Raw genomic sequence first — 72,089 nt, forward strand, 5'->3', positions numbered from 1 at the left:
CTTCCACCTGACACTGACCACTTCCTCTCTGTCTCTCATAGTTAAAGGCTGTCCTGACCCCATGCCAAGCCTCCTCTTCACCCCCACCTACTGCCTTCTAGAAACTAGAAGTTTCTAGAGCAAGGGGAGGTATCGGAACTGACCTGCAGAGCCCTCAGCCCTGACCCAAAGTTACCTGGTTGACTCATCCCCGACTGCCATCCAGTCTCTGACTAAAAAAACTTAGTTACCCCCCCAATAAATAAAGAAAATAATTAAGTCCTACAAATGAAATATCAAAGTTGACCAAAAGTGTGCAAAATCTTCACGCAGCTGCTGTGCACCAACCACCAAATAATTATAATGCCATTTTCCAAATCCTTAGATCCCACAACTCAAAGAGGTCTAAATCAGCACTTAAAAGACGACTAATAGATGGCCCCAGCTTTCTTCCTCTCACACCTTAGCAAGCCTCAAACCTCACTCATGAATGGCATGCTCCAAAAGTGGCCACTGGATTGCTTGTCATATACCGGAATCAGCAGCAAACCCACATACCAAGGAAAGAGCAAGGAAATTCCTTGCTCTTTCCTGACTCTGTGGCCCCTTAGAAGAAGTCCCATTGGACGAAACATGTGTAGGGAAGAGTTTAGCGGTGATGTTATGATGTCCGTCTAGAGAGGTGGTGCTGTGCAATATGCTTGTCATACTGTTTTTGTGAATACCTATTTGGTTTAATAAATGTTTTAAAATTGTACTTCACTATGGGATTTCCTTGCTATATGTTTTTACTGCTGAGATCGATGTAGGAGAAGCGATCCATTAACCACTTTTGAGGCATGCCATTCATGAGAATGTGAGGCTTGCTGAGGTGTGGGAGGAAGAACGCTAGAGTCATCCATGCATCCAGGATTTGTCATCTTTTAAATGCTAATTTTGACCTCTTGAGTTCTAGGGTCTAAGGATTCCATAAGCAGCATTATGATCACTTGGTGGTTGGTGCAAAGCTGCTGCATGAAGATTTTGCACACTTTTAGTGGACTTTGATAACATTTGCAGGACTTTATTTTTGTTTGGATTTGTTTGTTATACACTATAATGTTAATTGAAACACAATTTATTCAGTTCTATAACCAAATACTAACACTCCATTGTCCTAGAGTGTCAATGCTGGTCATGGTTGTCACCCTAGGACAGGAAGTGTGTTAATGGCAGGATTAGCTGGTTAAAACAAAAGAAAAAGAAAGCTTGAAAAAAGAAAATGAATGCAGCCACTACATAGGGTAAGCTGTAATAGTTTTTCTTCTTGGGTTTAGATATGCATTAAGCTGCCCCAACTGTGTAAGATTTTCTGAAATTACAGTTGGCAGTTTGCCATCTTTTTGGGTTCTGTAAGAGTGATTCTATATGGAACTTTTTTTTTGCATGATGACCATTCTTACAGTTGGAGAATCTCAAAAATGTAATGTACACACCATTTTACTGTACTCCTTTACATCCTGTACCCCACTACACCCTGTACCCCACATGGCACTCCATTACACTCTGAGCCCCACTACACCCCACACAGCACTCTATTACACCCTGTACCCCACACGGCGCTGCAATGTACCCTGTACCCCACACGGCACTCCATTACACCCTGTACCCCACTACACGCCACACAGCACTCCACTGCATCCTGTACCACAGATGGCACTCCATTACACCCTGTACCCCACTACACCCCACACTGCACTCCATTACACCCTGTACCCCACATAGCACTCCATTACACCCTGAGCCCCACTACATGGCACTCCATTACACCCTTTACCCCACTACACCCCACACAGCACTCCATTACACCCTGAGCCCAACTACACGGCACTCCATTACACCCTGTACCCCACTACACGCCACACAGCACTCCACTGCATCCTGTACCACAGATGGCACTCCATTACACCCTGTACCCCACTACACCCCACACTGCACTCCATTACACCCTGTACCCCACATAGCACTCCATTACACCCTGAGCCCCACTACATGGCACTCCATTACACCCTGTACCCCACTACACCCCACACAGCACTCCATTACACCCTGAGCCCAACTACACGGCACTCCATTACACCCTGAGCCCCACTACACCCCACACGGCACTCTATTACACCCTGTACCCCACACGGCACTCCATTACACCCTGTACCCCACTACACCCCACATGGCACTCTATTACACCCTGTATCCCACTACACCACACACGGCACTTTAGTACACCCTGTACCTCACTACACCCCACACGGCACTCCATTACACCCTGTACCTCACTACACCCCACACAGCACTCCATTACACCACCCTGTACCCCACATGGCACTCTATTACACCCTGTATCCCACACAGCACTCTATTACACCCTGAACCCCACACAGCACTTTAGTACACCCTGTACCCCACTACACCCCACACTGCACTCCATTACACCCTGTACCTCACTACACCCCACACGGCACTCCATTACACCCTGTACCCCACTACACCCCACACAGCACTCCATTACACCACCCTGTACCCCACATGGCACTCTATTACACCCTGAACCCCACACACAGCACTTTAGTACACCCTGTACCCCACACTGCACTCCATTACACCCTGTACCCCACACTGCACTCCATTACACCCTGTACCTCACTACACCACACACGGCACTTTAGTACACCCTGTACCTCACTACACACGGCACCCCATTCCATCCCACAGATGTGACCCCCCCCCCTAACAGATGCACAGCTTTTAAGAAGCAGAAAGGACTATGTGTAGTTGGTCCTCGCACGTCCCGCCCCTCCTGGCTCATGTCACTTCCGGGTTCCTGTGTAGGATGGGGAGGAAGGATTCGTTAGTGACCTGCCGGGAGGGGTTCTCCTCCTCCAAGATGGCGCAGACTGTGAACATCACCGAGCTGTCTCTGCCTCAGCTAGAGGGCCTGAAAAGTCAGCTGGACCAGGTAACTGTGCTGTAGCATGGCCGGGGTACAGAGCAGCTACAGCACGGGAAGGGGGTGTGGTACTACAGGTCCCAGCAGTCACGCTGCATTAGATCCTCCTTGTCTGCAGGGGGCTGTATGTGTGTTACACCAATGCACTGGCACACTCCATGTGTTCGATCAGAGGTTGTGTGTAGTGATCACCCCACCATGAAGAGTCCAGGCTCGGATAGGATTTGTCAGTAATCCGGAGCAAGCACAGTCCATCTTTTACTTGTCCTAGGATCCGATCCTCTGCGGTGGGGTATTGTGTCCTGCACAGGGACTGGAGCAGCTGCAGCAGTGTATGGCGACTCATGGCTTTCATGGTTCAAGCAGAGGGTGTGTTCACAATGTCCTGAGCTCACAGGACCTACCTTGTAGTACAACTGTGACCACCCATTAACAAAGCAGAACGTGCTGCAGTGCCTACCTATAGGTGGGTGCATCAGTACTTCTGGTCTCTCTTCGTTTACCTGCAAAGTCCCCCAAATGCTTGATGATCCTGCCAGGGAGGTCCACCTAATGGGGCATCCTGTGATGGCATGATAGTGATGGTGCATTGCTTGTGAATTTGGAGCAAAGATGCCACTCCTGTGTAGGGCTGTGCCAGCTTCCACTACAGTGTGCTGAAAAAACGTTTGGGGGGGAATGTGACTATCAGAATTGTCATTGAAGAGTCACAAGCCTGAATGTGGACAGTCGGTACCTGGCCTTAAGCAGACTTCCACTCACACTGTAAAAAAATAAAAGCAGCTACAAAAACTGTAGCTGCTGACTTTTAAAACACAGCCACTCACCTGTCCCACGATCCCGCGTTGCCCCCGCCGTAGCCCGTTTTACCGACCATCCTGTATTCCAGGCGCTGGCATTTTCAGTGTGGGCACCCAGCTGTGACAGTTTGCGGCTTCACAGCCAGGTGCCCACTGCACATGCACGTGTAGCGCTGCACTTCCTGAATGGCCCCGTCGTCTTCTGGGACCTGTCATGTGTCCCGCGTTGCCCCCGCCGCAGCCCATTTTACTGGCCGTCCTGTATTCCAGGCTCCGGCATCTTCAGTGTGGGCACCCAGCTGTGACAGTTTGCCTCTTCACAGCCGGGTGCCCATTGCGCATGAGCGAGTAGCGCTGCACTTCCTGAATGTCCCCGTAGTCTTCTGGGACCTGTCACTTTTGCCATGATCCCGCGTTGCCCCCGCCGTAGCTCATTTTACCAGCCGTCCTGTATTCCAGTGCTGGCATCTTCAGTGTGGGCACCCGGCTGTAACAGTTTGCGGCTTCACAGCCAGGTGCCCACTGCACATGCGCGAGTAGCGCTGTGCTTCCTGAATGGCCCCGTAGTCTTCTGGTACCTGTCTCGTGTCCCACAAGACTACGGGGAGGGAGAGTAGGAGGACAACTTCCGATTGCCTAGGTGATCGCAGCGGGAGCGAGTACCTGTCATTTTCAGTTACCCACTCCCCCCTGCTCCCCAAAGGTGCCAATCCTTAATAGGGGACCAATCTTTAAAGTGGAACTTCCCCTTTTGGGTGGAACTCCGCTTTAACTAGTCCTGCCTTCTGTTTCTGGACACCTATAGGTGAATGGACACTGGTCAACCAATCCGAGAGGAGCTCCTCCTCTATATAACCCCTCCTACACAGGGAGTACTTTTTTCTCCAGCGTCTGTAAGGTGGATGGTCAGTGAAAGTGTTGCTGTGCTCTTGGAGCATACCTGAAAGTCCAGAATGGTTCCATTAGAGAATCAGGGACTTTATTCGGAGCCATTCGGAAAGCTGTGAGCTAAGATGGATGGTACCCGAGCCTCGCTGGATAAGGAGAAGAATCCTCAGGGCTTTTCCTATAGTGCAGGCTTACAGCGCTGGAACCCTGTGCAGTTTTAAATCTGACCAAGGTGCTTCCAGCAGGGTGCTGTACGGGTCCAAGGCAGTGGCCCCTCAGTATGGGGACTGGGTCCTTGAAGGTCTGTATGACAATGCCCGCCTTGGTGGGTAAAGTTTGGTGCCTGGCCCGTCAGTTAGTAGCCGCCCTTGGTGGCTCAAAAGGTCAGCAGTTATATTAAGTATTTTTCTTCAGCACACTACATGCATAGCTATATCTTGTGGTCTGTGTTTACTAGTGAAGGTGCACAGGTTTTACGATATCTGAAGTAATGTCTTCCAGAAAGCGGAGTGGAGGAAGTGCAGCAGGAAAGGGCACTAATGTGCCGCCACCAGGTCCTGGGGAACCTAGCCGTAGGTCGGCTGTATTATCCTGAGAGGTCAGAAGTGACTGGGCAGTCTGAGCCTCTGCATCTATCTGGTATCCTGGCTCCTACTGGGGCACCTGCCTCGGCATATGTAACCAAGGATGATCTTGCTTCAGCCTTGGGGTTAGAAGATAAAATTGCTGGGATGATTGCATCAGTTTCTCGGGACTAAGAAATGGGATAGATCCCCGTCACTAGAACCACCAATCCTGGAGCAGGAATGGGTGGAACCTGAGTAGGAGGAAAAACTGGAGGAAGGTCATTACAGGACAGCTCGGTCATTAGAACTTCTGTCTGAGGAGGCACAGCTTTAGGAGAACCAGACGGTCTCTGCCTCCCAGTCTCGGAGATTTTTAGTCCAGAACCTCACAGATATGGTACGGTCTGGATTCAGGCTATCTCCAATTGAAACTTCTGAGGTTATTTATTCTTCTCTGGGCTTTTTGAAGCCTCCACAGTACTCAGGCCTTTCTGGTACATCCTCTTCTGGAGCAAACTTGTGTATGTTGACTGATATCACACAGACAGGTTTGTTTATTCCACCAAGGATGTTATTTTGATGTACCCCATGGAAGAAAAGTTTAAGTAATGGGTGTTGCCTCTAGTGGATGCTGTTTCATCCCTGAATAAATTTTTAACATGTCCTATGCATAATGTCCAGGTTTTCAAGGATCCAGCAGATAAGCTGAAATCTTTCCTTAAGGCCTCCTTCTCTCTGGCAGGTTCTGCCATACAGCCAGCTGTGGCAGCTATTGGCATTTGCCAGAGTCTTTCTGACCGAGTCAAGCAATGGCTTGGAAGACCATCAGTGCGGGGGAATACTATGCCGAGGATTTGGAGGATGTTACACATACTTTGTTTTGCGGTTGATGCTCTTAAAGATAGAATTCAGCAAATTTCTCACTTGGCCCTATTGTCAGTGCACATGCGCTGGGTGTTGTGGCTGAAGAATTGGTCAAGAGAACTGCCATGCAAACAGTTGTTGGTAGGTTTTCCCTTTCATGGGGAACGGCTGTTTGGGGAAGATTTGGACAAATGTATCCAAACAATTTCAGGGGAGAGTGTTCTCTTCTACCCTTTAAGAGGAAATCTAAATGCCCTTCTTTTAAGGTTTTAGGGACTTGGGTTGTTGGGCCTTCATCTACCAAGCAGTTGTTTCGCCACACACAGGCTCCAGCCTCGAGGGTAGATCTCGGAATCAAAACCCAAGGAGGCACTGGGTACAAAAGTCATCCAAGACCGATCCAAAGTCTGCCTTCTTATGAAGGGGTACCCCCACTCGTTCGGGTGGGGGGGGGGGGGGAAGTCTTTTGAATTTTGTGGATGCATTGAGGGCTCTAATCCCAAGACAAATGAGTCATTTCCACGATATCTCTGGGGTACAGACTAGAATTTCAGGTCTTTCCCCCTCCCCGGTTTCTAAATTCATATGTACCTATAAATCCAGAGAAAAGAGCTTTATTTCAGGCACTTCATTGCCTATTGTCTCAGGGAGTGATCACAAAGGTTCCAGTGGAAGAAAGGTTTCAGGGGTTATATTTGAACCTGTTTAGAGTCCCAAAACCACATGGGGATGTATGGCCCGTTTTGGACCCCAAGGCACAAAATCAGTTTGTAAATGTCCAGCGTATAGAATCGGTTTGGTCAGTAGTGGCCTCCCTACAGGAAGGAGATTTTTTTTTTTTTAGCATCTAAAGACATCAAGGACACATACCTTCATGTACTGATATTCATTCCTCACCAAAGATTTCAGCGGTTTGCAGTAGGGGCTCAGCATTTACAGTTCATAGCATCATAGAACCAGTGCAAAGCCTGGAGTGTTTGTGGATGGTCCTAAACACTGCTCAGGCAAAGGTACTTCTGCCTCCTGGGAAACGTTGCGTCCTGAGGAACGAGGTTTGCAGTTTGAAGGCCAAGAGGTATCCTTCAATTAGCCTCTGTATGAGGTTGCTGGGGAAGATGGTTTCCTCATTCAAGGCTACTCCCTATGCCCAATTCCACTCCAGTCCACTGCAAAGGTACATTCAGTCTGTTTGGAACAAGACGATTCCAGCCCTGGATTACTGCATCTCTCTGTCTCCAGAGCCTAAATTGGTGGTTGGCTGCTCAGTTTGGAGAGAGGAAGATCCTTTCTGCCAGTGGTGTTTGTTGGTTACCACCAATGCCAGCCTTTCAGGTTGGGGGGGCCGTTCTGGAGGAGGCCACAGTTCAAGGAACATGGCTTCCACGGGAAAGGGGTCTTCACATCAATGTCCTGGAACTTTGAGCAGTGAGGCTGGCTCTGAGGTATTGTGCATCCAGGCTTCAGGGTTGGCCTGTAAGGTTTCAGTCCAACAATGCCACAGCAGTGGCATACATCAACCACTAGGGCGGTACCAGGGTTCGAATTGCTCAGAAGGAGTTCAACTACGTTTTGACCTGGGCAGAGAGATATGTTTTAAGTTTCTCAGCAGTGTTCATTCCAGTGTGGAAAATTGGCAGGCTGATTTATCTCAGCTGCTGGCAGTTGATTCCAGGGGAATGAGCTTTGCATCCTTATGTTTTCAAGGAAATCTGCCAGCAATGGGGTTGCCCGGATGTAGATCTGTTTGGCAACCAGGTTCTGCAACAAGGTCGATCTTTTTGTGTCCAGGGTAAGGGACCCTTGCGCGGCAGGGGTAGACGCCTTAGTGATTCCTTGGAGCCAGTTTTCACTGATTTATGTCTTTCCTCTGATCCAACTGCTGCTGTGTCTCTTATGCAGGATTCAGGAGTCTATTCCTGTGATACTGATTGCTCTGGCCTAGCCCAGGGGGGCCTGGTACTCGGACATAGTGAAGGTGGCAGTGGATGGGCCATGGTCCCTGCCGTATCAGCCAGACCTGCGGTTTCAAGGTCCTATATTGCACCCAGCTTTACGGTCGCTAAATTTGATGGCATGGCTATTGAAACCCAGATCCTGAAGGATAGGGGAGTGTCGGATTCTGTCATCCCCACCATGTTGGGTGCTAGAAAGGTCATTTCTAGGAACATTAATTACAGAACCTGGAAGTCTTAAATTTCCTGGTGTGAGGTTCACAAATGGCACCCACGAAAGTATGTGGTAGAATTCTGTCATTTCTTCCAGCAGGGTTGCAGAAGAAATTGGCTGTTGGCACTATTAAGGGCCAGGTTTTAGCATTAGCTATTTTTTTTTTTTTTTTTTTTTCAGAGGCCCATTGCGTCTCACTCTTTGGTCCACACTTTTTTTTACAAGGAGTGATGCGTATTGCTCCTTCTGTGAGATTGCCTTTGTGTCCTTGGAACCTGAACTTGGTTTTGGAGATTTTGCAAAAAACACCATTTGAACCTATTGGAGAGATGCCACTGGTCCTATTGACTTTTAATGTTTTGTTTCTAGTGCTAATCACTTCTGCAAGAAGGGTGTCGGAGTTGACAGTTCTATCTTGCAGAGGACCATTTTTGGTCTTGTATCATGATAATGTGGTGTTGTGGCCTCAATTGACTTTTTTTCTTTTACCAAGGGTTGTTTCTAGTTTTTATCTCAATGAGGACATCATTCTGCCTTCATTCTTTCCTAGGTTTCAGTCAGCAAGAGAAAGATCTCTGCATACTTTGGATCTGCTATGCACTGTAAGGATCTTCTTGAAGATGACAGCACAGGTCAGGAGGTCAGATGCTCTGTTTGTGCTGCCAGAGGGGCCTTATAAAGGTGCAGGCAGCATCCAAGGCGACTATTTCACATTGGATCCGCCAGTTGATCGTTCAAGCCTATGGTTTGAAAGGTAAGGTACCACCCTTTCGGGTGAAGGCACACTCGACCAGGAGTGTGGGGGCATCTTGCAAGGCCACTACATGGTCTTCAGTTCACACATTCACAAAGTTCTACTAGGTGGATGTCAGCTGCAGAGGAATCTGCCTTTGTCCGCAGTGTTTTACAGACAGCTAAGTAGGTCTTGAGGGACTATTGACAGTAGCTATCTTGGTGTCACCCTCCCCTCAAATGTCTTACCGCTTTGGGACATCACACATAGTCTTGAATAGCCTGCTCTATGTCCCATGATGTACTATAGAGAAAACTGGATTTTTTTTTCTACATGCCTGTAAAATCTATTTCTTGGAGTACATCATGGGACACAGAGGTCCCTCCCCTCTTTCTGGAATTGAATTGCTTGCTACAAAAACTGAAGTACTTACTGTGTAGGAGGGGTTATATAGGAAAGGACCCCCTCTCTGACTGGTCGGCCAGTGTCCATTCACCTATAGGTGGCTTCTAACCCACATAGTCATTAATAGCCTGCTCTGTGTCCTGTGATGTACTCTAAGAAAATGATTTTACAGGCAAGTATGTAGAAAAAAATCCATTTTTTAAATTATTTTTAAAACCTGAGATTGGGCTTCTAAGGGATCAGTGTTGCTTTGCACATTCCCATTCAAGGTAAAGTGACAGCTTTGCAAAAACATTGATACTTTTATGTGAATGGCCAAGGTCACAGTGTCTCCTTAACAGAACAGGAAGGCCCCATTCACACTGGCAGTGAACAGTAGGGGTTTGGCAAAAGATTGTGACACCATCCAAGTGCTTTCAATATGTGTTAAATTGTAGGAGGAATTCCACTAGAACTAGATCAAATGAATGGTGATCTCGATGGGCATTAAACCAGGAACCCCAGTACTCCAGGCCAAGCATTCCTAATAGTTCAACCTCTAGAAATTGTTTACCAGCTTTGCTGATGTATGGTACATATTCTGTAATGCTGAATATTTGCAAATCACCAGATTGGCTCTACAGTTACTCTGTTCCTTTTTTTACTTTTTATCTTAGGAAATCGAGTTCCTGTCTTCATCGATTGCTCAGTTAAAAGTGGTGCAGACCAAGTTTGTAGAGGCCAAGGAATGTCTGAATGTTCTCCATAAAAGTAATGAAGGTAGGTGACCAGTATACTTTTCAGGTTTATTCAGTAAAAGGTCCAGTAGCAAAATGCGAATTTCACTGTACAGTACCCATCAAAACCAGAATATAAATTAAAATTCTGGTGCTCTGACCTCAGCAAATTTGGTCAGTTGCTATTGCTTTCTGTACTTTTTTAGTGTTTTTTTTTTTTTTTTTTTTTTTCTTCTTCTTACACTTGCACTGTTTTATTGTATATGGCTGCTAATGCTCTTGGTGTGCTGGCGTATTATGCAGCCAGTGCTAACTATATTCTTTATTTTATTTTATAGGGAAACAAATTCTTGTTCCTCTGACAAGCTCTGTATCCTTTGCCTGGTTCATAGTGTTGTTGTTGTTTATTAAAGCCCAAACCTAAAATCAACAGGATGGAGAGGGATTGGAAAATCTGTCAGGTTTTTGTTTTATTGTGCCCCCGTTGGATAGAGTCATCCTCTCTGTTTGTCATGTTTACTGTTATCTCTGAAAGTGAATGAAGATCCCAAATTTTGGGTTTTCCCCTTTACGGTAATAGAGTAGAAATTTTCCAGTGTGTCTGTTTACACCTGCTTATCTCCTGGTCATGTAAAAAAATAAATGGAAAGACTGCATCCATTTCTGTTTTGGCGCACCGGATCAGAGGTAGTCTTATAAAAACTGATATTACCTACCTCCCGCCGCCAGTGGACCGTGGATCTTCTCCTCGCACCTGCTGTCACAATTTGAAACCAGTGTGGACACATCATTCATTCACAGTTTTCTGTGAAAGAATAGACTGCAAGTACCTTCAGCATTTGTGGTTGACGACTTGTAGTTCTCAATGAACTGCAACTGCGATCTTCCTGCCCTCAGGTAACTGCGTGCCTGTATTGGTGGAATGGGCAAACCGCTGTCCTGAGAGTCTCCAAGTGCCTTGCATTGCAGCCATGATCTGTTAATTGTGGGTGCAATGCTCTGCAGTCTCCTTAGAAAAAAAAAAAAAAAAATCACAATTTTGTTTTAAACCTGCAAAAACAAATGTGCATTTATTATTTTTTTCAAAAGGTGAATTTATCCTTTTAAGCCTAACCTTTTTTTAACCCTTGTATATTTAAACTGAATTGAACATGTCACTTGAAACCTGTTTCATGTGCATAACTGCCATCTTTTCTCCTGGCAATTGCCCAACTCTTCTGAACACCTCGCAGGAGAAAAGCAGTGTGATTAAAAAAAAGACACGTCTAAAGCAGTGTACAAAATGCACCTAAAGCCATGTTTTGCAAATGTGCTCAGGCACGTCAAGCCTTTTGGCATTCATTTAATTGGCCAGAATATTATTTTATTCTGGGCATTGAAATGAATGAGCGTTCAAGCACTAAACATGCCTAGCATTTCTCCTGAATGTGCAAGTGATGTTTATTTTTTCCTGCCTTTGTAAACACCTATGTGTGCAAGGACATGTAGATAAACATGGAGGGCCATTTAGAGGCAGAAAAAAAATGCCAAATGCCCTTAAAAGCAGCGTTTTTGACACCCAGTGTGCATGAGGCCTTATGTGATCATGTTTCACATCCAGCTGATAGGTAGATGAGAGACTCTATAATAAAAGAGAGCCCAAATCGGTCGGGGGAACCAAACGGCAAAGATTCCATAATCTAGTGAAATTGTATTTTAAGCACATATAATTTAAATATACCCATAATTTTAGATCTACAGTCTAAACCAATTAAAGTAAGCATCTGTAAAGCGGATTCCTGTATGGATTGCACTTGTTTAGCGAGGGATCTGTCTGCTGATCCCCTTACTGAGCAAAGTGGGTAGATGACCGTTCCGTGTCAGCTCTGCTCTATGGTTGGTCAGGTGCAAATGGACTGTCTGTCTGTTTACACCTGACTGCCCTCTGATCCGATCCACCCAGATGGAGGGGAACAAATCCTCTTCCATTTTTTTTTTTTTTTTTTTTTTTTTTTTTTTAAATTGAGCAGATTGGAGGTAGGCAGTTGTAATCAGACACAAGTCCATTTACATTTGTTGTTCCTTTAGAGATGAATGGAGGGTCCGATCAGATCCAAATGAAATACAAACAGGCGGGCCAAATCGGACTGATTGTGTGAAAGATGTCTTATCCTGTTTACAGGGATGATATCCAATGTAAGAACTGAAAGGGAAAATTATGAGTGATACATTTTTACACAAATGGTAATGCAACAAACATACTGGAAAATACACTGCTCTACAAAACACTTTGGAAACACATCAGATCTCATTGGGGAAAAATATGTTGGATATCTTCATTGATATGGACTGGGTGATGTGTTAGGAATGTAAGGAAGCCCCATCGTTAAATGAAAATGATCAATCTACAGAGGACTGAATGCAAAGACAGCCTGAAAATCAAAATGAAAAAAGATGCAGCAGGCTAATCCATTTTGCTGAAATTTAATTGCAGCAACTCAAAATGGTACTCAGTAGTTTGTATGGCCCCCACATGCTTGTTTGCATGCCTGACAACATCAGGGCATGCTCCTAATGAGAAGACAGATGGTGTCCTGGGGTATTTCCTCCCAGATCACTGAGCTCCTGGACAGTCTGAGGTGCAACCTGGTGGCGTCAAATGAACCAAACATGATATCCCAGAGGTATTTTTATTGGATTTAGGTCAGGCGAGCATGGGGGCCATTCAATGGTATCAATACCTTCATCCTCCATGAACTGCCTGCATACTCTCTTTACATGAGGCCGGGCATTGTCGTGAACCAGGAGGAACCCAGGACCCACTGCACCAGCATAGGGTCTGACAATGGGTCCAAGGATTTCATCCCGATACCTCATGGCAGTCAGGGTGCCATTGTCTAGCCTGTAGAGGTCTGTGTGTCTCTCCATGGATATGCTTCCCCAGACCATCACTGACCACCACCAAAACGGTCATGCTGAACGATGTTATTATTTATTATACAGGATTTAAATAGCGCCAACAATTTGCGCAGCACTTTACAAAATGAAGGTAGATATAACAGTTGCAATACAATTTAGTACAAGGGGAAACGGAGGGCCCTGCTCAATAGTGCTTACAATCTAGAACATAGGGTCCTCAGGTCACCCTCATGAAGTCTGTTTCTGATTGTTAGGTCGGAGACATTCACACCAGTGGCCTGCTGGAAGTCATTTTGTAGGGCTCTGGCAGTGCTCATCCTGTTCCTCCTTGCACAAAGGAGCCAATTCCGGTCCTGCTGATGGGTTAAGGACCTTCTACAGCCCTGTCCACCTCTCCTAGAGTAACTCCCTGTCTCCTGGAATCTTCTCCATGCTCTTGAGAGTGTGCTGGGAGACTCCGCAAACCTTCTGGCAATGGCACGTATTGATGTGTCATCCTGGAGGAGTTGGACTGCCTGTGCAACCTCTGTACGGTCAAAGTATCGCCTCATGCTAACAGTAGTGACACTGACCCTAGCCAAATGTAAAACTAGTGAAAAACGGTCAGAAAAGATGAGTAGGGAAAAAAAATGTCAGTGGTCTCCACTTGTAAAAACAATTCCTGTTTTGGGGATCGTCTCATTGTTGCCTATCTGGTGCGCCTGTTAATTTTATTAACACCAAAGCAGCTGAAACTGATTAACAACCCCCTCTGCTACTTTAACTGACTAGATCAATATCCCAGGAGTTTAATAGACTTGCTGTTATACTCTGATTAAAAAGAGTTCCTTTCATTTTTTTGAGGAGTGTATATTGAAATAAATGTCACAGATGAGATTTCTATCCATTGCACACATGTGCAGCATTTGTCACAGTAAGAAATATGTCATATATGAGATTTGTATCCATTTGCACATCTGCAGCATTTTTCACAGTAACAAGTAGCTGCTGGTTTAGGGATTTGACCCTTTAGCGAAATTGTTCGATTTTTAGAATGCTTGATAGAAGCATCTTGACTATGGCAGGTAACAGACCAATGGTCAGTTTTAAGAAATCATAAAAGCATAAAAGAACTGACGGGTTATAATCCTTCCCTATTTTATCTAAAACGAAAAAACATTTTGTGTTTAGCTCTACTTTAAGGCAGTTGGAAACAGAGACCTCAGTTGAGTTTAAGCCAAGAAGGGGACATACCCCGAAAGCTTGTCCTAAAAATTGTATGTTAGTGCCAATAAAAAAAGTATCACGGACAGTACTCGATTGTTTCTGTCGCAAATGCACTATTACGGCTACAATCACCTCAAGCCTAACCCTTCAAACACTTGTATATTTAAACCTAACTGAGCATTTCACTTGAAACCTGGTGCAGGTGTCAGAACTGCCGTCTTTAGTATGTGATTGTGTTTCCCATCCAGCTGACAGGTAAATGAGAGAATCAATCATAACATGCAGCCCAAACAATTTTTTTTTTTTTTAATTATTCAATGGATAAGGTGTGGAATCTCTATTGGGTACAATTCTAGCATGCGTGTGCACGCGCTCCCGTTAGGTAGATCACCTGAAGTTTCTTGTGTGGTCACTTTGTCAGAAAGCACAACTGAGACACAAACAATAAAAACACCTTTCTAAGGGCTCGTTCACACTAGGCTGTTTTGCCAACGCTTGCCAAACGCCCCTATAGCGTTTGGCAAGCGTTGGTCCGGTGTTTGCGAAGCGTTTTTAACGCTCGGCAAACGCTCCGCAAACGCCGCATGCGTGGTTTAGCGGCGGTTGCTAGGCGTTTGCCGAGCGTTAATAACGCCCCACAAACGCCTATAATGCATTTGAGTGGTGTTACCGCTCCGCAAACACCCCGCAACCGCACCGCAAACGCCGGCCGGGGATATATTGTTTGAAAACTGTATAGATATGTTCCTTTCCTTACCTCTTCCATACAACAGATGTATGTGCCTGGAACACTTAGCAATGTCTCTAATGTGCTAGTAGATGTGGGAACTGGATACTATGTAGAGAAGGTATGTTTTTCAACTATGAACTGACACTACATCTGCAGATGTAGCACCAAAATGGTATAGTAATAGAAGTAATTATTTCATATCTGGATGTACATATCAGGAAATCTTCGTATCTTTAAAAAAAAAAAAAAAAAAATCTGGAATTTTCACCTGCAGCTTGTGGCAAGCCTAATTAAACCACGTCAGTCATTCCTGTTCTTGCCTTTTTAGATCATTTTAAGTCAAATTCCTAGATTATCTATAACAGCCTGTGCCAACCATGGCATCTCCAGAGGTTGCTACAGATGCTATGAGGCTGACTAGCTAAAGGAGAAGTTCACTTTAAATTAAAAAAAAAAAAGTGCATTTGTGTTTTTTTGGGTTTTTTTTTTTCTTTAAGTAGACTGCAGAGCATTGCACCCACGTTCAGCAGATCCATCACTGTCAAACAGTTGCTGAAAAACAGGAAGAATCGATGAACTAAAAGAGGGCTCATTAGTGCCCTCTCAGTTTTTTGAGAACTGCAGTACAAGCCATCTGCAGTGGTGGAAGATGATACTTGTTGTTCATGCCTTCACAGAACTCTTGTGAATGAATGACGCATGTGTGGGCGGAGACCCGCACAACCATCCTGTTTTTAAATTGTGACAGCGGGTGTGCGGAGAGGACCCCCTGCTCTCTGTCATGGGGGAAAGGTGGCATCGGCGGTGCAGGGGGAGGTTGCTGAACATGTTAATATGTTACACTCTAAATACGGATGTAACATGTTCAAAAAGGTGAACGTATTCTTTAACCATTTTTCCACTGATCATCAATGTATAAGGGCCATTGCTCTGCCAACCGCCAATGTACAGTAGCTATTTCTGTACCAACCACCAATGATAGGTTCTGCTACAATTTTACTATCTAGATTTTCTTTTCTGGCAGTTGTTACTTGTTTAATTTCTTCATTACTAAAGAAAACATTTTGTCACACCCTGGCCTGCAGCTGTTCTATAGAGCTGACTTTTGATTGAACACGTAGAGCAGTTCATGCATTCCTTGTTTTCTCTTCAGTTTCTTTGTGGTTGTTACATTTCAGTATGTTTTAAATATTTTTTCATCTCTGTGAATTAATAAACCTCTCTTTAGACTGCTGAAGATGCCAAAGATTTCTTTAAGAGGAAGATTGACTTCCTTACAAAGCAAATCGAGAAGATTCAGCCAGCTCTACAGGAAAAGCACGGCATGAAACAAGGTAAGGCCCATTACTTTCTCTCGGCAGAAATAGAAATATAGAACTGATGACACAGTTAGGAAATAGTTTAACTTTAATTTTCTTCTGTTTATTCCTCCCTTGTCACATGAGAAAGGAGTTTAACCAAGAAGTTAAACATATTAGTTGTCCCATTTTAGGGTAGGTACACACTACAGCGAGTGTGTCAGCACATACAGTGCATGCATGGACATGTGCTGGTGACATGCACTGTTGTGTGTTGCAGTGCTTTTTCTATTAATTTCTTTTTTAATAACATTAGTTTCTTTTTGTTTAATGTGCTGCAAAAATGTAAAATGATTCCTGCACGTTTACAGTGTACACAGAGCATTAGAGTTATACAAAACAAGGTTTTTTGCCTTGCCCATCTGTTGGGACTGCATTAAGCCCTTGCTGTATGCTGTCAGTTATGCTGGCTGCCGACAGCGCGATTGACGGATCTACTTCGGGGACATTCTTTTATTTTTCTTCTTTTAATAAAGGACTTGTCCAAAACTGTTTCCTGTCTTTTTTCACACTACACTTTTTTGTGAATGAGTAGCGGTACCATTTTGTTTTTTGTTTTTTTTGGTGTGGGGGTTCCCCTCAAAATCCAAATCAGATCTGAAGGGCTTGGTATGGATGAAGGGGGAGACCCCACATCATTTTTAAAATAATTTAATTGCCGGCATTTTTTTTTATTTATTACATTCAGCTGTCATGGGGAACCCTGCTGACAGCTGATGACTAAAAACAGAAGTAAACTCACCTGTTTTTTATTTTAATAAACATGACTGAACTGATGAAAAAAACAGAATGCCATATGAAAGGACCCTTAAGCAGTTGTAAATGCTTTTTTGTTTTTTGGGGTATTTTTTTTTTTAATAATAAACATGTTTATACTTTCCTGCTCTGTGCAATGGTATTGGATTTCTGGGGTTCCCTGCCAGCGCTCTCTGCTCCTCCTCTTCTTGTAATGCCCCCATAGCAAGCTGCATGCTGTGGAGGCACTTGTATGGACGCAGTCCCAAGCCGATCTGTGTGCATACATAGAAACACTGTGCAGATCGCTGCTGCCCTCCGCTCACATGATTTGATTGACAGCAGCAGAAGCCAATGTTTTTCTCAGAGACAGTGGTCACCAGATAGAGGGGTGGAAATTCCCCACAGGGGACACAAACAGCAAAACAAAACTTGACTGAGGGTCTAATCTTTCCATAATCCAAAACTTACGTTTTGCATTACATACAATTGAAGTGGTGCTGTTGTAGTTTTATAAATTAGGGCCTTGATTATTTTACACATGCAACAATGTGCAAGGTGGTAATATTTTGAAGATACATCCTAACATACTTTCCTAATATCAAACTACAGCAGAAAGAAAGTTTAACTTATCTTTTTTAATTTTTAGAATAAAGCATGGTCAGTAAGGAGCAGTTTTATTTTTTTGCTTTTGCCCTGTAAGGTAATCTTAAATTGCTTGGGCTTGTTCTTCTACATCTTAAGTCTTGCTGTGGGCACAAAAAAAAAAAAATCCAGATAAGTTGTCAATGTCTATATTGTGTTTGTTTTTTTAATTTGATACTCCAAATGCATCTGTGAAATCATTGATCTTTTTTATTCTGTTATCTCTGCAGCTGTCATAGAAATGATGAGCATAAAAATCCAGCAGTTAACAGCGGCCCAGGCAGGGACATCCAAGGTTTAGCCCTGTCTCCAGAGCGTGCCCCAACATTTCCCCCTCACAGCAGATGCTGCACCATCTTTCTGCAGTGAAGGCTGTGTCTTGGTATCCCTGGCCTTGCCTTGCAGTAAACTCCGTCACTACCGCAGATACCAGCGGAGCATCGTCTCACAGACTGCGTGACAACTCTCCTGCTTTCTCAGCCAAGGGATTAATTTATTTTTCTTTTTTGTTTTTATTTGTGTCTGGGAAATATAAATACATTCAAATTTATTGAAATGATGAATTTTCTTTTAATAATGTGTCATGTTTCTTTGTGTTTTCTGAACCTGTGCTAAATAAAAAATAGTTGTGCTGTTGCTAACTTGTTTTTGGAAGGCGTGGGATTGTTGTTCTTCACTACCCAATGAGTCCTTAACCCTGATAAGAATGTGCCTATCAGGGGTCCTTACCTCTGATATACATATGCTTGTTGAAGGTTGCTGCCTTACCAAATAGTGAAGAAGGGATAAGGATAACAAGCCTTGGAGCATGCACCTTCAGAAACAAGTTAGCAAACTCATCTTCCACATTTCTCTGTTGAAGATTTCTTTTAAAGTGAACCTGTTTTGAGAGAAGGAGGCTGCCATTGTTGACTACCTGAAAATGCTAGTTGCCTGGCAACAGTAAATTAAGACCCTGTCCTGGAAAAAGTAATCAAATCAGGAAAGTCATATTAAACTCTAAATCTGGATCATCCCCTCTCAACCAGGGTTCTTTCAGAGGTTGTTAAGGGTTCTTTGAGCTGTGGCTGAATGACCTACAAGTTGATGGTGGCCACATAGTTCCAGGACCATGCCACTTGGCAAGACACCAATGACCTTTTTTTAGCTGTCTTTAAGGGTGGCATACTTACCACAAATTGTAATTGGCATTTTTCCCTTTGACCCCAAATTGATTTAAGCAAGGGCTCCCCAAGACCTGAAAACGTTTAAGGATTCCTCTGGGGTAAATAAGTTGAGTAAGGCTGATGTAAATATGTCTGAAAAGTTAGTGACCTAAAAAGTACTGCAGCTGTTTCATTATTATGACAGCCTGGGGGCTAGTTTATTTAGAAAAGAAGGGTTCAAAAAATATGCAATGGCGGCCTATGTTTCCTTTAAAACAGAGGACCCCCAGACTGTACCCTGAGGGCCAGATGCGGCCCTTTTCCTAGCCTTTATCTGACGCTTGTGGCACTATTCCTCTCACGGATACCAGTGATGGGGCACTACTCATCCTCCTACTGACCACCAACGCTGAGACCATGTTTATTCTCACTGATGCTGGGCCTAGGACATTTTCTACCCCCCACTGGCCACAATCCACTCCCCCTAAAGTCTGAAGTACAGTAAACTGGCCCTTTGATTTTAATGTTTGGAGACCCCCTGCTTTAAGGTATTGACCATCTTAATTTACAATTGGATTTCCCAGCTTAAGGGGGTAACATTATTCTAGGTATAGGAAATAACCACTGAGTAAAGATTGCATATTGTATGGGGGGTTTATAAATAGCCAGACTACATTTCACAGGAATATGGACTATCTTAGGGCATATAAGTAGCATTGTGGAAACTAGCAAGGGTACAATGTGTGCTGGGCACCTGTCAGGGTTGTAGTGCAAAAACACTTAACTGCTCCCTATTAGAAATGTTAACTTTTATATTCATATGCAGCACATTCAATATATACCACACAATATGCAATCTTCAGAATGCTACATCCTACAATATGCAGATTTTTTCCCCAAAAAAAGTGACCAGCGCTCTGTGACTTTAAATAAAGAAATGGCAAACGTATAAATAAATAATTTGCAAACCATTAAAGTGTCCGCTCTGATTTACAAAATGCTAATTAATCCCAAAGTAACCAGTGCTTGAAAATAATTGTGTATTTATATATTCTTTTGCCTGTGGATATGTAAAGTCACAAAGCACAGGACACTTTTTTGGAATAACTTGAATAGTAGAGCAAGTATAGAAAAATCTGTATATTGTAGCATTTTGAAGATTGCATATTGATACTAGTTTACACTTCTAGTAGGAAACGCTGCATAGTTGAAATCTAAATAGAGCTAGGCACATTTGAGTGCTTGGGTGCAGCAGCTGGTTAGCAGTCTAATAGTTGTGACATTTATCCAAACTATCCAAAAAAACACTTAAGACCAGTTCAGGCCAGAATGCGGTTGGGTAAACCTGTGTTTCATGCAGGTTTCCCACACTGCATTCAAAACACACTGCAGTTGATGTCAATAATAATAATGGTAATGATGCCGCAAGTGCAGTGCGTTTGCTGGCACTGGATCACATGATACAGAAGTACCATGCAATGGAATTGCAGTGAGTTTACAAAAGTAGTGCATGCACTATTTTTGGTGTGATTTCAGCCCATCAAAAATGAGTAGGCTGAAATCCCACCACACAGAACTGCATGTAAATTACATGGGAACGCACAACACATTCCTGTGTGATTCCTGGTGCAAATTGGTCCTTAAAGGGGGTTGGATCTCCGGGATTCCAATCTGTATTTATACGGGGAAGCATTAAAACCGATGTAATGTGGTCAAGAATGAAGTGGTGTTTATATGTATGACTTTTTTTGGTATAGCTTTTAGATATGAAGGTTCAACCACTCATTAGCCCCAATTTTAAGTACATCACCCTTCTTCATCTCAGATACAAAATGTTTTATTTGGCATTTCATATTTTATCCAAAGATTTAAACCGTTACAATTTCTAGCCAAATAAAAAATGCTGTATGCCCAAATAAGCATTTTCACATGACTTTCAATCTTCAGTGCTTCCTACTATATACAATACATGTACTGTATTTGCACAACATATTTGCAAAGATATCCATTTGATGTTGCTATATCTTTTTAAAAATGGTTTCATTTTTAGAGCGGGATCCTTGCGCACATATGCATTTAGAGGCAGAAAAAAAAAACATAATTTGCATGTTCAGTAGAGGAGTGTCCCCAGCAGAAAAAAAAACCCACCAGATGTGCTTGAGCATTCGTTCAATTTCACTGGCTAGAATTAATATTCTGGCAAATGAATGAACACCTGACAGACCTAGACACGTTTTTAATGCTGTTTTCCTCCTTCCAGGAGAAATTGCAACTGTTCAAATGCCCAGTGTGCATAAGGCCTAAAAATGCAAAACTTCATTAAACAACATGCCTGGAGAATGCCCTGACTCTGTGAAATGCTCCATCAGTGCGTATGCAATCTACTACAACAACACTGATGGTTACGCTTTATTAACGTAGAGGGGCTGGTATTTCAGGGGGCCCCTTATTGTTAAAGGGGGCTTCCAGATTCTGATAAGTATAAAGTTTGGGGGAACTGCACCATTTTTTGTTGCATTATTTATATGCATAGCAGACCTAAATAACCTGGTATGAATTATAGTGGAATTCCCAAGCTATTTTTTAACTATCTGCACCCCTTTGCTTACATGGACAGTGATTCCCAGCCATGTAAGAGAATGGGGATGGGAGTGCAATAATAACCCTAACATTGGTGTCAGAGACTGCAATAATAACCCCCAACATTGGTGCCAGTGATTGCAATAATAATAAACCCTGACATTGGTGTCCATGAGGGCAATTACAACTCCCAACATTGCAGTCAGTCACTGAAATAACCCCCACCATTAGTTTTAGTGACTGAAATAATAACCCCCAATACTGGTGCCAGTGATTGCAATAATAACTCCCAAGATTGATGCCAGTGACTGCAATAACCCCCAAAATTGGTGTCAGTGATAGCAATAATAAATCCTAATGTTGGTGTTAATGACTGCAACAACAACCCATAACACTGGTGTTAGTGACTGCAGTAATAACCCCTAATATTGCTGTCAGTGACTGCGATGATAACCCCCAACATTGGTGACTGTGATGATAACCCCCCACATTGGTGTCTGACTGCGATGATAACCCCCAACGTTGGTGCCAGTGATAGCGATGATAACCCCCAACATTGGTGCCAGTGACTGTGATTATAGTCCCCAACATTGGTGCCAGTGACTGCGATGATAACCCCCCACATTGGTGTCTTACTGCGATGATAACCCCCAACGTTGGTGCCAGTGATTGCGATGATAATCCCCAAAATTGGTGCCAGTGACTGCGATGATAGTCCCCAACGTTGGTGCCAGCGACTGCGATGATAATCCCCAACATTGGTACCAGTGACTGCGATGATAGTCCCCAACGTTGGTGCCAGTGACTGCGGTGATAATCCCCAACATTGATGCCAGTGACTGCGGTGATAACCCCCAACATTGGTGCCAGTGACTGCGATGATAACCCCCAACATTGGTGCCAGTGACTGTGATGATAACCCCCAACACTGGTGCCAGTGACTGCGATGATAACACCTAACATTGATATCAGTGACTTCAATAATGAACCCCCCAGAAATGGAATTGGTGCCACACAATACCCCCAGGAATGGTATCAGTGCATAAAAAAAAAAAAAACCCAGTGTGCATGTTTGGGGATCGGGGGAGTATATGCAGAAGGATGAGGGATACAGCAGGCAGTGGGAGAGGTTGTAGATGAAGAGGCAGTAAGGGCAATGCAACAGGATGTGAAAATAAAGGCGCGAGTGCGAGAAGGATGTCAGCCAGGTGTATGGTGACAGGAGGAAATCTGGAGGTGCGGACAGAAGGGGAGGTTGGGCAGGTGCAGAGGTGGTATAGTCTGTGACTGAAAGTGCTGGTAATGGAAGAGAATGAGAACAATGTTAGCCAGGAGTATAGTGCTTGAGAAGGAAAGTATGAGCTCCATAAGAGGCAGAGGGATTTTGGGCAGAGGCAGTGACAACAATGTTACAGGCCGTGTGGGTGACTAAAGGAATTCAGAAGGGAAACAAATGGCAGGAATTTGGTGACAGGGAAGAGGGATAGAGGTACAGACAGGAGAACTAATAGTGGCAGAGCTCTAAGAAGACCCGGCAGGTAAGATGAATTGCCGATTTCTTCAGCAAGATCCGGTGAGTTTCCAGCAGGGGCGGACTGACAACTCATGGGGCCCCCGGGCAATAGGGGTTCATAGGGCCCCTGTGTCCTTGCCCACACTCAAAGCACACCCAAAAAAGCATATAAAGAGGTACCAGGGGCATTTCATGGGGCCCCCTACTGACCCCGGGCCCTTGGGCAGTACCCGAGTGCTCGAATGGTCAGTCCGCCCCTGGTTTCCAGGTATTATTACAGAATTATACAGGATTTATATAGTGCCAACAGTTTACCCAGCACTTTACAAAATAAATAGACAACACAGATACATGTCAAAGAAACTAAGTAATAGTTATGCTAAGAGCTATGCTAACCTATTCCAGGACAGGGAATTGGAAAGTAAATCAACCAATGGATCAGTATGACAGCCAGGCAACTAGTCACTATCTTCTATATACATTTGTCATATGATAATGATCTGCTCTGAAGAAAACTGTTATGTGCAGAACTGTAATCTGAATTCTGCAGTACATTCAGGCACTGTATCCAGGGCTGAGTCTGAGCTGAGTACTTCTTTCCCATTAAGCCTGGGTTCACATATATGCGGTGCGGTAGATCGCATTTGATTCACACAGGAACCGCTCCGCATTCCTGTACAAATCACATGCGATTTGTATGCGGTGCGATTGGAGCCATACATTCTGTATGGCTCTAATCGCATCGCACCCGCACCAAAAACGTGCAGGACCCAGAATTGGATCGCATCACATGGGTATTCACATCTATGCGATCTGATTCTGCACATCGCACCATGTTTTGCGGACTGCGTCTGGGGTGTTGTTAACATACCCACAGCGGTTCACATGAACAGGGCGCGATCAGGGGCGTATCTACCACAAGGCAAACAAGGCATCTGCCTAGGGCGGCATTTTTCAGGGGGGGCAGCAGCATCTTTCATGCCGACCCCCAAAAGAAGCGATGGAAGAAGGGACACGCAGTATGGGAACCAAGTGGGATCTGAGAGAGGCTGCGGGCAGCGTGATGGTGTATGCAGAGCCTGACTCTTGTTCTCTAGGATATCCGGAGCTGTGAAGGTAAGTGTCTTCTCTCTCGTAGGGTCGGGGGGGGGGGGGGTTTCCAGTGTATGGAGAAAGGTCGTAGTGGAAGGCTCTCTCGCGTAGGGGTGGGGGCTGGGGTGTTGTTGGTCAATGTCAGGCTCTCTTTGTGGGGGAGGGGGTGCTGGTTGTTGTCAGGGTCTCTCCATGGTGGTGGTGGGGGGGGGCAATTTTTGTGTTGCCTAGGGGAGCACGAAACCTAAATACACCACTGGGTGCGATTCTGATGCGGTGCTGAATTCGCACAGCAAACCCTGCGAATTCCGGACCGCATCAGTGTGAACCAAGTCTTAGTATATTGGGAAGAGAAAGTATATGGGGGTTTATGGTATAGGTTAGTAATGTTTCACTTCAGGATGTTTAACATGCTAGGTTTAGGAGCTTGTAAAAAGACAGGACATGGGAGTGCACAGTGGATAGGATTGGAAATCCTGTGCTTTTCTGTAACATGCACAAACTAGTGGTGCTACCAAAGTACAGTGTAACAACAAAAAGAGCCGCACAAGAAGTGTATTGTTTTCAATGAGGCTATCAGCTCATAGACTTGCATTGTAAGACACAGCTATACAGCACAAGCATTTTATGGCAAAGCAGGAAGCAGAGCCTGCATATGTAATGAGCAGACCAGGCTGTGCTCCGGTACACATGTAGTTGAAATATAATGATTTTTTTTTCTTTTACATTAAGGCTGCTTTCACCCTGAGGAGTTTGTCAAGCGTTTTTGCATTTAAAAAAGTGCCTTAAAAGCTCAAGAAAACTGCTTCCCTATGTATGTGAATGTATATCTATGTATGTCTTCACACAGAGGCGTTGCGCTTGCGGTGCAGTGTAAAAATTCCTGCTTGCAGCCTCTTTGGGGCATGTTTGGGGAGTTAAAAAAAAGCAGCAAAATGCCTCTTCCCTTTAAAATCAATGGAAAACGCCTGAAAAGCACCTTAAAAACGCCTCTGAGAAGTGTTTTTGCTGCAGTTTTTAAGTCACTTGTCCTTTAAAAAACGCCCAGAAAGCGCAGCAAAAATGCCTATGTGTTTTTGCAGCGGATCAGTGTGAAAGTAGCCTTAAGCAACTGTCATCTGAAAAAATTTGAAAGAAATGTCCTGTGCAAAACAAGATTAATACTTCTATGGTGGGTGACAAGTCTCAATTTCACCCTGTTCAGTGCTACGGTGCCTGAAAATTCTTCAGTATCTGAAACATTTTGTAAATGCTTGGTTCCTCCTGCTTGGGGTGAGATTTACTAAAACTGGAGCACTCAGAATCTGGTACAGCTGTGCATGGTGGCCAATCAGCTTCTAACTTCAGCTTGTTCAGTTAAGCATTGACAATAAAACCCTGATTGGTTTCTATGCAGAGCTGCACCAGATTTTGCTCTCTCCAGCTTTAGTAAATCGACTCCACTCTGTTCTTTAGTGAGATAGTGGCTAACAGGAGCTCTAATGCATTAGGCTCTAATCACAAAGCTTTAAAACAATAAGTAGCTTTATTTTTTAAAATGGACTTAACCAGTTCTGCGCCGCCCTATAGTAGAAATACTGCTACAGGGCAGCACGGGTATATATACGTGATTTTGCAGTTCCAGGTAGGGGAGCACACACGCGCCCTGCCCGCGCCACCATTCGCAGCCTCAACTGCCAATCACCGGGTCCTGGCCAGTGATTACTCGCCAGCACCAGGTGATCTCAGTGTATCTCCAACGGGGGAGAGACCTATATGTAGACAACACAGATCTCTCCCCTATCAGCTCCTGCACACTGCTTTGTATGGCTCTGCTTTGTATGTGTGTGCTTCACTGTAAGCACACTGCTTTGTATGGCTCTGCTATGCAGAGCCATACAAAGCAGTGTGCTTACAGTGAAGCACACACACACACAGCTCTCAAAGTGAAACAGCACACAGTTAACCCTTTGATCACCCTAGATCAGGGGTCCTCAAACTTTTTAAACAGGGGGCCAGTTCACTGTCCCTCAGACCATTGGAGGGCTGGACTATAGTTTAAAAAAAAAAAAAACCATGAACAAATGCAGACACAGTACAGGAGATGACCAGAGACTGCGGACATACAACGGCGGCGGGAATACTACGTCATTGGTATCAGTGGGGGGGAATAGTGCCCCGTCATTGGTGTCAGTGGGGGGGAATAGTGCCCAGTCATTGGTGTCAGTGGGGGGGATAGTGTCCCAACATTGGTGTCAGTAGGAGGAATAGTACCCCATCATTGGTGTCAAAGGGGGAAGGAATAGTGTCCCATCGTTGGTGTCAGTGGGGGGTGGAATAATGCCCCATCGTTGGTGTCAGTGGGGGGGAGGAATAGTGCCCCATCGTTGGTGTCAGTGGGGGGGAGGAATAGTGCCCCATCGTTGGTGTCAGTGGGGGGAGGAATAATGCCCCATCATTAGTATCAGTGACACCAATGATGGGGCACTATTCCTCCCACTGACACCAATGACACTTAACTTGCTGACCCTTGTTCCAGCATGGTGCTGCTGCAGCCAGCATACCTGGTTGCAGCAGCACCATCAGCATGGCACACTTACCTGTCAGCTGTCCTTCTTCACTCCGGCCTCTCCCTCACTCGATGTTCGCGGGGCCGCTCGGCTCCGCCTCCTCGCAGGTGATTGGCCGCCTGTGTGCCTTTCCTGAGCTACAATTCTGGCGCCCAATCACTGGTGAGGAGGTGGAGCCAAGCGGCAGGAGTGAGGGAATGGCCGGACTGAATGAAGGAGCAGTGCTTCCTGGACTGGATCGTCGTGGGACTGGGACCGGAGCCAGGTAAGGCCTGTACTTAGTGTCCCTTCCTCGCGGAAAATACACCCCTGCCGGCGGGCTGGATAAATGGCCTCGGTGGGCCGCATGTGGCCCGCGGGCTGTAGTTTGAGGGCCCCTGCCCTAGATGTTAACCCCTTCATGCCCAGAGCCATTAGTACAGTGTCAGTGCTTTTTATTAGCACTGATCTTTGTATTGGTGTCACTAGGGATGTCAGTGACACCAAGCCAGTGCCCCCCCCCCCCCCGGTGTCAGAATGCCTGCCACAGTTCCGCTATAAGTCGCTGATGTCTTCCATTACTAGTAAAAGAAAAAAAAATTCCAGTATATCCATTTGTAAACACTATAACTTACACGTAAACCAATTAATTTCTGCTACATGTCTTTGCTAAAAAAAAATCTCAATATGTAAACTTATAGCATCTACAAATGGCGGTATATATACTGGAATTTTTATTTATTTATTTTTTATACTAGTAATGGCAGTGATCAGAGACTTATAGCGTGACTGAGGCGGGCATTCTGAAACTGGGGGGGAACTGACTAACGGCCACTGACATCCCCAATGACACTAATACAGTGATTAGTGCTAATAAAAAGCACTGACACTGTACTAATGACAGTGGACAGGAAGGGGTTAACATCTTGGGCAATCCAAGGGTTAACTGTGTGCTGTTTTACATTATTGTGCAGAGAAATACACAGCAGCATGTTCTTGCTGGCAGGAGGGAGACCTGTGTTGTTTACACACAAGTGTCTCCCCTGTCAGTTTTAGTCGGCAATCGCCGAGACCCGGTGATTGACATCCATAGCCTCCAATGGCGGTGCGTGCGCCCCCTACCCGGAAATGCAAATCCTGTATATAGATGTGATTTGGCGCATCCCTGCCGCTGTAGTTTTACTATAGGGCGGCAGGCAAGCAGCTAACAAAAGAACTACCAAAATGAATGTGTCTTGTAAATTGCTTCCAGCATTGCTCCTGTTTCTTCTTGCGGAAGGCCACCATTTTGTTGAAGCCCAGAGCAGTCACTCTCCCCCTCTCCTTAGTTCCCAAAATATATATACAGTATATCACTTTCTGTAATTAAAATGTGTTCATTTCCAGTCTTGATTGTATGTCTTAGCTCAGCAAGAGAGAAAAGCTGACAGCAGGTTTTATGGCACTTTTTCTGCCAGAAGTTACAGCATTTTGTACGCCTCTAGTGTGAATGGATCCTTTCTGAAGTTTACTGAACTGCAGCTGCTAGTGAGAAAGGAGAGAATATCAGGGAGATAAGACACTATCCCTACTGATACTGATTGTCAAATCATTCTGTTTTTGTACCATTAGTTTGTCAGCTGCGATGCGTGATGTTCGTGCCACAATTGAAAGTGCCAGTCTCCAGGTTTTTCCAGCCTTGTGCAGGTCTACAATGACGTCCTTTGACAGCTCTTTGGTCGTTTGCCCATGATGGTGAGGTTTGAATGGAAGAAAGAGATTCTGTGGACAGGTGTCTTTTATACACATCATGAGTTGTTGTTAGGAGCACCTTCTTAAATTGTCAGGACTAATCTGTGTACCACATGAGCACTTATCCAGTCTGTGGGAGCCAAAATTATTGTTGGTTGGTAGGTGATGAAATAATTATTTTACTCACCGAACTGGAACTCAATTTATAACATTTGTATCATGTGTTTTTTTCTGGATTTTTTGGTTGATATTCTGTCTCTATCATTTAAAATACACCTATGATAGAAATTATAGACCCTTCATTTCTTTGTAAGTGGGCAAACGTACGAAATCTGCAGGGGATCAAATAATTATTTTCCCCACTGTAATAGCTATACCTGCTAAAGGTGCCAGCCTGAAGTAATCTATAAGGATTTAGGCCACGTTCACACCATTCTTGCAGAAAATCTGATGGAAACTGACGCGCAGACTTCACTTGCAGAGACATCAGTTTACAAGGTGTACAAAACTCTTTGAAGCACGCATGTAGATTCCTGCGCAGAACATATCTGCAAGTGATATTAGTGTTGTGGTGTGAACAGGGCACATAGAGAACAATTGATTTCTTTGTGTCCTTGCAGAACGCATGCAGAAAAACTGATGTTTCTGCACCATGGTGTGAACGAACCCTGAAAGCTGAACTAAACCCATCGATTTTCACAGTTTCCAAAAATCAGTTACATTCCTGGCATGCCAGAAATGCTAACTGTCACATTTGCTTATGCTGTCAACCAAACTGTCAAACCATCAAATGGCTGGTGTTATAGCTGATCACACGTGCAACACCAAGACGGTTGCAGATCAAACAGAAACGAAGATGGCAGCTTCCTTGGCTGAAATGGATAGGAGAGTTTATTTCCTCTTTATTTTTCTGATTAAAGTTCCACTTCAACTGAAAATATCTTCCGCTTTCCTGAAAATAAGTATCCTTTAAGCTTGTGAACTAAGCTTATTATTTACATCTAAACGATCCCTTTCACATGATAACTAAACCCATTGATCAAAACTCTGGAGTACAAAAATAATTTTTAACTATGTATTCTTTACTAGTTTGAATCTAGATTTATATTTCTCTTTTGAAACGTCAACCCATTATAATGGTACTTTTCAAAGATGAAGGGCCACCTGAACCATGTGGGAGCTCACACTAGCCACATACTCATAACGTGTATAAATTCAGAATATATACATACAGTGTAGCACTTCAAAATCTATAGTGAACATATATCAATACAGCTGAACATGCATATATCTTCACGCAAACTTTATCCTCCACCAAAAAGCCACCAGATGTGCCCTCACCTGGAGTTTTTGACCTCACATCATGTTAGGTCAATAAAAAGCATGTGTCCCAAGAAGTGGACATAAACCGGTTAATATATCCTAATATAATATATCCTGTGTGTGTATTCTTCCTCCAGTGATCACCACTCTCTTAATCTCTCCTCCTCCACTCCACATATATGGTGAAAAAGATAGGAAACATAATAGTGCTTTATCCTTAAAAAACTATTTTGTTAAAACATAAAAGTGGCCACTCAAAGGTGCTACACCACAGCAGATATTATGTGCATATAAAACAACGTTTAACCAACATGCAAGGGTATCTTCCACTCATCTACTGTGACAGCATATCAGTGTGTCACCAGCGTCATGATGTCATCAAGCCTCTCCCCTACGCAGTGTGCCACAGGGTTATGTGGCTTCCTCAGGGGAATATGATTGGACGCCACCACACTTCAAGAGGTACAGTGGGGATCGAAAGTTTGGGCACCCCAGCTAAAAATTTGTATTAATGTGCATAAAGAAGCCAAGGAAAGATGGAAAAATCTCCAAAAGGCATCAAATTACAGATTAGACATTCTTATAATATGTCAACAAAAGTTAGATTTTATTTCCATCATTTACACTTTCAAAATAACAGAAAACAAAAAAATGGCGTCTGCAAAAGTTTGGGCACCCTGCAGAATTTATAGCATGCACTGCCCCCTTTGCAAAGCTGAGACCTGCCAGTGTCATGGATTGTTCTCAATCATCGTCTGGGAAGACCAGGTGATGTCAATCTCAAAGGTTTTAAATGCCCAGACTCATCTGACCTTGCCCCAACAATCAGCACCATGGGTTCTTCTAAGCAGTTGTCTAGAAAACTGAAACTGAAAATAGTTGACGCTCACAAAGCTGGAGAAGGCTATAAGAAGATAGCAAAGCGTTTTCAGATGTCAATATCCTCTGTTCGGAATGTAATTAAGAAATGGCAGTCATGAGGAACAGTGGAAGTTAAAGCAAGATCTGGAAGACCAAGAAAAATATCAGACAGAACAGCTCGCAGGATTGTGAGAAAAACAATTCAAAACCCACGTTTGACTGCACGATCCCTCCAGAAAGATCTGGCAGACACTGGAGTTGTGGTACACTATTCCACTATAAAGAGATACTTGTACAAATATGGTCTTCATGGAAGAGTCATCAGAAGAAAACCTCTTCTACGTCCTCACCACAAAAATCATCGTTTGAACTTTGCAAATGAACATATAGACAAGCCTGATGCATTTTGGAAACAAATTCTGTGGACCGATGAGGTTAAAATTGAACTTTTTGGCCGGAATGAGCAAAGGTACATTTGGAGAAGAAGGGGCACAGAATTTAATGAAAAGAACCTCTGTCCAACTGTTAAGCATGGGGTTGGATCAATCATGCTTTGGGGTTGTGTTGCAGCCAGTGGCACAGGAAATATCTCACGAGTAGAAGGAAAAATGGATTCAATAAAATTTCAGCAAATTTTGGATGGTAACTTGATGCCATCTGTGAAAAAGCTGAAGTTAAAGAGAGGATGGCTTCTACAAATGGATAATGATCCTAAACACACCTCGAAATCCATGGGGGATTACATCAAGAGGCATAAACTGAAGGTTTTGCCATGGCCTTCACAATCTCCTGACCTCAACATAATTGAAAATCTATGGACAGACCTTAAAAGAGCAGTGCGTGACAGACAGCCCAGAAATCTCAAAGAACTGGAAGACTTTTGTAAGGAAGAATGGGCAAAGATACCTCAAACAAGAATTGAAAGACTCTTGGCTGGCTACAAAAAGCGTTTACAAGCTGTGATACTTGCCAAAGGGGGCAGTACAAGATATTAACTCAGCAGGGTGCCCAAACTTTTGCAGACACCATTTTTTTGTTTTCTGTTATTTTGAAAGTGTAAATGATGGAAATAAAATCTAACTTTTGTTGACATATTATAAGAATGTCTAATCTGTAATTTGATGCCTTTTGTAGATTTTTCCATCTTTCCTTGGCTTCTGTATGCACATTAATACAAATTTTTAGCTGGGGTGCCCAAACTTTCGATCCCCACTGTATATATAGCGGCCCGCGGCCATTTTCCTGTAGCCCACATGTGATTGACTCTAGCCAGTTAGCTGCATCAGCAGCCATTTTATGATAGGTATGCAAACTGGCCCATGGCCATTTTCCAATGGCCCATACAGTGAGGAACAAAAGTATTTGAACAGCCTGTGATTTTGCAAGTTCTCCCACTTAGAAATCATGGAGGGGTCTGAAATTCACATTGTAGGTGCATTCCCACTCTGAGAGACAGAATTAAAAAAAAAATTCAGGAAATCACATTGTATGATTTTTAAAGAATTTATTTGTCTTGCACTGCTGAACATAAGTATTTGAACACCTAAGAAACAGCAAGAATTCTGGCTCTCAAAGACCTGTTACTGTGCCTTTAAAAAGTCCACCTCTACTCCTCTCATTAATCTAACTTAGTAGCATATGTCTGAGCTCTTTAAAGAAACCTGTCCACCCCACAGTCAGTCAGATGCAAACTACTACCATGGGCAAGACCAAAGAGCTGTCAAAAGACACCAGAAACAAAATTGTGGACCTCCACAAGGCTGGAAAGGGCTACGGGGCAATTGCCAAGCAGCTTGGTGAAAATAGATCAACTGTTGGAGCAATTGTTAGAAAATGGAAGAGGCTAAAGACGACTGTCAGTCTCCCTCAGACTGGGGCTCCATGCAAGATCTCACCTCGTGGGGTATCACTGATGATAAGAAAGGTGAGGAATCAGCCCAGAACTACAAGGGAGGAGCTGGTCAATGACATGAAGAGAGCTGGGACCACAGTTTCAAAGGTCACTGTCGGTAGAACACTACGCCGTCATGGTTTCAAATCATGCATTGCATGGAAGGTTCCCCTGCTCAAGTCATCACATGTCCAGGCCCGTCTGAAGTTTGCCAATGACCATCTGGATGATCCAGAAGAGGCATGGGAGAAAGTCATGTGGTCAGATGAGACCAAAGTAGAACATTTTGGTCTAAACTTCACTCGTTGTGTTTGGAGGAAAAAGGATTAGTTGCATCCCAAGAACACCATCCGTACTGTGAAGCATGGGGGTGGTAACATCATACTTTGGGGGTGCTTTTCTGCGAAGGGGACAGGACGACTGCACTGTATTAAGGAGAGGATGAATGGGGCCATTTATTGTGAGATTTTGAGCAACAACCTCCTTCCTTCAGTCAGAGCATTGAAGATGGGTTGTGGCTGGGTTTTCCAACATGACAATGACCCGAAGCACACAGCCAGGATAACCAAGGAGTGGCTCGGTAAGAAGCATATCAAGGTTCTGAAGTGGCCTAGCCAGTCTCCAGAACTAAATCCAATAGAACATCTTTGGAGGGAGCTGAAACTCCGTGTTGCTCAGCGACAGCCCCGAAACCTGACAGATCTAGAGGAGGTCTGTGTGGAGGAGTGGGCCAAAATCCCTGTTGCAGTGTGTGCAAACCTGGTCAAGAACTACAGGAAACGTTTGACCTCTGTAATTGCAAACAAAGGCTTCTGTACCAAATATTAACACTGATTTTCTCAGGTGTTCAAATACTTATGTTCAGCAGTGCAAGACAAATAAATTCTTTACAAATCATACAATGTGATTTCCTGAATTTTTTTTTAAATTCTGTCTCTCAGAGTGGGAATGCACCTACAATGTGAATTTCAGACCCCTCCATGATTTCTAAGTGGGAGAACTTGCAAAATCGCAGGGTGTTCAAATACTTCTGTTCTGGATGTCTTTAATTAAATAGCTGCTCCCGTGGCCATTTTGTTGTAGCTACCCTGTGGATTACCTCCACAGGTAGATTATAATAAACAATCCCCCCCCCTCATGTACCGGTCTAAAAATTAATCTAAATCACTGTTGCTACCATTTAACTAGATGCCCCCTCTTATACAGCTCTATAATACCAGACTAAAAAAGATGAGTTGGAATTAGATATCAACGCGTCCATGACCATAACTGTATAATCCCCATGTATATAGCCCCCATATCACAAATATTAAAACTACTATCCCCTTAATGAATATGCAATATGATATGCCCATTACAGCAGAGGGAGGATGATGAATATTATTATTCACTGAAATTGTATTCCCCTAGACCTTTTTAGGCCCAATGGGGGCCGCAATATGAGAGTAAGACACAGGGAAGAGGAAGGAAGAGAGGCCGTAGGGCAGGGAGAAGAGTCCAACAGCAGCAGAAAAAGAAGGAGAGAATATTAGGAGAAGGAATTTTCAATCTAAGTGGTGTACCACTGTTAAAGGAGGAGGTAGAGGTGTTGGACAAGGGTCTAAAATATGCCCCTAAAAAGGGGTTGAATAAGTTTGAAACTTATATACAAAAATTTGTTAGAAATTTAAATATAAAGAAATACTAAGCACAGAATCCTAGTAATGCGATGAATTTGGTCAATGAAGGGATACATTCTAATCTTAAGAACCAATCGATTTTCTGTCCTAAAATCAATGATAATAGATACATAGACATGTTTAAGAAAATGGTTATTGACGTTTTAACTAAATTACCGATCAAAAAATATCGTGATGTGGGTGGCATTAGGAGAGGTATTCAATCTTTGGATATGAAAATGGAAAGGCTATTGAGTGACAGCAATGCCTTTGAGGTATTGCACAATAATCTCACTAAACAATGTAAGAAGAAATTGGAAAACATTATTAAGTATGGGGTTAAGAAAGGAGTATTGAACAAACAAGAGGAAAGATATCTAATACCTTCTGTATGTAGTTATGTACTGTATCCCTAAAATACATATAGACAGACTTAATCCTCCTGGGAGACCCATTGGATAGATAGAATGGGATAGATTCCCTCTCTGCATGTTTAGAGAATACATTGACTTTTTCTTGCAACCTATAGTACAAGGCACACAGGCATATTTGAAAGACACTAAGGAAATATTACAGCTTTTACAATTAGTAGATGTCTCAAATGATACAATCATGGTCACGGCGGATGTAGCATCCCTCTACACCAATATTAACCATACAGGAGCTTTAGAAGGAGTTAAATAGATATTAAATAAGAATAGTGATCTCTCTTGGGTACATAACAAAATTCATTATAAAAAGTTTGGACTTCTGTTTAACCACTTCCTGTCCGGACACTTTTACCCCCTTCCTGTCCAGGGCAATTTTCAGCTTTCAGCGCTATCACACTTTGAATGACAATTGCGCTGTCATGCAATACTGTACCCATATGAATTTTTTACCATTTTTTTGAGACAGATAAAGCTTTAATTTGGTGGTATGTATTCTCTGCTGGGATTTTTATTTTTTTTGCTATGTAAATGAAAACGTCCAAAAATTTTGAAAAAAAGTGTTTTTTTTAAATAAAATTTTGCAAATAAATAATATTTCATCATAAATCTTGGCCAAAATTTATTCTGTTATTTTTTTAGTAAAAAAAAAAAATCCAAATTAGTTTATAACCAAAAACTATAATTTTTAAACATTTTTTTTACATTTTTATATTATTATTATTATTTTTTTTTTTACATACTGTCACCCTAGCAGTACAGTGTCACCATGGTGACACTGTACTACTTGTGGGGGGTGATGAAGATTTTTTTTTACACTGATTGCTTTTACACCCATATAGGATGTAAAAGCAATCATTTCTCTTTCTCTCTGTTTGCATTCTTGCAGTCATTGAGAAGTACTGAGTGAGCTGTGATTGGTCACAGCTTGTCACATGGTACAAGGCTGTTGTGAATAGCCTTGTACCATGTGACCTCTGTGATCATTCACAGATTTCACCCGTAGTAAGCAATGATGTCACAAGTGACATCTTGCTTACTACTTTGCATGTGATCACTGATTGGCCAATCAGTGATCACATGATCGGGACCTCGTACAGAGGTCCTGTCCGACGATCAGTGTTTCACCGTGGGCACCGGATTGCGGTGCTGCGCTCTCCCAGGGAGTGCGCACAGCTAGAAAAGGCGGGTGTCGTTTATGAACGGCAACCCGCCCCTGCACTGCCACCGCCCTGCCGTTTATAAACAGCAGGCGGACGGCAAGTGGTTAAGGCACAATTATTTCTGGTATAATCACAAATATTATTTACAGAAGGAAGGAGTTCCCATAGGTGCAAAGTTTTCGCCAAGTGTTGCCAATATTTACATGGCTAAATGGGAGGAAGAATCTATCTTCCATTCCCTCAGACCAGAAATTAAATTGTACAGGAGGTTCATTGATGATCTGATCTTGGTATGGAACGGTGGGCAGGATGAACTCAATATATTTATTGAGGGTCTTAATAATAACAATAAGAATATTCAGCTAACACCAGAAATAAGCAGGAAGAATGTATATTTTCTTGATTTAGAGTTATAGGTCAGTGACAACAAATTTACCACTAAAACGTATTTCAAAAGCACAGATAGAAACTCATAAATACCGAACAATAGTTGCCATTACAAGCCATGGCTAATAAATATTCCAAAAGGGCAGTTTGTAAGAATTAGGAGGAATTGTACTCGGGATGAGGATTTTGAAGAATAAACTGATAAGCTTATAAATATGTTTGCTAATAAAGGTTATGACACGGTACACCTCAAGCAGGAGAAGCAATTAGTGAGCAACTTGAATAGAACAGATATATTAACAGATAAAGAAAGAAGTAATGAGAATATGGGTTTAGTAGCGGTGATGAAATACAATGTACAATATAAACAAGTAGAGCGTATTATACGTAGACATTGGCCCATTCTTCATCATGATAAGCATCTAAAAACAAATATACCCGTTAACCCAAGATTTGCATACAAAAAAAGCACCTACACTTAAGGTCCAATTGGTTCATAATATAATGGATCCACCCAATAATAAAAAAATACACCATTTTTGATGGAAAAAGGTTTCTATGCTTGTGGCCATTATTATTGTTGCATTAGGGTTAAAAACAATAACAAGAGAAAAAAGGGCTTCTGTAACCCCAGCACAGGACGAGAGTACACCATTAAGGATTTTATATCTTGCCATACTAAGGGAGTAGTAAACGTATTGACGTGTCCATGTGGATACTTCTATGTGGGCAGGACCAAAAGAGCATTAAAAGAGAGAGTGAAGGAACATGTATACAACATAGGTAGAGGTATACAACATAGGTAGAAACATTACTTGTCCAACCATTTCAGATTAGTCCATCAAAGGGATTATAGTTTATTACAATTTTGGGGGATAGAAGCTTACAAAGCACATTGGAGAGGGGATCATAAGATTAGGGAATTGAGTAAGAAGGAATCCAGATGGATTTATAAATTAGGGTCCCTGAACCCAAATGGCATGAATGCAGAATTTGACCTCGTGTTTTTTGAGCAATTATTAATAGAATCATGTAATGTTACATTTGTTGTATGAGATGATATATGACGCAGGTGTATTTTGTAGACTTTTACTATATATTTTAGTTCATTGGCCCTTAGTAGTATATGTGCATCCTTATTGATTTGGAGATCATGGACGTGCAATATGGTAGAATGGCTTTAATGTTAACATATACGCATGGTATTATAATGATAGTATACGTGAGTTTGACAATAATATTGGGGTTTGTAGTTAGGGAAAGTACATCATGCCAGGAAGGATTTACATTCACATATTCATTAAGGGGATAGTAGTTTTTAATATTCATGATATGGGGGCTATATACATGGGGATTATACAGTTATGGTCATGGGCGCAACAATATCTATTTCCAACTCATCTTTTTTATTCTGGTGTTATAGAGCTGTATAAGAGGGGGCATCTAGTTAAATGACGGTGGTAGAAATAGTGATTTTGATTAATTTTTAGACCGGTACATGAGGGTGGGAGAGATTGCTTATTAGAATCTACCTGTGGAGGTAATCCAGAGTAGCTACTACAAAATGGCCACGGGAGCGGCTATTTGATTAAAGACATTCATATATGGGCCACTGGAAAATGGCCGTGGGCTAGTTTACATACCTACCATAAAATGGCCGCCGGTGCTGCTAATTGCTTAGTCAATCACATGTGGGCTACAAGAAAATGGCCACGGGCTGATATATATACCGCTTGAAGCGTGGTGGTGTCCAATCATAGCCACATGACTCTGTGGCGCAATGCGTAGGGGAGGGGCTTGATGACATCATGATGCTGCTAACACCCTGATAGGCTGTCACAGTATATGAGTGGAAGATAACCTTGCATGCTGGTTAAACAATGTTGTTTTATATGCACATAATATCTGCTGCGATGTAGAACCTTTGTAATGTGAGTGACCACTTTTATGTTTACATAAAACAGAGTTTTTTAAGGATAAAGCACTATTGTGTGGGCTTTTTGGTTGAAGATAACGTTTGCATAAAAGGTATAAAGTTTTGAAACCCATTCAAGTTGAAGGAATCACTACTGAGAGACTTTGTCAATTGATGCACGTTCACCTGTATGTGTTCACTATAGATTTTGAATTTTGTTTCGGTTTACATTTATTTTAGAGAAACGTTGCACTCCTATGTATATATTCCTCCAAGTTTAATTTTCCTTTTTTTGCTACTGTGATCTGACTTTCTGTTAGAGGGTTGGCTTTGTTAATTCTCTATGGTCCCACTTTATGTAGGAACATAGCCACTTCCTCTTGTTCACTTCTGAGATGGTCTATGGGATTTATTGGTCCAGCTTGGATCAATGAGAGTGCCATACCTGGCCAATGCCCATGGAAGCTGGAAATCACTCTAGTAAGAACCATAACTACAGTGATTACTTCTGGCTTTGATGTCCCGTGCCAAGCAGCTGCTCTGCTGCGTATTGAATTCAGGAGGTCATTCACTAAGCACAGGCACCATTCAGTGGAAACAATGCATTTATTCACTGAATGCAAAACATTCTCTAATTAGAAAAGCTGTAGATGTCAGTCTCACCTCTCTACCTCATCCAGTCATAGAACGCTCCATTAATTGAGAAAAATGCAGTGTTTTCTGAATGGCACCCACGCTAAACAAGCGACCTCCTGTGTTTACTAAGTAGCAGGGCAGCCTCCTGGCACAGGACCCAGAAGCTAGCGGTGATCACTGATTTACACCTTCTATAGGGATCAGCCAGGTATCGCACATCCATACCTAAGCTGGCCATATACTACGGCAATAGTAGAGGAAAGAGAGCAGAGAGAAATGACACTCATTTATTTGCATTGAGGCTAGTACACACTATAGAAAGATATGCTTTGTTCATTTTTCATTTCAGAGGTTTACAACCACTTTAAAGAGCACAGAAAGTAAAGTGTTAGTAAATCCTTACTAGTAAAGTGACTGGCCTCAGGTGATACAGAGATGAAACAAATCTTCCTACATAAGTTTTACCTGTTTATCTGAAGCCTTCTCTACATCTGTTCAAAGCCCAGAATTTATACAGCTTGTCTGAGAACAAGGGAGCAGAGAGCTTAAATTACACAATGCAAGGCTCAGTGAGGAGAGCACTGAAAGCTGATTGGAGGGAAGAGACACACCCCCCTCCACACAGGTCACAGGAACAGAGCTGAGGCTGTCAATCTGCTGGAGGTCTCTCCCCATCAACATTTTTCTCTTGGTGTCAGGAAAACTTGTCAGAAGTGATAACAGAGGAATAAAGCAGCAGGCAGAAATGACACTTAATTGAGACAAGTACACACTATAGAAGGATAGGCTTTGTTCATATTTCATGTCTGAGATTTACAACCACTTTGAAATATGCCAAAACAGTCTTCCAGTTCATGGTATAATTTATGGTGTAATTCACTAAATGTGAGAGCAGTATCCTATTAAACCAGCCTTTCAACTTTTTTTTTACTCCCCAGCAACCCCTAAAATTATTTTCAGGTCTCAGGGAACCTCTATTAATATGAATACATAATGCTAAATTAATAGGTCAATAAAAGAATAAAGATTGTGGCAAGCCTAGAGTGTTTGCACCCAAGGTGGAAAATGTTTAACACCCCCCTGCTCTGTATGATAAAATGATCTGAAGTAAAATTTACAAAGTTAAAAAGACAAAATAAAGGTCAGAAAAGAAATATAGGCAGACTCCCTTGCATTGGTGGCCAGTGGAAAAATGCCTCCTTAGATTGGTATTTAGTGAATGGGCCCCTTATATTGTGGTCAGTAGGGGAGCTGTGCCCTTACACTGCTGGTCATTTAAGCAACCCCTTACTATATGGACAGTGAGAGAGGTGCCTCTCTCCAGTGAGAGAGGTGAGAGCAAGAATGTCAGGTCAGTTGAATGAATGGCCCATTTTATTGAAATCAGTGGGAATATTGCCACCCTTACAGACAGCTAAGAAGACCCTCTGGGGTTTATTTGCTAAAGCTGGTGCAAATCTGGTGCACTTCTGTATAGAAACTAGTCAGCTTCCAGATTTTATTGCCAAAGCTTAACTGAACAAGCTGATTGGTTACCATGTATTGGTGCACCAGATTAAGTAAATAGCCCCCTTAGTGTCATGCTCCTGGTGCTGGTCCCATCAGATGTTAGGTAAGTCAGCCATTGCCAACCACTGAAGAAACCCTAGGGTTCCATGGAACCCTGGTTGAGAATGGCTATTAAGCCATAATTGTCTTCTCATGTTTCCCTGTTACTGGAGAACCGTCTGCTATATTTCTGCGGTTTCTTTATTATTTTGCTGATGTATATTTAAAGATGTACATCAGAAATCTCATTAAACTCTGATTCATACCACAGAAAAATGTCATATGAGGCTAATTCTCCTTTTGGCTATCTAACAAATAGGAAATTCTTAGCCAAATTAGATTTTGCTATTTTAACTTATTCCCTGGCCTAATTCTAGGTTATATACGTCCCCTTCCAGTCTTTATCCAGCTTTTGTGGATTTCTGTTGTAAAGTATATACATTAGCAGGCATATGATACAGCTACTTTCTCAGGACTTGAGAATGATCAGAGTGTTATTCTGGGTAATCCTATTACAGTGGAAAAAGTTATTACTACTATTAAATCATTTCCTAGTGGTGAGACTACTGGTCTTGATGGGCAGCCAATAGAGTGGTATGTGCATTCCATGGAGGATCTGGCCCCTCTCTTGTTACAAACATATCAAAAGGTTTTGTAAATGGTAGACTTTACTCTTTAATAAAAGCACATGCAATGTTTCAGGAGAAAAATCACAATAATCAGTTTTAAATCTCACATCCATTTAATGAACATTTAAAATAAACCTGTCACTGCTGACCTCCCCTAAACATTTAAACCCTTATGATTTTGGGTGGTGGGTGGATCTTTTTGTTCATACATTTTTAACACACATATAGTATACCATTTTTTATTTTCATATATAAAAAGGCATATACCATCAGCTGCCTGCTCTGAGGCATGTATTAAAGTCCAAAGGCTAGTGGTAGAGGACTGTTGCATTTTCACAGGTTATCAAAATGTGGACAAGGTCATTACTTGAGCCCAATTTGCTTGTATTCTGCAGCTCATCACATAGACAGGGATCCCCAAGGAGAAGACATTCGTCCGAATTGAGAAATCCAAGCGTAAAAGGTCAAGGAGAGCCCCAAATGAAAAATCTTCAGGAGTCCAAAGTCTTTATTGTTGAACTGGTTACAACAACCAAGGGAAAGGACATCCAATAGATTTCAGGGACCACGCAATTCCCCTTCATCGGGGCTGGAGGAAAAATTTAAGGCCTCATGCATATTGGATATTTTTGCCATCTCTCCTAGACACCATTCCTCCTGGCAGTGGTGTTTTGGCAGAAAAAATGCTTGACGCTTGTAAACACATGTAACGCGTTTAGGAGCGTCAAGCTCTTTGTTAATTAATTTCACTGGCCAGAATAATAATTTATTCTGGCCACTGCAGTGAATTTAGGCTCAAGCCCTAAATGCAACAAGCATTTTTTTTTGCCAAATCCCTGCTTCTCTTGGATGCTCTGGTAGAGTATTTTTTCTGCATCTAAAATCCTGTGTGCATGGTCACATAGGCTAACATACTTGGGTGTTTTATTATTATACAGGATGTATATAGCACCAACAGTTTGCACAGCGCTTTACAAATTTAAGGTAGACATTACAGTTACAATAAAATTTGGTACAAGAGGAAACAGAGGGCCCTGGTCGTTATACAGGCAGGAAAAAAAAACAAACTGCCAGACACCCCTAAGAGCAGAATCAAAAACGTCCAGTGTACAATGAGGCCTTAAGCTTAATTAAAGGCAATACCTTTTTTTTTTTTCAATTTAGATTCGTTTTTTTTAGTTTAGATTTTGTTTGGCCATCTGTGTCCCATTGGGGTGATTTCCCTTTATGTCCAGTCCCAGAGTCAAAACAGGAAATGAGGGAATCCAGGTACGTCACCAGGGTCATCAAAACTAGTGTCCCCCATGTAAGATTTCCCCTCTATTAGTGTTCTTATGTCAACCCAAAATGAGTTTTTTTCTTTTACTTCCGATAAAAAAAAAAAAAAAACCCACAGGATACATAAACAGAGTGAATCTCCCTAATAGTCGTACAGACAACAATAAAAATGGACAGGTATTCTTATCCCTCTCCAATCTATCCAAAACGAAAAAAAGGTTTACCTTTACTTACAGTTTAAAATAGTACACAAAAAAATTATGATAATGCAGAATTGCTACTAAAAATACACATATATAACAGAATAATAATGACATGTTCACTGAGTGGGAAAAAATATACAGCTTGACTATATAAAAATAAGAATAAAAAAGGAAGCCATGTTTCACACTAAAAAAAACACAGATTAATAATAAGCAGATTTACAAAAAATTAAACTGTATATACACTCACCAGCCACTTTATTAGGTACACCTGATCAATTGCTTGGTAACACAAACTGCTAATCAGCCAATCACATGGCAGCAACCCAATGCATTTAGGCATCTAGATGTGGTGAAGACGACTTGCTGCAGTTCAAAACGAGCATCAGAATGGGGAAAAAAAAGATTTAAGTGATTCTGAACGTGGCATGGTTGTTGGTACCAGATGGGCTGGTCTGGGTATTTCAAAAACTGCTGATCTACTGGGATTTTCACGCACAACCATCTCTAGGGTTTACAGAGAATCATCCGAAAAAAGAAAAAATATCCAGTGAGCAGCAGTTGTGTGGATGGAAATGGCTTGTTGATATCAGAGGTTAGAGGAGAATGGGCAGACTGGTTTGAGATGATAAAAAGGCAACAGATAACATGTCAATATGGACCAAAATCTCTGAGGAATGAACCTTGTTCAATCCATGCCATGAAGCCCCTCCGATTCCTCTTGTACCAAATTGTATTGTAACTGTAATGTTTGCCTTTATTTTGTAAAGCTCTGCACAAACTGTAGGTGCTATATAAATCTGGAATAATAATAATAAAAAAAAGAATTAAGGCAGTTCTGAGGGCAACAGGTACAGGAACCCGGTACTAGCAAGGTGAACCTAATAAAGTGGCTGGTGAGTGTACATGGGTGATCTATCAAAGATGACTTGGCTTCCTTGAGGGACACAAAAAACAGATACTATCAAAACAGCAATCACAAAGATCACATTGTAGCAGAATGTAACCAACCACGGTAAAAATTTACATGTCTGCTTAGGCATACTTTTGAGTCCATTTTACATTCTGCCAATTCACCCAAATAGGTCTGCTTCACCTACCATGTTTTTCATTTTACATATCACTCCCAACATGCTTTCTTCAGAAGTATATTAGTTTAATTGAACGGGGTTAGTTTTATTTCAGCCTCATTTTTAGTACTAGAAAAGCTATTTTGTATGTTTCTGAGATGGCTTCACTGCAACCAACTGAATTTCTAGCAGTAGAAACATTTGTATCCTTTCAGCCAGATGGCATCCAGCCATACATATGGTTTAATGTAGAACTACAGGTATTTTTTTCATTTGGTTAGGGTAAAAAGAGGGTTATAACCCGTCAGATTTTCTTTTCCATCTGTGTCCCATTGGGGATATTTACCTTCACTTCCTGTCACATTGCCAAAACAGAGTCAGATGAAATCCGTGTAAATTAAGGGAATCCCTTGCTTCCTCTCTGCTCATCACATCAGAAATAGTGTCCTCACTGGAAGACTTCCCCTTTATTACTGTTCTGTTGGGATTTTCATTTACTTTCAGCGATAATGGAAACAGGAGTAAGAGAGAGGGTGCATCTCCCTAATGGGTACACAGACAGCAATAAAAACTTTGTAAGTGTTCTGATCCCTCTCCAAAACTAAAAAAAAACAAACAAAAAACGTTTTGCCTTTAGTTATACTTTAATCTGTGGTTTTAGTGTGAAATGTGGCTTCTCTTTATTATTTGCATATAGTCAAGCTGTATTTTTCCCCTCAATGGTCATGTCATTATTTTTCTTTTATATGCGTGTATTTTAGTAGCAGTTCTGGTTTACTATAATTTTTTGTATGTTAAATTTTTCCTCTAGCCCTGATGAAGGAGGATTGTGTGGCCCCTTGAAACACATTGGTTGTCCTTTGTCCTGCTAGTTGTAACCAAGTAAACAATAATATTTGGTTCACACTAGTGCAACCTGAAAGTCAGGCAACTAATGGTGCGACTTTGCCAGGCGACTTCCTGGCGATTTGATGCAACTTGAGTACGACTTTGAATCACGACTTTCATGCCATGCGACTTTCCCTGGGTAATCTTCCTGTAATGTCGGATCAAAATCACATCAATATAGAGGAGGATCTGAGTTGGAGGCAACTTCCATTAAAGTCTATGGACAAAAGTTTGATAGAAGTCACCTTGAAGTAGTACAGAAACATTTTCTAAAGTTGGAGCGCCTTCAGTGATGCTAATTAACCACTTGCCTACCAGGCACTTATACCCCCTTATTTACCAGGCCAATTTTCAGCTTTCAGCGCTGCCGCACTTTGATTGACAATTGCACGATCATGCAACATTGTACCCATATGAAATTTTGATCATTTTTTTCTCACAAATAGAGCTTTCTTTTGGTGGTATTTAATCGCCGCTGGGTGCTTTACTTTTTGCGCTATAAATAAAAAATTGCCAAAAATTAAAAAAAGAAAAAAAAAAAGTTTCTTTGTTTCTATTATAAAATTTTTCAAACAGGTAATTTTTCTCCTTCACTGATGTGCGTTGATGAGGCAGCACTGATGGGCACTGATAGGCGGCACTGATAGGCAGCACTAAAGGGCACTGATAGGCAGTACTAATGAGGTGGCACGGATAGCCGGCACTGATAGACAGCACTAATGAGGTGTCACGGATAGGCGGCACTAATATGCAGCACTGATAGGCGGCACTGATAGGTGACACTGATGATGGGTACTGATAGACGGCACTGACTGGCATCACTGCTGGGCACTGACTGGCGGCACTGACTGGCACAACCGCTGGGCACTGACTGGTGGCACTGACTGGCAGCACTGCTGGGCTGCACTGGTGGGTGGGCACAGGTAGGTGGCACTGGTGGGCACAGGTGGGTGGCACTGGTGGGCACAGGTGTGTGAAATTGCAGAGTGGCACAGGTGGGTGCACTGCTGGGCACAGGTGGGCGGAGCTAGTGGGCGCACTGCAGGGCACAGGTGGGCGGAACTTGCGGGTGGCACTGCTGGGCACCGATCATCAGTGCCCTGATGATCGGTGCCGATCCCCGCTCTGACAACTGCCGGTTCTCGGCAGTACTTTCCTCACGATCTGACAGCGTGAGGAAAGTGCAGCCGAGAACCGGCACTTGCATTTCCCTCTGATCAGCGTGTCATTGGACACCGCTGATCAGGTGGTAAAAGGCCGCTGTGATTGGCCTTTTACCACATCACGTGATCAGCTGTGTCCGTAGGACACAGCGATCACGGAGATCGCTGGGTGCGCGTTCTGGGGGGACATCATATAACGTCCACTCAGAACTGGCCGGCCGCAGTGCAGCTGTCATTCGGCTATCTGCGGTCGGCAACAAGTTAGGACAGCTCTCATTGACTAACATGGGATTTCACATGTCATGCAACTTGGGGTCTCACAAGTCAAATCCCAAATCGCGGAAGTGTGAACCTAGCATAAAACTTGGGACTTTTAAGGATATTTCACTTGGTGTTTTCATCAACCTACTACACTTAAGCAATGTTTTATCCAACTAAAACGGTAAACAATAGATTAAATAGCATGATAAAGGATGAGTTACTGCTCTGGCTTACTCATTTTCTTCCACATTACCTCCAGACCCACCCAGTTTTACTGGTTCTTCTCTCCCACTTCTCTCTACTTGACTCTGCATCTTTGATTAAATTGGTGTCTAATATGAAATCTTCCACCTGCATACTTGATCCTATTCCCACTAATTTATTTAACCACTTGCCTACCGGGCACTTATACCCCCTTCCTGCCCAGGCCAATTTTCAGCTTTCAGCACTATCCCACTTTGAATGACAATTGCGTGGTAATGCAACATTGTACCCATATGAAATTTTTATTAATTTTTTCACACAAATAGAGCTCTCTTTTAGTGGTATTTAATTGCCGTTGGGCGATTTATTTTTTGTGCTATAAACAAAAAAAAAAGAGCAAAAATTTTGAAAAATAAAAAAAAGTTTTTCTTTGTTTCTATTATTATTATACAGTATTTATAAAGCGCCAATAGTTCGCTCAGCGCTGTACATTACAAAGGGGGACAGAACATGTGACAGAACAATACCAATACAGTGCAAAACATGAGGGGATTGAGGGCCCTGCTCTTTCGAGCTTACAATCTAGGAGGGAGGGGATGGTGGCACAGGAGGAGATAGCTGTGGGGGATGGAGTGGTAGGAAGAGTGGAGGAGGTCGGCAAGTTAGCAGGGGGTGGTGTAGGCTTCCCTGAAGAGATGGGTTTTCAGGGTGCACCTAAAGGAGAGGAGAGTAGGTGATAATCTGATGGGTTGGGGCAGAGAGTTCCAGAGGATGGGTGACACCCTGGAGAAGTCCTGGAGGCGGGCATGGGAGGAGGAGACCAGGGAACTAGAGAGAAGGAGGTCTTGTGAGGAGCGGAGTGTGCGTGCTGGGCGGTACTTTGATATTAGGTCAGTGATGTAGTTCGGGGCAGTATGGTGGACAGCTTTGTACGTCAGTGTTAGGATTTTGAATTTGATCCGTTGCGCAATTGGAAGCTAGTGGAGGGATTGGCAGAGGGGGGTAGCGGAGACGGAGCGGTTGGAAAGGTGAATGAGTCTGGCAGCCGTATTCAGGATGGACTGAAGCGGGGATAGCCAGCGGTGAGGCAGGCCAGTGAGGAGGGAGTTGCAGTAGTCGAGTCGTGATATGATGAGGGAGTGGATGAGCTGTTTAGTGGTTTCTGGGGTTAGGAACGTGCGGATTTTGGCGATGTTGCGGAGGTGGAGTCTGCACAAGTTTGATAAAGATTGGACTTGGGGCTGGAAGGATAAGTTGGAGTCCAGAATGACACCAAGTACTCTGGCCTGCGGGGCGGGTTTGATGGTAGCGTTGTTGGATGTGATAGAGAAGTCAATGGGGGGTGGTGTCCGGGCTGGGGGGGAAGACAAGAAACTCGGTTTTGGAGAGATTCAGTTTAAGGAAGTGGAGCGACATCCAGTCTGATATATCGCTCAGCAGGTGTGTGATTCGGGCGGAGACCGAGGGGGTGAGGTGGGGGGTTGAGAGATAGATTTGTGTGTCGCCAGCATAGAGGTGGTAGTTGAAGCCGTGAGAGTGTATGAGTTGGCCAAGGGAGGAGGTGTAGATGGAGAAGGGGCCCGAGGACAGAGCCTTGAGGGACCCCAACAGAGAGGGGGAGTGAGAGGGAGGTGGTAGCATTATAGGTAACGCTGAAAGAGCGTTGTGACAGGTAGGATGAGATCCAGGAGAAAGCGGAATCTCTGAGGCCGAGGGAGTGTAGTTTTTTGAGGAGGAGGGGGTGGTCGACTGTGTCGAAGGCCGCAGAGAGGTCAAGGAGTAGGAGCACTGAATAGTGGCCATTAGCAGGTCGTTGGAGAGTTTGAGTAAGGCAGTTTCGGTGGAGTGTAGGGGACGGAAGCCGGACTGTAGGGGATTATAAAATTTAGCAATTTTTCTCCTTCACTGATGTGCGTTGATGAGGCTGCACTGATATGAAACAATGATGAGCACTGATAGGCAGCAGTGGTGGGCTGCACTGATGGGTGGCAGTACTAGGCACATATGGGTGGCAACACTGGGCACTGATCATCAGTGCCCTGATGATCGGTGCCAATCTGTCCTTTGACAATTGCCGGTTATCGGCAGTACTTTCCTTACGCTGTGACAGCGTGAGGAAATTGCAGCTGATCACCGGTAAATGCAGTTGCCAGTTATCTGCTGTGTCATTGGACACGGCTGATCATGTAGTAAAAGGCCGCTGGGATTGGCCTTTTACCACACCACATGATCAGCTGTGTCCATAGGACAGAGTGATCACCGAGGGCGCATTCTGGGAGGATGCCCTCCCAGAACTGGACAACAACGCTGAAGCCGTCATTCATAGCCCGGTTGTCAAGTGGTTAAATCCTGTCTTGGTTCTCTTTGCCCCATTAGTCTCAATATCATAAAGGACTCCCTTAGCACCAGTTTTGTACCAACAATCCTCAAAACTGCTGCCATCACTCTGGTACCTATAATCCCAACACGGCTCTGGACAACTTAAACAACTTTTGCCCACTATCTCACTTACCCTTCCTTGCCAAAATCCTTGAGCAGGCTTTGATATCTCAGTTACATAATCACCTGACTTTAACTTAGTTGAACCCCGCCAATCTGGTTTTCGACAACTGCACAGCACAGAAATGGCCTTGATCAAAGTCAGTAATAGCCTTCTGTTGTTAGCTTCTGATTCTGTCTCACTTATTCTACTGGATCTTAGCTCTGCCTTTGACATTGTACATACTGTTGACCACAATCTTTTACTCTCTCACCTTGAAACCATATTTAGAGTCTCAGAATTGGCATTAAAATAGATTAAGTCATATCTTACTTATTGCTGTTGCTTTGTTTCTCTTGGCAGATTCCAGTCTGATATTGGTCCAGTCAAGTATGGTGTTCCTCAGGGAACAGTCTTAGGTCTCTTAATTTTTAACATTTACATGCAGTTCAAGAGGAGAGAAGCAGCCAAAGTAGAATCAGGTTTAATGTGGATGTATTTTGAGTGTCATCAGCATAGAAGTGATAATGGAGCCCATGTGATCTAAGCAGTTGGCAAAGTGGAAACATGTAAATGATATAAAAACTTGGATGGCACACAATTTCCTTTAATTAACCACTTGCCTACCCAGGCACTTTCATGTAATTGTCCTGTTTCCTTTCTTTTATCCGGATATTTCTTGTGTGCTTTGAGGAGCTACCTTTAAAATGCGCTATATAAAATAAAGTTTATTATTTACTTGAAATTTGTTCCACTGTACTACTAGTAACAGACTTAAAATGAAACTCCAGGAAATAATAATAATAAAAAAAATCAACTGCCCTTACAGTGCCTTCTCACAATGCAAGTGTTCAATGACTGTAGACATTTTTATAGCAGCCTCTTCACGAGTTCCCCACTCCTTCCTACAAGTCTTGCTGAGGGGGAACCCATGCGGGCATGCTCCCAAGACGTGCTGTGTGTATCCACAGACACACACGGCGCAACTCAGCCACACCCCTGAATGTGTGTGCCTAATGACAGGTCCAATAGGAATAGAGTAAGGAAGAGGAGCACTAATTAACACAACCAACCTGTATATAATAACAAAAACCTCTGATGAGATCGTGTGTTAGCGCTACAGGAATTGATTATTGTATTTGATTTGTGATGCTTTTGGAGGTTTTAGTTGTCTCCTAGCTGGCTGCCCCACAGATCTTTTTAACCACTTGCTGCTCTCCGATTCGCGCTTGACTCATTTATTGTCAGTTATCCCAATTTAGCTACAAAAGTGAAAATATACTTTAAAGACACTCACTAATTTGTTTTCTTTCCATGGACAACACAACTATTATCTCCAAATAACTATTATGTCATGTGATCTCACTGGAAAAAAAAAAAAAATTGAATAAGTGAAAGTGTGAATACCATTTTAAAAGGACTGAAAGAAAAAAAAAAAAAAAATGTGATCTCTCACTGCTGACTTCCTCAAAACATGAGTTGCCTGGATGTCTGGACTTGCCACTTACTAAACCACTGACCCCAAAACAAGCATGCAGCAAGGAAAGCCAAAACTCTGATCTACATGCCTGTTCTTGGTCAGTGAGTAAAATGAACTGTAGCCAGAGGATCAGCATTACATTTAGGCAACAAACATTTTGAATAAAACAGCAATGGCATACTACATACAATATATTCCCTTAGCACATGCTTTAATATAGAAATCCAGTGTTTAATAGATCAGTCTCTTCCTACACTGAAAGAAAGTATTAAATATATCAAATAATGCTGACAATCTTTCAATCCTCTCATTGGACTTATTATTTCACCTGAAGTCCAGCTTCAAGCTAAGATTACATTTTTGCAGATTATGGTTGATGCGGTTTGCATTTTTTTCACACCCATTTTTGATCCTTTTTTTTCATGCATTTTGCACTTTGTGCAACTTTAGCTGGTTGTCAAGGAGTGAGAGACTGCCGGCATCCTTAACAACAATGTTATTTACTGGTGGTTAAGGAGCAGGCGGCCGCTGCCATCCTTAACAACCAGTAAACAACATGGTCGATAGGGGCGCAGTGGCCTCCCACTCCTTAACAACCGATGAGTCATCAACTGTCAGTGGGGTTCCCCACTGACAGCGGAACATAGACAAACACATTGCCAGCAATTAAAAACACAGTGTTAGGTTCTGCTTACCCCCAATCCCTACCAGGCCCTTCGGGTGTGTTCTGGATTTTAAAGGGAAACCCACGGAATTCTGCAAACTGGAAAATGCACTAAAATTCACATAACTGTGAACCTAGGATTAAAGCATTACTAAACTCACAACAGTAAAATCAGTCTGTATATGCAGTAAAGCATGCTAGTTATACTCACTGTGGAACCTAAGGGGTTAATCCTCTACATTGTGCAAAAAGGCTGTTTGATCCTGTCTTCTCCAATCCTCCCCTTCTTCTACTGTCCCCAGTCTATCTGCTGATAGTACAGAGCTCTGGCAGTCACTCTGCACATGCTCAATTTAGTGTGTATTGCTAGAGAGTTTTTTTTTTGCTTTGGGAGGTTGCATGTGATCAGCACTGTCCGGTCAGGGATTATGCAGCCTCAGAGGACAGTCAGAGCAAAATGAAACTGGACACTGATAGAAGTCACAAGACTAAGATATACTGCTGATGAGCAAAGGTATTTAACAGTTTATATTTACTACAACATTTGCATTTCCATGTTGTGTGTACTGTGGGAGACCAGATATAGTGAATGCAGGGTCCTGGGTATAGTAACATTATGTAAGGAGTGGACTTGTTATGGTTTCATCATTAGGCAGGCTCCAGCAGCAGAAAATATAGGGGAATATTGGATCAAACATGAGATCTAGCCTCTGATGCCTAGAGGGCAGAAGATTATTAGTTTCTTGCCCCTGGTGGGGAAGAATAAAACATGTATAAGTTTTCTACGTTCCTGACAATAAAAGAACAAACATCCCACTCTCTATATTCAGTCTAGAAATAAAGGCAATCGGTTTTCCTAACTACACAAATTTGAAAACTAAAAAAAAGTTATGTCAAAAGCAGCCCAATAGGATACAAAATATATTACCTTCCTGTCACAGGGTGCCCCCCAAAACCCAGGAGTGCCTACAATATGCCATTCCCTGATTTTAGATGCTTCTGCCATAAGGCCCACCTTTATAACATCCCACAATGAGAATAAGTGCACTTCTAAATATGTTAAGGCTGCAATTTGCATTGTGGTATGTGCTGGCAATGGTAATCAGCTTAGACCCAGCTAAAGTAAAGATTTGGATACCACAGTTTTTGCAGGCTTTGGTGACATTCTGCTTCAGTGGATAATCTTGAAACACTCATATTGAGCAGCATTTGAAGGCAACTAGTATTTGGGAGGTTAGTTATTGGTGACTAACTAGTCACTTCTCCATGTTTAGAAACCGTATAGTAACATTTCAATGTTTAGAAACCTTAGGAAATAGCACAAAATGCAAAATAGAAGGTTTTCACCTTCTTGCATAGAATTGAGCCTTTAAAACCACTTTAATATTGCTTTAACAAAATATATATTCTTCATTAAATAAAAACAATTTAGTCTAAACATCTTAAGCTTTTTTTTCCCCTTCAGATTTATTTGCCCATTAGGCTGTAAGAAAAAACTCCACTCAAGGACACAAGAAATCACACAAGCCATCACCACAACAGCTGCTTCATTTCTACTTCAGACCCCAATCTTTACTACTCCCCTATTGATTTAAATGGTACTAAGCATACATATTGTGATGGCAAAATAAACATACATACATACGCACACACACACGCAATACATCTGCATCTGACAGAAGCGCTCTCAGCACAGGTTTTTAATAGATAACAAATGTCGAGGTCTCAGAAGCAGTACCCATTTGATCCCAAATCTCCTGTATACAGGATACCCAGAAATGTTCCCCCATACTCTTGGGGTGTAATCAAGAACGCATATGACTGATAGGAAACGTTTTTCATTTGGAATGATAAAAACTGTACAGTACTAATTTACGGTTTTGTCTGCAAGGTAATATTCTAATCACATTTCCCTCAGTTTACTTGTCCTTCCATGCATGGATACACAAATTCTAGACCCCTTCTTGGCTTTGGTTTTGTTGTTGTTGACAGCATTTTCACATTTCAGGTTCACTGGGCTCAGTTTCTGAACTTGGCATACGTAGGTCAGGGTCATTTCTTACCATTGAAAATAGGCCAACCACACTGAGAAGTGCAAGCAGCATTGTGACAGCACACAAGCTGAACATGTTCCTAGTTCCGCTCTGGTAGTCACTATCATGGAGCACTAGAAGCCCCAGTCCAGCAAGCAGGTTCAGAGGCACTCTAAACCAATTCAACACTCCAGCCTGCTCTTTTTCTGGGATTAATCGACGCCTCAGAAAGCTCATAGCTGGGAAATAGAGTCCACAAGCGAGTTCAATGAGAAGGAAAGCAAGAAAGGACTCCGTTGGTCTCTCCTGTCCTGGGCCTGTAGAGAAGGTCAGCATGAAAAGTGAGAAGAAAACCATGAGTACAGACAAGCAAAGTATATGCATGGGCTGCAAGTGATATTTCTTTGATGTAGCCAGACGATAAAGCGATGATCCAGTTGCACTGGCTGCCATAAAGCCAGAGAAGGCGATTCCAAGTGGTGTGTTATGAGGATCCAGCACTGGAGTCCACAGGAAAATAAAGATATAAACTACGCTCTCAAATAATGCCTGAATGGCACCTAAAAGGACAACTCTGCGGTCCCTCAAAAGACATCTCAGCCCATCGCCACAACTTCTGGTAAAGCCGGCACTCTGTCCGTGGTTCTCATCCCACACTCGGAACGCTAGAACAATGGCCAAGCCTAATAGGGGCACTGCAAGCACAGAGGGTGAGGCCGGTCCCAGACCAAGCCATTCTGCACATAAATTTGCTGTAACTCCTGCTAAAATAGAGATTCCTCCATTCCAGGTAGCCACTTGTGAGAAGGTGTGAGGGAGCCAATCTGCAGGGAAGTCATGATGCTCAACGTGTTCATGAGTATACCACGATTCAAAGGAAGAAAACAGCAGGCCACTGGAAAATCCGCCAAGAACTCGGCTAGTCAGAAGCACAAAGTAATCCTGGGACAGCTTGCATAAGTAACATGCTGACAGCAAAAGGCAGAAAAGTATGACGGATTTCCTACGCCCCAGTCGTCCTGTCAGAGGGCCACTCACCAAACCCGACAGCACAGTGGCTCCAAATCCACATACATAAATGATGGCGATCTGTCCCTCCAGGAAGTGGTAATGCTGGTATAATTTATATAAATAGGGACCTTGTAACCAGTCCGCTGCCAAAGCAGGGAAATAAGCTCTGAAAAAATCATGTTGAAAGTGTCTGAAGGCTGGGTTACCTAATGCACTGCTTGTGGTAGAGGTTTTGGAATGGCAGGCAGAAAACTCCAACACAACCCACAGAGCCAGGAGCCCCAGCAGAACCAAGTATGCAGTGACCAACATGTCTCAGCGAAATGGCATTCTGAAAGAAGAAAGCTGGAAAACAAAAAAACAGGATTAACACTTTAAATGATTAAATAGAAAAAAAAAACATTTTTTATTATCTCTAAAGCCATTTTTTTTTTGGGCTAGAGTATTATTATTATTATTACATCGAGTTTATATAGCTCCAAAGGGTTTGCTCAGCGCTGTACAATAGGGGGACAATACATGGCACAGTACAACAAAAACAGACAGCGTACGAGGGGTAAGAGGGCCCTACTCTTTCAAGCTTACAATCTAGGAGGGAGGGGGTAGTGGAACAATAGGATGTGGCTGAGGGGAATGAAGTGGCTGAGGGGGATGAAGTGGTGGGAGGAATGAGGGAGGATGGCCATTAGGTGAGGGTGGGGTAGGCTTCCCTGAAGAGATGGGTTTTGAGGGAGCGCCTGAATGTGGGGAGGGAAGGCGACAGTCTGATGGATTGGGGCAGTGAGTTCCAGAGGATGGGGGAGGACCTGGAGAAGTCCTGCAGTCGTGCATGGGAGGAGGAGACCAGGGAGCAGGATAGAAGGAGGTCCTGTGAGGAGCGAAGGGTACGGGTAGGGTGGTACTTGGGGATCAGGTTGGTGAGGTAGTCAGGGGCAGTGTTATGAACGGCTTTGTAGGTCAGGATTAGAAGTTTAAATTTGATGCGTTGGGCAATCGGGAGCCAGTGGAGGGAGAGGCAGAGGGGGGTGGCAGAGGTGGAGCGGGTGGTGAGGTGGAGGAGTCTGGCCGCTGAGTTCAGGATGGTCTGGAGCGGGGAGAGCCTGCACTTGGGTAGGCCAGTGAGAAGAGAGTTGCAATAGTCAAGGCGTGAAATGATGAGGGAGTGTACAAGAAGTTTGGTGGTGTCTGGGGTGAGGAAGGCACGTATCTTGGCAATATTGCGGAGATGGAGCCTGCATGTGTTTGTAAGTGATTTGACATGAGGGAGGAAGGAGAGGTTCGAGTCGAGAATGACGCCAAGGACTTTGGCTTGCGGGGCGGGAATGATAGTGGTGTTGGTGGTGGTGATGGATAGGATGGGGGGGGGGGGTGTGGGCAGGGGGAAAGACGAGGAGTTCGGTTTTGGAGAGGTTAAGCTTGAGGAAATGGAGCCACATCCAGTCTGAGATGTCGTTTAGGAGGTGAGTGATGCGGGCGGAGATAGTGGGGGTGAGGAGAGGGGTGGAGAGGTAAATTTGGGTGTCGTCAGCATAGAGGTGATAATTAAAGCCATGGGAGTGTATGAGTGTGCCCAGGGAGGAGGTGTAGATGGAGAAGGACAGAGCCTTGAGGGACCCCAAAAGAGAGGGGAAGGGAGGGGGAGGTGGCGCCATTATAGGTGACGCTGAAGGAGCGTCGGGATAGGTAAGATGAGAACCAGGAGAGAGCAGTATCTCTGATGCCAAGGGAGAGTAGAGTAGAGTAGAGTAAGGAATTTTTTAAACCACAGTGTCACAAGTCAGAGAATTCCAATCCCAGAGACAACGGGAAGTGAAATCTCTTTATATTTAGTGGAATTTTTCTCTTGCCACTGGGCAGATGTCCCCATTAGAATATTTCCCCTCACCTCCTGTTCTGGTGACGACTATAAAATTATGGATTTCCCATAGCCATTTGTCCCATTGACAAAGGTCAGCAACACAAAGAGGGGGAATCATCTAAAAAGTCCTTAAAACAGTTAACACTTTTACACTATGCAAAACTAAAAAAAAAAAAAAAAAAAAAGTTGGTTTTGTGAATTCCAGCAATTCACATTGTTGAGAATCAAACCACCAGGCTCTGCTTTAGTATAACGATAGAATCAACTATCGCTACATTTATGGAGGCCATAGACGGGCCGTTTATCAGCCGAATTGTCAGCCGGGAAAAAAAAAAAAAAAAAAAAAAAAAAAAAAAAAAAAAAAATCGGTTGTTCTGTTGCCACCAATGCTTACGAAAATCGGCCGTTTTTCGTAGATTTTCCAGCATGACTGATAAAAGAAACAAGGATCCGCAAAAATCATCCGACGACATTCCCCCACTAACGGTGCGCATATCGGCCGATTATCCTTTCGGACGAAAATTCAGCCGATAAACGACCCGCCTATGGCCTGCATTAGTCCTCATGCACACTGGACATTTTTACAGCGGCTGTTTTTGGCTTTTGATGTTTTTTTCTACAGCTAGTAAACCCCCCAGCGTGTTATCCTATGTGTCCATGCACACACAGACTGTAATCAATGTTTTTGACTGGGATGTTTTTTGGCTGGAAAAAAAACCCAGGACTAGTGGGCTTCTAGGAGTTTTTTAGCTGTAAAAATGCTCTAATGCTGAAAAACACGGCAAAATGCCACAAACCAGTGTTTTTGGATTTTTTTTTTACCCTCCTAATTTGGGGGGGGGTGGTAAAATAAAAACCATGGGAAAATGACGCTAATCGTGCAAAAACGCCACTAAACACTAATGCAAAAACGTAACTTTACACAGCTAACGTTACCAAAACATCCAGTGTGCATGAGGACTAAAGCAGAACTATATTCACCTATTCTCCAGTGCTGTAATCTCATGAAGCTCCCTGCTGGCATTTTCAGCCTGGTGGCTTCCAGGTATTGATCCCCAGCCGTTTCCATTGGCTGGGCCAAGACACCATCACCCTGGTGCAGTCCAGTTCAAGTCCGATGAGTTCAGTCATCTTGGCATTGCTGAAATTCTTACACTGAGCTGCCAAGCACAGCTCAATTTACAATGCAGACAGGCAGGTAAAGTAAATTTAATGCAGAACAGACATAGTATATCTCTTCTGCAATAAAAATCCTGCCTATTCCCAATTTTTTTTTAAGTTCCACTTTTAAAGTGCACATACCTGCATCAGTCTCCAGGTTCCTGTTGTTATTCCTAAATTTTGGACTATTCTGATGGGCAATGCTCTGCTATGCTCTAGTAGTGAGGAATCTTGCCCTTCCTGCCTCTTGCACATTCCTATTGGCCAGTGATAAGCCAGCAGAAATATGTGCAGGATGGGAGAAAGCGTGAGCAACCTTGCCTCTACCAGATGATGTTCTTCTATTGGACTGCACTTTTTTACCCAAAAGCACTTTGTTTTTGTTTTTTTAAAGTAAGATTTGCTTTAATTAGAAACATTTGGAAAGGAGTGGGAAGAGAACAGACCCGGTTTCAGAAAGTGAATGCAGTGTGCCTCCTCACTGGGGAAATTTGCCCCCAAATGCTGTCCAAGTGACTTAACAAAAATTAAGGGGAAATCATCCTTAAGTAGGGAGAAATTCCAACTTTTGCTGTGGTCACCAGGACTTGTCAACCCTGTGCACTCTCTCTTTTAAAGTCAATGAGTTTCATTTAGTAAAGGCAATTAGGCTGGTCACTTTGCAAGGGAACTTTCCTTTAGCTCAGTGTGTACAAGTTCTGCTGATGGCCATCATCCAATCATGTGCAAGCAAATATCCTTTATTTCATTTTACTTATATGTGATTCGGTATTCTTTGCAAAGTGCATTTTCACCACATTCACTCAGCTAAGGGAAACTTCCTCTGCAAAATGAACAGTCTAATGGCCTTTGCTAAAACAACTCCAATAAGTAAAAGGTTAATATGGCCACACAAAGAGTACAGAGATTTTAACCCCTCCTCACCCAAAGTTAATAAAATAACCGGTTGTGGTTATTCTTGATTGTGACGCTGAATGAGGAAGTGACTGGGAAAAAAACAAAAAAAAAAAACAAAACACAGTACACAATCAGATTCTGGCAAACAACTTCTAACGTGGCTTGATGTGAGTCAAATGGCCCATACTAATACTAGAAAGATAGCCCTCTGAAGAGTTAGCTATAGTCTTAGCAGTCATCTCTGGGTGTGTTTTGAAGATTAACTGCAACGGGCCACACAGTCACTACAGGCAGCCATACATGGATCGAGATTCTGCTGGTCCTAAAGGAATCAGGTCTCTGAAATGACTTTTTATCACCCCCTGAAATCCTTAATCTGGAGGAAGGGCAGTACTAGAGGGTCCAGTAAATCTAGTGCCTTGTACACACTATACGTGTGCAGAGGTGCGTGTGGGGTGTCGGAATTGTTGCTCAGCACAACTCTGCTGAACATCCCTACCATGCAGCGTTGTGAGGCTCTCCTGGGCGTAGAGTCCAAAGCGGCTGTAAAGGCTGAAGGTTCTGTTACACCTTCTGCATGCAACTCCCCCCTCGTCAGACCCCCTTATACGTACCTTTAATAAATAGAATTTTGTGACACTTCCTTAGAATAATAAAAAGGTATGCAATGCACTTCTAGAAAGCGCTGCCTCTACACAACGCACTGCTGCCAGTGTTGGTTTTAGGCCTCATGCACACTGAGCATTTGCCCAGCAATCTCTCTCATGACAGTAGAAAAGCAGCACAAAAAAAATGTGCCTTAGTCCTGGTTCACATCTATGGGGGTGCGGAAATCGCATTGATTATGCTGCTGTTTGAAAACATGTAGGGCTGCCATTTATACTGAATGCCACCCCTACGCATATAAAAACGCAGTGCATTTGCAGGTGTGGGAACCACAGGAAATTGCATGCTGCAAAAGCACCATATGATTTCCCAGCTGCTGTGTTTGTAGAATAGTGGAGGGACCTTTTTCCTGCGGGAAACGCAGGCATGGCAGTCCATTGAAACAAATGGGCTGCAACGCCCACCAGATCCATCCTAATAACATCATGGGCCCCTGGGCAAAGTAATGCACTGGGGCCCCTGCCAGCCTGCTCCAATTTACATACATATGCTCAAGAATCAGAGTATAAATAGCTGATAGAATTAAGCATATATGTATTAGTATGTTCAATAAAATTGATTTTAAATAATAAAACATGCCATAAATCAAAGACAAATCAACACAAAGGGCACAGTATGGGGGGACAGAAGGGCACAGTACAGAGGGGGGTTGGGGTCTGGAGGACACAATATTGGGACCATGAAGGCACAGTACAGGTCCTGGGGGCACTGCTTGGGCCATCCCAGGACAGCTTAGTAAAAAGCGTGACCGTCCTGGCAAACGTCGGGACAGTTGGCAAGTAGGATGTAATGCAAGATTATCATGGTGCCCCCATGCACCTGGGGCCCCTGGGCAGTGCCCATGCATTAAGACAGCCCTGATGCCCATGCAAATGTGAGCCACAAACCTACACAGAGGTGAACCAGGCCTAAAACCATACTTTGCAAATGCATTTAGGCATGGGCAGCACAGTGGCTAAATGGTTAGCACTTCTGCCTGGCAGTACTAGGGTCACTGGTTCGAATCCCAACCATAGTACCACCTGCCTGGAGTTTCCATGTTCTCCCTGTGCCTGCGTGGGTTTCCTCCGGGTACTCCGGTTTCCTCTCACACTCCATAGACATGCTGGTAGGTAAATTGGATCCTGTCTAAATTGGCCCTAGTATGTGTATGTATGAATGTAAAATTAGGGACCTTAGATTGTACGCCCCTTGAGGGTTAGGGACTGATGTGAATGTACAATATATATGTAAAGTGCTGCGTAAACTGACAGCGCTATAAAAGTACCTGTAATAAATAAATGTCAAGTGTTTTGGCGTTCATTCATTTCATTGGCCAGAATATTAATTTCTTCTGGACGCCGAAATGAACAAACGAGCTTAGCATTTAGACGCGCCAGGTGTTTTCCTGTCCAAACGCTCCTCTCCTGAACGCACGAGTGATGTGGTTTTTTTTCTGCCCCTAAACACCGATCGTGTGCATGGACACCTAGGGCTAACATGGAGGCAGAAAAATAAATACGCCAAACGCCCTTCAAAGAGCACGAGGTCTTCTAGTGCAGGTTGGTGTGAACGAGCCCATAGAGCGTTGTTAGTGGCAACTCAGCAGAGGGCGTGTCAGAGCGACGTACGGAGAGCGCCATACACTCATGAAGATGTGGTCAGTGAATGGGGCTCTCCACAGCAATCTGCCCCCCATGACTGCAATCATTCATAACGTTCAAGCAGCCACATCCTGGAGTCTGACCACAGGAGCCAATCACAATACAGACATGACAACCCCCAGCATTCATATTATCACAGGTCACACCACTCTCTCTTCTACAACGACTATAGGAAGGAAAGCCGAACTGTACACAGACTACACCAACCCCTACCGATCATACCGACCCTCCGGCCGCCGCTTCCTCCTCCACCGATCTCCCTCCTCCCGGAAGAAGCTCGTGTGGACTGCCAGACAGGAGGAGGTGACGTCACGTCACATGACGCGGCTGTGTGCCCTCCAGAGGCAGGAAGGGAAGGAGGGTGTGAGGAGAGTCAATGGAGACATGTCGTTCTTGGACCCGCTCATTGTGCTGTGTATAGGGGGGGAGGCTGCAGATGGGGAGGAGGGGGATCGTCCACATGGTGTGTCCCTTTGCATGCACTCCTTTTCAGTGAACACGACAAATCTAGGTGGATCAGAGGTCCTGTTAAAGAGGAACTCCAGCCTGTAGGTGCTGACCTCTATTAGGTACTCACCAGCCCAGGGGTCCAGTTCTGTCATCACTCAGACTGGTTCTATGCTGTTCTTTGGGTCACCGATGTCGCCATCTTGAGTGTGGGAAGCCAGCTGTGACTTCCTACTGGCTCCTCACAGCGGAGTTCCACTCACCCTGTCAAAAAATACAAGTCTGCAGCTACAAAAACTGTAGCTGCTGACTATTAAAAAACAGCCACTTTCCTGTCCCTCGGTGTGTCCCCGCAGCCCGTTTCACCGGCCGTCCTGGATTCCAGGAGGCCGGCATCTTCAGTGTGTGCACCCAGCTGTGACTGCTTGCAGGCTTCACAGCCGGGTACCCACTGCGCATGCGCGAGTAGTGCTGCACTTCATGAATGGTCCTGTAGTCTTCTGGGACCTGTCACATGTACCCAAATGAAATGTTTATAATTTTTACAAACAAATAGAGCTTTCCTTTGGTGGTATTTGATCACCACTGTGTTTAATTCTTATTATATAAAGGAAAAAATACCAAAATCTTGAAAAAAACAATATTATCCAATTTTTAAAAAATCAATTCTCTTCATAAATTTAGGACAAAATGTATTCTGCTACATGTCTTTGGTAAAAAACCCCCCAATAAGTGTATATTAATTGGTTTGTTATAGTGTCTGCAAGTTGTACTGTAATGGTGATGATCAGCGACCTTTAAAGGGACTGTGGTAGTGTGTCGGGCAATCTGAAGCTAACAGACCCTTTTTGGGAGGTACAATAACTGACATTGCTAGCAACACTAATGCAGTCATCAGATATAATACTGTACATGGATGCTGTATTAATGACACTGGCTGGGAAGGGGTTAACATCTATTAAGTGGTTGTGTGCCTAACAAGTGTAATGTGTGTAATATGCGCTGCTTTTTTTTATAGATCTGGCTCTTTTTTCCCCCTGCTTTGTTGGGGGAATAAACAGCCAGATCGTTGCTCTGCTCTGTGACTGGCTACAGCCAATCAGTAGTTCCACGGCCAAAATCATTGGACGGGACCTGCTGACAAAATTGCACAGTAGCCAGTCTCTGATTACATGATGTTGGGTTGTGACGTCACATTCCCACTTTGTCCAATCAGAGAATGCAAGGCATTCTGTGAATGGCTCCTGTATGGAGTGGCCAACATCCTGTGTTCAGAATGCAGCAGGATGGCTGCTTGCAATTAAGCAAATAGAAATTGGTGAGTTCTTTAATCATATGTGTAGATTGATTGTAGTAAGCATCGAAAGCCATTTTTTCTTTGGAGTAGGGTTTACAAATCCTGACAGGTTGGGGAGATTTTCCTTCAAGCCTGTAAAAATCTTCCCTTGCAGTGAGGCTGCCCCCACAGTGCAACTGTTAAAGTGTTACGAAACCCCGGACCCTGCATTCACTATACCTGGTCTCTCACAGTACATGGACATGCAAGTACTGTAGTAAATATAAACTGCTAAATACCTTTTCTCATGAGCAGAATATAGCAGTCTTGTGACTTCTATCAGTGTCCAGCTGAGCACTGGTTAATCTTGTGGGAGGAGTTTTCATTCTCCTCTGACTGTCCTATGAAATTGGCTGCATGACCCCTGACCCTCTGTTTGGACAGCGCTTATTGGCCCTGTGCTGATCACCTAACCCTCCCCCTTAAAAACCCTTTCTATCAGTACACACTAAACTGAGCAGGTGCAGAGGGATTCCTAGAGCTCTGTACTATCAGCAGATGGATTTGGGACAGTAGAAGAAGGGGAGGATCAGAGAAGACAAGATCAAACAGCTTTTTTACACAATTAACCCCTTAGGTTCCATAATGAGTATAACAAGCATGCTTTACTGCATATACAGATTGATTTTACTGTTGTGGGTTTAGTAACACTTTAAATGCTCATTTAGGTCTATGGTACTGGAAAAAAAAGCAGCTTTACTAACCTGAACCTTTGCTCCCCCAGCAGCTGGCACCTTTTTCTGCTTGCAAGCCTGTTTCCAGGTCTGACCTGCTGCTGACCTGTGGTGCGTTTGTGCAATTTTGGCAACAGATCCTAGCCAATGATTTATGGCCGGGACCTGCTGATCAGCTGTGTCAAATCACAGCACAGAGCCTGTGTTTACAAACAACATAGCTCACTGTACACAGAGAAGCAATGTGGCTGTTTCTTCTCTCGGCAAAGCAGGGAGAAAAACAGCCACATCTCTTAGTAAAAGCAGCACATATTACACATTGTTAACCCCTTCCCAGCCAGTGTCATTAGTACAGTGACAGTGTACAATATTAGCACTGATCACTGTATTTGTGTCACTATTGATGTCAGTCAGTTAGTGTACCACCCAGCCAATGCCAACTAGCACCAGATTGCCTGCCACACTATTACAGTCCCACTATATGTCTCTGATTACCGCCATTACCAGTATAGCATCATAGCTGCGTGAATTCCAGTATATATACCATAGTTTGTAGATGCTATAACTTTTGCACAAACCACTTCCCCGCTGCCCTATAGCAAATATACTGCTACAGGGTGGCAGGGGTGTGCAAAATCACATATGTATACGTGATTTTGCATTTCTTGGTAGGGGGCATGTGCGCGCCCTACCCGCGCCACCATTTGCGGTCGCAGCTGTCAATCACTGGGTTCCAGCCGGTGATTCCCCGCCAGCGCCCGGTGATTACCGAGGATCTCTGACGGGGAGGAGGGCTGCCTCGTTAACAGTCCTCCTCCCTGTCAGCTTGGACACACTGCTCTGGATGAAAAGCAGTGTGCTTACAGTAAAACACAAACACACAGCCCCTAGTAAGACAGCACACAGTTAACCCTTTGTTTGCCCCACTTGTTAACCCCTTCCTGCCCAGTGTAATTAGTACAGTGTCAGTGCTTTTTAGTAGCACCGATTACTGTATTGGTGTCACTGGGGATGTCAGTAACACCAAGTCAGTTCCCCCCCCCCCCCCAGTGTCAGAATGCCCACTGCAGTTCTGCTTTAAGTCGCTGATCGCCGCCATTACTAGTAAAAATTAAAAAAAAAAAATCCCTGTATATATACCGCCATTTGTAAATGCTATAACTTTCAGGTAAACCAATTAATTTACATGTATTGGGATTTCTTTTTAGCAAATACATGTAGCAGAATACATTTTGGCCTAAATTTATGATGAAATGAGATTTTTTTATTTTTTTTTACTGAACATGTTTAATAGCAAAAAGTCAAAAATATTGTTTTTTTTCTCATAATTGTCGGTCTCTTTTTTTTATAGTGCAAAAAATAAAAAACACACGCAGGTGATCAAATAACACCAAAATAATTAGTGAGAAAAAAAAGACATAAATTTCATTTGGGAGCAGTGTTGCATGACCGCACAACTGTAACGCAGCACTGTAAAGCAAAAATGGCCTGGTCAGGAAGGGGGGGGGGGGGGGGGCGGGGTAAATCCTCTGCAGGGCAAGTGGTTAAATCAACAAACCATGTAACTGCTAAATTTATTTTAGTTTGCAAAAATAAGTGACATAAAATGCTACCAGCACCAATATTAAAGACAGAATATATATTAACAAATATAAATTAACTGTATTAACCAATCTGACAGAGTAAAAAACAAACAAAAAAAAAACCTCCACAGTGATCAGCAGCCACCAGCTGGCTTGCAGTAAGGGACTGAGTCTGAGAGGAACACTGGAAGGAGCAGCAGCTCAGCTGCTACACTGGTCCCAGGCATCTTCCTCTGTCTAAATGGTCATGTGTGTGGGCAGGCTGTGAAACAATTGTGCAGAATAAAGATACCATCATTCTCTGTGTATGAGGAGAGGGGGACTCTGCAGAGAAATAAAGAATTCATAAAAGAGGTTCATAGGCCACACAGAGAGAGTGCTGGCCTGTGCTGCCCCCAGGCACCCCTAGGTGGTACTGCTTAGTTTGCCTAGTGGAAGCACCGGCCCTGCTGACACTTCAAACCTGAGCGTTTTTCAGGTGATTTTGGAGGGGATTTTTTTGCATACTTAAATGCACATTTTTGTGTATTTGCACATGTATGCAAGCTCAGGCTTTCTTCGTATCCTGGATCCTACAGACATGGGCTTACCATGGCTGTTTTGCTATGTGGGAGGATATGATTCCCGATCTGGGTATACCTGCTTCCCAATGTCCTCCCAGGAGGATATACTATTGTAATGGGGTCATGATAAATAGGTTGTGCCCACATCCACATTCAGCATAGCAAGGCCTTGCCCCACCATTTTTTAATTGAGCCAAGTGGGTGGAAAGAAGGAGGAGAGCAGAAGAAACAGTCATTTAGACACAAAAACAGGCAAATATGCTTTGTGTGTTTACAGGTGCTTCCATTGAAGCCTATGAGGGTAATTATGCACTTTATATATAGTTTGCAGTGATATTTATTAAATTTTTTTTTTTTCTTTCTTTTCACATGAGTGCTGTGACACTGGAGTGTTTTTTTTTGCATGATACACGTGTGGCACTTTAGTTTTGGGATTTAAAAGGTAATATACTATGTTGAGATTTTGTTTTTTGAGGTATTTGAAGAGCACCTGTGATTGATTTGCATCTTCTTCAGTGGAGTAGGAAGCGTCTTCCTATCAAGAAATTGATCTTTGTTTGGACACATTATTTGGACACTTTGCATATTGGGACTTTATTTTATTTTTGTTCTTTTATATATATTTGATATTTTTTATTTTTGGGTAATCTCTTTGGGTCTTGATTTTTTCACTATAATTGTGGGCTTTTGGGTTTAAGTCAATGAATATATGAATGGGACATATGTCACGTACCTTCTGTACCTGGTTTTCCAGATCCAATATTGGATCTATGGACAGCCTGAAAACAGACTTGTGTCAATGTTACATCAGACTAAAGCCGGACATACATTTATTTATTTCAGGTACTTATATAGCGCTGTCAATTTTATGCAGCGCTTTACATATATATTGTACATTCACATCAGTCCCTAACCCTCAAGGGGTGTACAATCTAAGGTCCCTAACTCACATTCATACTGTGAGGAACAGAAGTATTTGAACACCCTGCGATTTTGCAAGTTCTCCCACTTAGAAATCATGGAGGGAGACAGAATTTAAAAAATAATTCAGGAAATCACATTGTATGATTTTTAAAGAATTTATTTGTCTTGCACTGCTGAACATAAGTATTTGAACACCTGTGAAAATCAGTGTTAATATTTGGTACAGAAGCCTTTGTTTGCAATTACAGAGGTCAAACGTTTCCTGTAGTTCTTGACCAGGTTTGCACACACTGCAACAGGGATTTTGGCCCACTCCTCCACACAGATCTCCTCTAGATCTGTCAGGTTTCGGGGCTGTCGCTGAGCAACACGGAGTTTCAGCTCCCTCCAAAGATGTTCTATTGGATTTAGGTCTGGAGACTGGCTAGGCCACTCCAGAACCTTGATATGCTTCTTACGGAGCCACTCCTTGGTTATCCTGGCTGTGTGCTTCGGGTCGTTGTCATGTTGAAAGACCCAGCCACGACCCATCTTCAATGCTCTGACTGAGGGAAGGAGGTTGTTGCTCAAAATCTCACAATAAATGGCCCCATTCATACTCTCTTTAATACAGTGCAGTTGTCCTGTCCCCTTCGCAGAAAAGCACCCCCAAAGCATGATGTTACCACCCCCATGCTTCACAGTAGGGATGGTGTTCTTGGGATGCACCTCATCCTTCTTTTTCCTCCAAACATGACAAGTGAAGTTTAGACCAAAAAGTTCTACTTTGGTCTCATCTGACCACATGACTTTCTCCCATGCCTCCTCTGGATCATCCATATGGTCATTGGCAAACTTCAGACGGGCCTGGACATGTGATGACTTGAGCAGGGGAACCTTCCGTGCAATGCATGATTTGAAACCAGGACGGCATAGTGTTCTACCGACAGTGACCTTTGAAATTGTGGTCCCAGCTCTCTTCATGTCATTGACCAGCTCCTCCCTTGTAGTTCTGGGCTGATTCCTCACCTTTCTTATCATCAGTGATACCCCACGAGGTGAGATCTTGCATGGAGCCCCAGTCCGAGGGAGATTGACAGTTGTCTTTAGCCTTTTCCATTTTCTAACAATTGCTCCAACAGTTGATATATTTTCACCAAGCTGCTTGGCAATTCCCCCGTAGCCCTTTCCAGCCTTGTGGAGGTCCACAATTTTGTCTCTGGTGTCTTTTGACAGCTCTTTGGTCTTGCCCATGGTAGTAGTTGGCGTCTGACTGACTGTGGGGTGGACAGGTGTCTTTAAAGAGCTCAGACAGGTGCTACTAAGTTAGATTAATGAGTGGAGTAGAAGTGGACTTTTTAAAGGCACAGTAACAGGTATTTGAGAGCCAGAATTATTGCTGTTTCTTAGGTGTTCAAATACTTATGTTTAGCAGTGCAAGACAAATACATTCTTTAAAAGTCATACAATGTGATTTCCTGAATTTTTTTTTTATTCTGTCTCTCAGAGTGGGAATGCACCTACAATGTGAATTTCAGACCCCTCCATGATTTCTAAGTGGGAGAACTTGCAAAATCGCAGGGTGTTCAAATACTTCTGTTCCTCAGTGTACATACACTTACTAGGGCCAATTAAGCTACCAGCATCTCTTTGGAGTGTGGGAGGAAACTGGAATACCCAGAGGAAACCCACGCAGTCACAGGGAGAACATGCAAACTCCAGGCAGGAGGTGCCGTGGTTGGGAATTGAACCAGCAACCCTAGTACTGCCAGACGGAAGTGCTAACCATTTAGCCACTGTTCTGCCCCATGGGTTGAATTCCAAAAGAATTTTCTTTCCGAAATCTTTTCTAAGAATTTTCATTCGAATTTTGCACCATTAGTGGGTTACATCGAATTTGAGTGATCGGGCATGTTTGAAATTTTTCATAAAAATTAACGATTTACAAATCAATGATGGGAGAATCATGCGAGAAATATAAATGACAAAGAACTGAGCATGAGCTGTGACCTGGAAAGAACAGAAAATTCTTGGTCATGAAAATTCTTTTCTGTAGCAACACAAGGTGAAAATAAATGCTTGGTTGGTTAAATTTCAAAATCAATGGTGGCACCATCGGATTACAAAGCGCACAAAATTCCAGATTTTCTAAAGTAAATTTGTTCGAAATTCGACCCATGTATGGCCTTCATAGCTCTGGGTCCGGAAAAATGGACAGACAAGGAGGTACTTGGATATAATGTGACATAAATCTATTTACATCCGCTTGACCATAAACTTATATAAAACTTCAGGTCAGGTGACCTGATTGTCCCACCCGCGAAGAAGGGGCCTTAGAACAATCACATATCTAATTTTCAAACAGGTTGTCAGTGCATATGCAAAAAGATCACAAGATTTCACAAAAGACATCATAAAAGCAAACCAGTTGCTTAAAATAAAAGGAATAGAAATATAGAAAGTGACCTAAATTCTTCAGGACTAAAAAGTTGAAATGTGGCACATGCCCCAAATCAGCAATTGGACCCCAAGAACATAACTTAACTTATGCAGGCCATACATGGGTCGAATTCTGAACAAATTGTCTTTAGAAAATATTTTCTAAGTACTTTTGTTCTAATTTCGCACCATTATTGGTGAACAGCATTGGCTGATTTTATAGCGACCATCAAATTTGAGGGATTGGGCATGTTAGAAATTTTTGGAAAAACAAATTTCGAATCAATGATGGGAAAATTGTGCGAGACGTAATCAAAAAAGAAATGAGCACGAGCTGTGACCTGGAAAGAAAAGAGAATTCTTGGCCACAAAAACTCTTTTCTATAGCAACATGAAGTGAAATTGAAGGCTTGGTTGGCTGAAATTCGATATTAATGGTGGCACCATCGGATTAAGCTAGCCATACACAGGTCGAATTCTGAAAGAATTTTCTTTCGAAAATCGTAACTATGAATTTTTGTTCGAATTTCGCACCATTAGTGGAGAACAGCATCAACTGATTTTCGAGCGACCATCAAATTTGAGTGATTGGGCATGTTGGAAATTTTTTGAAAAACAAACAAATTTCTAATCAATGATGGGAGAATTCTGCAACATATGTAATCAAAAAAGAAACGAGCGCGAGCTGTGACCTGGAAAGAAAAGAAAATTCTTGGCCATAAAAATTATTTTCTGTAGTAACATGAAGTAAAATTGAAGGCTTGGTTGGCTGAATTTCAAAATCAATGGTGGCACCATCGGATTAAGCCGGCCATACGCAGGTTAAATCCTGGAAGAATTTTCTTTTGAATATCATAGCAAAGAATTTTTATTCGAACTTCGCACCATTAGAGGACTGCAGCATTGGATGATTTTCGAGCGAACATCAAATTTGAGTGATTGGGCATGTTAAAAATCTTTTGAAAAACAAACAAATTTCTAATCAATGATGGGTGAATTGTGCGAGAAATGTAATCAAAAAAGAAATGAGCTGTGACCTGGAAAGAAAAGAAAATTCTTGGCCACGAAAACTCTTTTCTGTAGCAACATGAGGTGAAATTGAAGGCTTGGGTGGCCAAATTTTGATATCAATGGTGGCACCATCAGGTTAAACTGGCCATACATGGGTCAAATTCTGAAAGAATTTTCTTTTGAAAATCGTAGCTAAGAATTTTCGTTCGGATTTCGCACCATTATTGGGGCCGCAGCATCGGCCAATTTTCAAGCAACCATCGAATTTGAATGATTGGGCATGTTGGAAATTTATTAAAAAACTAATTTCCAAATTTCTAATCAGTGATGGGAGAATCGTGTGATTAATGTAATCGAAAAAGAAATGAGCTGACCTGGAAAGAAAAGAAAATTCTTGGCCATGAAAATTCTTTTCTGTAGCAACATGAGGAGAAATTGAAAGTTTGGTTGGTCAAATTTTGAAATCAATGGTGGCACCATTGGATTACAAAATTCACAAAATTTCCGATTTTCTAAAGATAATTTGTTCGGAATTTAACCCACATATGGCCTGCATAAAAGGACAAGTTCACCTTTGGGAACATGTTACATGTTCAACCCATTTTTAGGGTGGAACATGTAACATGTTCCCACTGCTGCAGCTGATGCCTGCTACCCCCACCTTCCTTGTGACAGTAGTACAGAGAGAAGTTCCATAAAACTACAACTATCTTGGTATATAAATACAAGGCTCACCTGCAGGGTGAAGTATCCTACAAACACTGATTGGTTATTGACATTATTATTATTATTATACAGTATTTCTATAGCGCCAGAGGGTATGCTCAGCGCTGTACAGTAGCAAGGGGGACAGAACATGAGACAAGACAGTAACAAAGCAATACACGAGGGGTTCGAGGGCCCTGCTCTTTCGAGCTTACAATCTAGGAGGGAGGGGAAGGTGGTACAGGAGGAGATGGCTGTGGGGGATGGAGTGGTGGGAGGAGTGGAGGAGGTTAGTTGTTAGGTGAGGTCAGGTGTTAGGTGAGGTTGGGGTAGGCTTCCCTGAAGAGGAGGGTTTTCAGGGTGCGCCTGAAGGTGAGGAGGGTAGGTGACAGTCTGATGGATTGGGGTAGGGAGTTCCAGAGGATGGGGGAAGTCCTGCAGAGGTCCTGCAATCGGGCGTGGGAGGAGGAGACCAGGAAGCTAGAGAGTAGGAGGTCCTGTGAGGAGCGGAGGGCACGGGTAGGGTAGTGTTTGGGTATCAGGTCAGTTATGTAGTTTGGATTGGCATTGTGAATGGCTTTTTAGGTCAGAGTTAGCAGTTTGAATTTGATGCGTTGGGCAATCGGGAGCCAATGAAGGGATTGGCAGAGGGGGGAGGCAGATGTGGAGCGATTGGTGAGGTGGATGAGTCTAGCCGCTGAGTTTAGGATCGACTGGAGTGGGGATAGCGTTTGTTTGGGTAGGCCAGTGAGAAGGGAATCGCAATAGTCCAGGCGTGGGATGATGAGGGAGTGTACAAGTTGTTTGGTGGTGTCTGGGGTGAGGAATGTGCGTATCTTGGAGATGTTGTGGAGGTGGAGCCTGCAAGATCTAGACAGCAGTTGGATGTGGGGTAGGAAGGAGAGGTGGGAGTCCAGGGTGACACCCAGGACTTTGGCGTGTGAGGTGGGAGAGATGGTGGCGTTGTTAGTAGTGGGGCTTTTATGTAGGGGCTTTACACCAGCTGGCATGCTAAAAGGCATACATGTTGCTATGCATTGTATATGGGCAGTGAATGGTGGTGCGTTGCATTGTTACAACACATGGTAATGTTTACTGTTTTTCTTTGTTTTTTTAAGTCTATTAACCACTTGCCCTCCAGAGGATTTACCCCCCTTCCTGACCGGGCCATTTTTTGCATTATGGCACTGCGTTACTTTAACTGACAATTGCGCGGTCATGCAACACTGCACCCAAAATAAATTTACGTCCCTTTTTTTACACAAATTATTTCGGTGGTATTTGATCACCTGTGCGGTTTTTGTTTTTTGTACTACAAAAAAAAAGACTGACAATTTTGAGAAAAAAACTATATTTTTGACTTTTTGATGTTAAACATGTCCAGTAAAAAAATGTAAAACATCTAATTTAGGCCAAAAGGTATTCTGCTACATGTCTTTACAAAAAAAAATCCCAATACGTGTAAATTAAATGGTTTACATGAAAGTTATAGTGTTTACAAATGGCGGTATATACTATATACTGGGCTTTTTTTTTTATTTTTACTAGTAATGGCGGCAATCAGCGACTTATAGCGGGACTGCAGCGGGCATCCTGACACTGGGGGGGAACTAACTTGGTGTCACTGACATCCCCAGTGATACCAATACAGAGATCAGTGCTAATAAAAAGCATTGACACTGTACTAATTGCACTGGGCGGGAAGGGGTTAACATGAGGGGTGATCAAAGGGTTAACTGTGCAGTTTTACTAGGGGCTGTGTGTGCACAGCCATGCAAAGCAGTGTGCAGGAGCTGAAAGGGGGGGATAACTGTTTTGTTTACTAACAGTTCTCTGTCCCGTTGGAGATTACTCGGCAACCATCGGGCATCAGCGAGTAATCACCGGCCAGGACCCAGTGATTGACAGCTGTGGGCGCGAATTGCAGTGCGGGTAGGGCTTGAGCGCGCCCCCTACCTGGAAATGTAAAATTGCGTATATATACGTGATTTTGCGCACTGCTGCTGCCCTGTAGCAGTGCTTCTGCTATGGGGCAGTGCTAAAGCGGTTAATAACCACTTGCCCTCCAGAGGATTTACCCCCCTTCCTGACCAGGCCATTTTTTGTGCTACGGCGCTGCATTAGTTTAACTGACAATTGCGCAGTCATGCAACACTGCACCCAAATGAAATTTACGTCCTTTTTACCCCACAAATAGAGCTTTCTTTCAGTGGTATTTGATTGCCTGTGCGTTTTTATTTTTTACGCTATAAACAAAAAAAACCAAGAATTTTGAGAAAAAAAACTATATTTTTGGCTTTTTGCTATTAAACAAGTCCAATAAAACAAATTTTAAAAATCAAATTTCATCATAAATTTAGGCCAAAATGTATTCTGCTACACATCTTTGCTAAAAACAAAAATCCCAATATGTGTAAATTAATTGGTTTACATGAAAGTTCTAGCATTTACAAATGGGGGTATATGTACAGGAATTTTTTTTTTTACTAGTAATGGTGGCGATCAGCAACTTATAGTGGGACTGCGGGACTGCAGCGGGCATTCTGACACTGACTTGGTGTCACTGACATCCCCAGTGACACAAATACTGCGATCAGTGCTAAAAAGCACTGACACTGTACTAATGGCACTGGGCAGGAAGGGGTTAACATGAGGGGTGATCAAAGGGTTAACTGTGTGCTGTGTGTGTTTTGATATGGGGCTGTGTGTGTGCTTTCCACTGTAAGCACACTGCTGTGTATGGCTCTGCTATGCTATGCAGAGCCA

The 72,089-nt window shown here is 43.1% G+C and overlaps 2 protein-coding genes across 5 annotated transcripts; one reads left to right on the forward strand and one right to left on the reverse strand.

The window, feature by feature from the left end:
- The first annotated feature begins 2,838 nt into the window (after nt 1-2,838).
- On the forward strand, nt 2,839-18,225 carry PFDN5 (prefoldin subunit 5). The gene is made up of 6 exons (XM_089691457.1): nt 2,839-2,974; nt 10,044-10,146; nt 10,442-10,473; nt 14,981-15,055; nt 16,166-16,271; nt 17,906-18,225. The coding sequence occupies exons 1-6, from the start codon at nt 2,849-2,851 to the stop codon at nt 17,974-17,976; spliced, it is 513 nt and encodes a 170-aa protein (XP_089547583.1). The 5' UTR covers nt 2,839-2,848; the 3' UTR covers nt 17,977-18,225.
- A 33,853-nt stretch (nt 18,226-52,078) lies between these two features.
- Nucleotides 52,079-60,259, reverse strand: SLC61A1 (solute carrier family 61 member 1). 4 transcript variants are annotated; one of them, XM_089691461.1, is made up of 2 exons: nt 60,240-60,259; nt 52,079-53,782 (listed from the first exon to the last, which is right to left on the reverse strand). In XM_089691461.1, the coding sequence occupies exon 2, from the start codon at nt 53,747-53,749 to the stop codon at nt 52,391-52,393; it is 1,359 nt and encodes a 452-aa protein (XP_089547587.1). In that variant the 5' UTR covers nt 53,750-53,782; nt 60,240-60,259; the 3' UTR covers nt 52,079-52,390. The 4 variants fall into 4 exon arrangements, with proteins under 4 accessions (XP_089547587.1, XP_089547585.1, XP_089547584.1 ...); XM_089691459.1 differs by lacking the exon at nt 60,240-60,259 and adding an exon at nt 59,889-60,014; XM_089691458.1 differs by lacking the exon at nt 60,240-60,259 and adding an exon at nt 59,876-59,987.
- Between the last annotated feature and the right edge of the window lie 11,830 nt (nt 60,260-72,089).

This window comes from Staurois parvus, unplaced genomic scaffold (genome assembly GCF_062004578.1).
Source record: "Staurois parvus isolate SC_StPar_1 unplaced genomic scaffold, SC_StPar_1.0 ptg000562l, whole genome shotgun sequence".
Taxonomy (NCBI): Eukaryota; Metazoa; Chordata; class Amphibia; order Anura; family Ranidae; genus Staurois; species Staurois parvus.

Coding starts and splice junctions, on each gene's coding strand:
- PFDN5 (XM_089691457.1), top strand. CDS start 2,849: ATGGGGAGGAAGGATTCGTTAGTGACCTGCCGGGAGGGGTTCTCCTCC. Junction 10,474..14,980: donor TTGTTCCTCTGACAAGCTCT/GTATCCTTTGCC, acceptor TCCATACAACAG/ATGTATGTGCCTGGAACACT. Junction 15,056..16,165: donor CTGGATACTATGTAGAGAAG/GTATGTTTTTCA, acceptor ACCTCTCTTTAG/ACTGCTGAAGATGCCAAAGA.
- SLC61A1 (XM_089691461.1), bottom strand. CDS start 53,749: ATGTTGGTCACTGCATACTTGGTTCTGCTGGGGCTCCTGGCTCTGTGG.